This window comes from Trichoderma gamsii (assembly GCF_001481775.2).
Source record: "Trichoderma gamsii strain T6085 chromosome Unknown Scaffold_32.2, whole genome shotgun sequence".
Classification (NCBI taxonomy): domain Eukaryota; kingdom Fungi; phylum Ascomycota; class Sordariomycetes; order Hypocreales; family Hypocreaceae; genus Trichoderma; species Trichoderma gamsii.
The window spans coordinates 224,533-282,287 of NW_020171369.1; the positions used below are offsets into that span (position 1 = coordinate 224,533).

General features: G+C 51.4%; 18 protein-coding genes across 18 annotated transcripts in view; 6 read left to right on the forward strand and 12 right to left on the reverse strand.

Annotated features, from left to right (window-relative positions):
- The window catches only part of TGAM01_v208076 (hypothetical protein), a gene marked incomplete at both ends in the record, with an annotated part of 2,502 nt that extends 1,762 nt beyond the window's left edge, over positions 1-740 (reverse strand). Inside the window, 2 exons of the mRNA XM_024550244.1 lie at positions 29-525; positions 718-740. Of these exons, the coding sequence (XP_024405014.1) occupies positions 29-525; positions 718-740 (520 nt within the window). The remainder of the gene's footprint in view (positions 1-28; positions 526-717) is intronic.
- Positions 741-5,173: 4,433 nt separating this feature from the next.
- TGAM01_v208077 (hypothetical protein) lies at positions 5,174-7,182 on the reverse strand (the record flags this gene model as incomplete). Its single annotated transcript, XM_024550245.1, has 3 exons — positions 5,174-6,383; positions 6,476-7,040; positions 7,110-7,182. 3 exons carry the CDS (start codon positions 7,180-7,182, stop codon positions 5,174-5,176), a joined length of 1,848 nt encoding a protein of 615 aa, XP_024405015.1.
- Positions 7,183-13,969: 6,787 nt separating this feature from the next.
- TGAM01_v208078 (hypothetical protein) lies at positions 13,970-16,940 on the forward strand (the record flags this gene model as incomplete). The annotated part of the gene is made up of 3 exons (XM_018809237.2): positions 13,970-14,065; positions 14,230-14,615; positions 14,750-16,940. 3 exons carry the CDS (start codon positions 13,970-13,972, stop codon positions 16,938-16,940), a joined length of 2,673 nt encoding a protein of 890 aa, XP_018657505.2.
- Positions 16,941-18,039: 1,099 nt separating this feature from the next.
- On the reverse strand, positions 18,040-21,133 carry TGAM01_v208079 (glycosyl hydrolase family 31; the record flags this gene model as incomplete). Its single annotated transcript, XM_018809238.2, has 3 exons — positions 18,040-19,960; positions 20,038-20,659; positions 20,767-21,133. The coding sequence occupies 3 exons, from the start codon at positions 21,131-21,133 to the stop codon at positions 18,040-18,042; spliced, it is 2,910 nt and encodes a 969-aa protein (XP_018657506.2).
- Positions 21,134-25,419: 4,286 nt separating this feature from the next.
- On the forward strand, positions 25,420-26,187 carry TGAM01_v208080 (hypothetical protein; the record flags this gene model as incomplete). Its single annotated transcript, XM_024550246.1, has 2 exons — positions 25,420-25,485; positions 25,525-26,187. The coding sequence occupies 2 exons, from the start codon at positions 25,420-25,422 to the stop codon at positions 26,185-26,187; spliced, it is 729 nt and encodes a 242-aa protein (XP_024405016.1).
- Positions 26,188-26,662: 475 nt separating this feature from the next.
- On the reverse strand, positions 26,663-28,494 carry TGAM01_v208081 (hypothetical protein; the record flags this gene model as incomplete). Its single annotated transcript, XM_018809240.1, has 3 exons — positions 26,663-28,153; positions 28,227-28,281; positions 28,352-28,494. 3 exons carry the CDS (start codon positions 28,492-28,494, stop codon positions 26,663-26,665), a joined length of 1,689 nt encoding a protein of 562 aa, XP_018657508.1.
- A 542-nt stretch (positions 28,495-29,036) lies between these two features.
- On the forward strand, positions 29,037-31,791 carry TGAM01_v208082 (DNA replication licensing factor mcm2; the record flags this gene model as incomplete). Its single annotated transcript, XM_018809241.1, has 3 exons — positions 29,037-29,041; positions 29,100-31,464; positions 31,543-31,791. 3 exons carry the CDS (start codon positions 29,037-29,039, stop codon positions 31,789-31,791), a joined length of 2,619 nt encoding a protein of 872 aa, XP_018657509.1.
- Positions 31,792-33,592: 1,801 nt separating this feature from the next.
- On the forward strand, positions 33,593-35,260 carry TGAM01_v208083 (protein RDR1; the record flags this gene model as incomplete). The annotated part of the gene is made up of 1 exon (XM_018809242.1): positions 33,593-35,260. One exon carries the CDS (start codon positions 33,593-33,595, stop codon positions 35,258-35,260), a length of 1,668 nt encoding a protein of 555 aa, XP_018657510.1.
- Positions 35,261-35,591: 331 nt separating this feature from the next.
- TGAM01_v208084 (hypothetical protein) lies at positions 35,592-36,622 on the reverse strand (the record flags this gene model as incomplete). Its single annotated transcript, XM_018809243.1, has 3 exons — positions 35,592-36,050; positions 36,114-36,533; positions 36,590-36,622. The coding sequence occupies 3 exons, from the start codon at positions 36,620-36,622 to the stop codon at positions 35,592-35,594; spliced, it is 912 nt and encodes a 303-aa protein (XP_018657511.1).
- Positions 36,623-37,357: 735 nt separating this feature from the next.
- On the forward strand, positions 37,358-39,220 carry TGAM01_v208085 (hypothetical protein; the record flags this gene model as incomplete). The annotated part of the gene is made up of 5 exons (XM_018809244.1): positions 37,358-38,259; positions 38,311-38,407; positions 38,472-38,743; positions 38,795-39,111; positions 39,165-39,220. The coding sequence occupies 5 exons, from the start codon at positions 37,358-37,360 to the stop codon at positions 39,218-39,220; spliced, it is 1,644 nt and encodes a 547-aa protein (XP_018657512.1).
- Positions 39,221-39,547: 327 nt separating this feature from the next.
- On the reverse strand, positions 39,548-40,288 carry TGAM01_v208086 (hypothetical protein; the record flags this gene model as incomplete). The annotated part of the gene is made up of 2 exons (XM_018809245.1): positions 39,548-39,948; positions 40,015-40,288. The coding sequence occupies 2 exons, from the start codon at positions 40,286-40,288 to the stop codon at positions 39,548-39,550; spliced, it is 675 nt and encodes a 224-aa protein (XP_018657513.1).
- A 594-nt stretch (positions 40,289-40,882) lies between these two features.
- Positions 40,883-42,439, reverse strand: TGAM01_v208087 (hypothetical protein; the record flags this gene model as incomplete). Its single annotated transcript, XM_018809246.1, has 1 exon — positions 40,883-42,439. One exon carries the CDS (start codon positions 42,437-42,439, stop codon positions 40,883-40,885), a length of 1,557 nt encoding a protein of 518 aa, XP_018657514.1.
- Positions 42,440-43,970: 1,531 nt separating this feature from the next.
- Positions 43,971-45,407, reverse strand: TGAM01_v208088 (polygalacturonase; the record flags this gene model as incomplete). The annotated part of the gene is made up of 4 exons (XM_018809247.1): positions 43,971-44,096; positions 44,148-44,232; positions 44,343-44,758; positions 44,811-45,407. The coding sequence occupies 4 exons, from the start codon at positions 45,405-45,407 to the stop codon at positions 43,971-43,973; spliced, it is 1,224 nt and encodes a 407-aa protein (XP_018657515.1).
- Positions 45,408-47,342: 1,935 nt separating this feature from the next.
- Positions 47,343-47,906, reverse strand: TGAM01_v208089 (acetyltransferase; the record flags this gene model as incomplete). Its single annotated transcript, XM_018809248.1, has 1 exon — positions 47,343-47,906. The coding sequence occupies one exon, from the start codon at positions 47,904-47,906 to the stop codon at positions 47,343-47,345; it is 564 nt and encodes a 187-aa protein (XP_018657516.1).
- A 1,034-nt stretch (positions 47,907-48,940) lies between these two features.
- TGAM01_v208090 (2,3-dihydroxybenzoic acid decarboxylase) lies at positions 48,941-50,204 on the forward strand (the record flags this gene model as incomplete). Its single annotated transcript, XM_024550247.1, has 3 exons — positions 48,941-49,623; positions 49,683-49,909; positions 49,969-50,204. The coding sequence occupies 3 exons, from the start codon at positions 48,941-48,943 to the stop codon at positions 50,202-50,204; spliced, it is 1,146 nt and encodes a 381-aa protein (XP_024405017.1).
- Positions 50,205-50,442: 238 nt separating this feature from the next.
- Positions 50,443-52,107, reverse strand: TGAM01_v208091 (hypothetical protein; the record flags this gene model as incomplete). Its single annotated transcript, XM_018809250.2, has 3 exons — positions 50,443-50,679; positions 50,742-51,770; positions 51,853-52,107. The coding sequence occupies 3 exons, from the start codon at positions 52,105-52,107 to the stop codon at positions 50,443-50,445; spliced, it is 1,521 nt and encodes a 506-aa protein (XP_018657518.2).
- A 691-nt stretch (positions 52,108-52,798) lies between these two features.
- TGAM01_v208092 (hypothetical protein) lies at positions 52,799-55,469 on the reverse strand (the record flags this gene model as incomplete). The annotated part of the gene is made up of 4 exons (XM_024550248.1): positions 52,799-53,301; positions 53,362-54,827; positions 54,879-55,255; positions 55,431-55,469. The coding sequence occupies 4 exons, from the start codon at positions 55,467-55,469 to the stop codon at positions 52,799-52,801; spliced, it is 2,385 nt and encodes a 794-aa protein (XP_024405018.1).
- A 560-nt stretch (positions 55,470-56,029) lies between these two features.
- On the reverse strand, positions 56,030-57,554 carry TGAM01_v208093 (mannitol 1-phosphate dehydrogenase; the record flags this gene model as incomplete). Its single annotated transcript, XM_018809251.2, has 4 exons — positions 56,030-56,433; positions 56,490-56,505; positions 56,568-57,065; positions 57,126-57,554. The coding sequence occupies 4 exons, from the start codon at positions 57,552-57,554 to the stop codon at positions 56,030-56,032; spliced, it is 1,347 nt and encodes a 448-aa protein (XP_018657519.2).
- Positions 57,555-57,755: the final 201 nt, after the last annotated feature.

A 57,755-nucleotide genomic window follows, 5' to 3' on the forward strand; every position in this document is an offset into this window, starting at 1 on the left:
ACAAGAACGAGGGGAGATTGTCACGTACGTATTCGGACGAGCTCAATGTTTAGCCTGGTTGGCTCCATGGGCAGGTTCCGCAGTTGATCGTCCAGACCCCCAAGCATGGGAGGTGGCCGGGTCGCCTGCTGGAAGGCGCGCACAAGTTGAGGGCCGTCGATGTTCCATTCGTCATTGATTATGTGATTGGTGACCTTGAGGCGGGCCGACAAGATCAGACGCAGCATGGCAAAGACGGACTTTGGTCTAAGCGTGCCCGTTTCGTCGGTGACTACGATGCGGAAAGGGTCTGAAACAGACCCGAGAGAGGACGAGTGCGCATCCTGGTGGTCTGGTATCTCGAAAGCAGCTTCTCCTTCGGCGCCTAGCGTTGGGCTGTGGCTATCGGCCAGACCGCCGGCAGCGACTTCAACCTGGAGCAGCGCATCTTGAATGTCGGACAGGTTGAGATGGGCGTAGGCATTGCCCTGCAGCACAACCTTGACGTTCTTGGAGCTGCTCCTGGGAGATCCGGATGCCGTGGGCCTGGGAGTTTTGGCGGTGATGTCAGCTTATCATCCAATGCAGACAGGTACAAGCGAGAGGCAGCGTGAATAGGCGCGCATTGAGTTTGCGCCACAACGATATAGGGGTTTACACGAGGGGTTTCGCAGCGGGATTATTAAAGCCCCGTCATTTCTTTTTCTCTTCTCTCGCTTTTCTTTTTCTTCCACGCACTCCTCGTCCGACCGCTTGGCCATCCGATTGGGGGACGTGAAATCTGCCGGCACGGCATAGAACGGCACTCCAGTAGCGAGCCAGAGGGAAGTGGGTTGAAGCTTCGGCCTTGTGGGGGAGCTGAAGTGTAGTCTGTTTGATTCCCCACAGGCGCTCCGAAGTCCCTGTCGGCCCCCAAGAATAACGGCTGGCCGTGAGTGGAAGAGAGGTGGGAGGGATGTGCAATAGTGGAGGGCGTCTATTCTGTTTCTTTCGACAACTAACCTCTTGACGTTTCGTTTGGTGTTGTACTCGCACGTCGGCTGCGGGAATCGACGGGTACAGTTGCTACACGGTCTGCCTTGGTCGCACTACGCAAGGTACGAGTCAGCTTGAAACTCTTCTTTTCTTCTTCTCTTCTTCTCCGTTTCTTCTTTTCTTTTCTTCTTCTTCTTTTCTTCCCTCTCAGCTGCAATTCAGCCCTCGACGCTACTGGCTGGCCACGGGGCCGGACGATGCCCGCCCATGCCAGCCTAAACCGCCAGGGGGTTCGGACATGATGATACTCGTCCACATCTAGGGCTACCGACATGGGAAACGCCCCCAGAAAAAAAAGGGCTCTGGGTAGCAGCAGCGGCACTCAGTTCAGACTGACCTTTTGCTTGCGACGGCGACACTCGGTGCACGAATTGCCCCTAGCCTTGATGGTCGTGTTCGTGCCTAGGCGGCGCTGATGGGGTGGAAGCCCCTGCACCTGCATTGTGTCGGACATTTAAAAGCTGGGCGGCGCGACCGATGGCGTAGCGAAGAGAGGGAAAAAAAGTGGTCAAGAATGACGCCGGCGGCGATGATGCGGTGAGCCGCCTGAGGCGAACCAAAAAGAAAAGAAATAAACAAGGAATAAGGCAGACAATCTTCTTTAATAAGGCGCACGCTTCCCTTCTTCCCTCCTTGCCAGGTTTTCGGATTATTTGTTCTCTTTGGTAATTTTCTTTCTTCCCTTTTCTTTTTCTATCTTCTTTGTCGTAGCTGGTCAATATGCTGCAACCCCAAAAAGAGATAACGGCTTTTTGACAGTTCGCGCCACGCCTTCAGCCGCAGATTTGTCGAGCTCCGGCAGCCAGTCAGTTCTCCTGTGTCGGCAAAAAAATAAGAAAAGGGTGTGGACGTCGCTTTGCATAAATTGAAACCTTTTAGGGCTCTAGCGTGCAGGAGCTGCAGTTCAAAGTCGGACAGCAAAAGAAAATAAGCCGTCGGTCGGCAGATGCGGTGGCCTTTGCAGGAGGCTAAGCTTGGCAGCTGAGGCTCTGCGCGGGAAACACCTGAAGCGAGAGTTTTTGTCGTCTTGTCTTGTCGCAAAACTGGAAGCGCTGAGTGAGGGGAGTTGGATGAGGGGAACGAACGAGCTGGTCTCGAGGCAGCGAGGCCGGAGAAGAGGAGATGGACGAAGTTAACAGCAGCGCGTTACACAGGAACGGCAACGGATGGAACAATGGCTTGTGTAGCGCTCACGTTGTCTGGCTGCGCACAGACAATGCCGAGGACAAGAGGATCTGTCCGTGTCGCGAAGACAAGACCAGGCCGACGAGGTGTCAAAGAAAGGAAGAATGAAAGAATGGCGAGAAAAAGGGGGGCGGGTATCGACAGTCGAATGGGAATTCGTCGGCAGCAGCAGTCCGTCTGTCTCGAGTCCAGCTTCTGCTCCCCTCGTCCCGTCTCTTGTCGTTTCTCTCTCAATCCAGCCTTCGGCACGCTCCGAGCATCTCCTGACCGGCTTAGCGATGGAATGCACTGCAATCAATCAATCAATCAATGGTCGCTGCGAATCGAACTCGACAACGAATGGCGGAAAAGCGGACAGGCGACAGCAGCGATATCCAGCCTCAGCGACTCGGATGAGGGCTCCAGACGTCGGGTGTAACGCCAGCAGGGCCCAACGACGTGCGAGGCCCGGCAGCGCTGCTCGAATCTCGATGGCCCGCTGGTGATTGGGTGGCTCGACGGCATTCCAGGGAGATGAGATGTGCGGCTTTCGAACAAGGCCCTGTCGTGTCTAGAATGTCGCTGCCTCGGGGGCTTCTGGCGGTCCCGGCGGCGCTGCTCGCTTCTCCGGATTTGCGACAAGCGATGCGACCTTGGCGGAGAATTGTTCCGCCTTTTTCCTTTCAACCCTTCAATCTCTTTTCGATCCTTGACCTGGATGGAACCTGAATCCCCCTTTTTTCTTGTGTCTTCCAGCGTCTTCTGGTGTCTTTTCTTCTTTTTCTATTTTTAACGAGATAGAGAGAAACAGAGACAGGCGGGATTTGCGTGTTTCAACGAAAAAAGGGCAGTCAGAACGCGGCGCAAACGACGACTCGGAAGCCGGACGGTTCAGAAAAAAGAAAAGAAAAGAAAAGAGACTAAAGGAATGGCCTGATCTGGCCCGTGAACCGGTCGGTGGCTGACGGGCCGTTAAATAAGGGCTGGGGACCGGATTACTGGAGCGAGTTTAGCAAGTGGCATCGAATCCGATCCTTTTGCTTGTTTGCCAGGAAAGAGGAGATTGGAGATTGGAGCTTGAGCTCGGCTCTTGTGCCTGTCGTCAGTCCTTTTAGCGCCCAGGGAGAAAAGAGGGGTCTCCAGACTCTTGCGCTGCCAGAAGAGCCTCATCAGCGGCCACGCAGCGCCGTCTTTTCTCGTCTCTCTGTTGCTGCCCTTTCTTTTGGCGCCGCTGACGTTTTACGGAGCGCACAGCATTCGGCGCATGTAGTCATGAAGAGAAAATCGACTTGAAAGGTAGCGTTGCAGTGCAGTGCAGTGCATTGCATTTGCTACTTGCAGCGCTGCACTTCGACGCGCTCCCTGCATGATCTTCTTCGTCGACACCCGCATCTGGCGCTTTTAGCACCGCGGCAGAGGCCACCAGAACTGCTAACCCGCTCCCGTTCCTGAGCCTTTAGTGGCCTCTAGTGGCGTTTAGTGGGCACCTCGGCGTGCTAGAGCTCTTACTGTGCTGCGTGTGGGGTTGATGCGGAGTTGGCCGTCCTTGTTCAGCTGAGAGCGTATCTGCACTCAAAGACGCAGCAAGATAAGTCCACATCAGTCTGTGTGATGTACTGTACTGTACGTGTCTGTGCCTCTGTCTGTGCAGTTATCTGCACATTCCATACCGTGACAATCGTAGACGTAGCCACTGCCATCAACAAACACCTACAGGTCCATCAGCGCTCGCAAACTGACTCTTTGTGGGCTGTTACCGTCAACCAACATTGCGCCGAGCATCACCGACCAACAACATCCCGAGTGGAGAAGGCCTTTTGTCCGTCCAACGGCCAAGGCCGGTCAGACAGAATGTCGTGGAAACCCTGAGATTCTAGGTGTCACGTCCTTTGAATATTGGTACTCTTCTTGGGAATAATTGCTAATATTTCCCCAATTATATTGGACCTACATGTAGTCGGACGACGCACTCTAGACCGGTAGGTGTAAGTACTGCAGAGAGTAACATACAGTCTAGATTGTCAGATTTCCACATCTACTGCACGTAAGCAGAAATGGCCGCTAAGCCGCCGCACCGCATATCCTTTATCTACCTTACTCAGTATGTATGTATCTTCCATGCATCCGGCACGGCTCTCCTCTCATCAGCTCCATCAACTTGCTGTACGTAAACAATGCAACCCCATCGTCCCATCATCCCTCAAACGGCTGTCCAACTACAAATCCCCGTTGGCTTTTTGGCTTTTGGTCTCCTGGCCAATCAACAGCGCCAGATACTCTCATGTTTACCCTGCCAAGGGCCCATCTTACCTCTCATAGGTCCATCCCAACAAGAGGATGCCCATCCTCGAGATCGGGCTGGCCGTATCACGCTGATACATGCACTTGCTTGGAGGTATGTCGCGCATAGCCTTAAACAAGCCACCGCTCCTCATCGAGAAAGGATCGATAAAAAACCCCTGCGGAGTTCAGATTGCATGATCATGATCATCGCTAGTACATGCTTGCCTACGTACACCATCATACTAGTATCTCATCTCGTCCAACTGAGAAAAAGTTACATGTACATGTGACAAATGGCGCCATCAACACAGCAAAGCAGTAGCTTGGGTCACGGCACTGATCTATCTTAACGATTACATCAGGTCCATCTTCATTTGTTGGTCACATAGTAGTAGTTAGTAGTACATATACGCAGGTTTGCTCTTTGAATTTATCAAATAATTTGGTCCCAAAACCGTAAAAAGCTATACTGGTGTATTTCATTTTCCCTATTTGAAAGTGCCGCCGCCGCCCATGGTATCAAAGCAAGACATTGTCATAACAACTCAAAGATCCAATTCCTCCATCATTCCCTCTTTCTGCGGGTAACAAAAGTTAAAAATATAGACAAAGAAATGTAATTCGAAAAAGCATTCAATCATGCCCTCATCACATCACCAATTTGATTCCGATAACGCCGTTATTCCAACTCTTTTAATTCATTTCCCACTCGTTAATACTGCAGATACTCTGGCTTCCGTGCCATGTTGATGGGAGGCGGCCTCTCATCATCGTCTAGTGGGTAAGGCGGGATCGACGTCTCCGAGTCTCTAGGCCGGTGGCCATATTCCGAAATGGGCGTCTTTGGTGGCAGAGGCGGCGCCATCTTGGCCGGCACTGCTGGCGGCTCTGGCTGAGTGGGCGACTTGAGTGACAGCGGCGCCGGATACTTTGGCTCCTCGTCGGGGCTCATAATGGCAATCTTGTCATCAGCAAATGGAGGAATCCTGTACTGGTTTGGGGACGACATGTCAACCACGTTGCTGTCGAGGACAGGGGCCGGTTTTCCGTAACGAGAGTGCCCGGTGCCCGGTCGAATGTGGTCGCTAGAGACTCGGGGCGAAGACAGGGTATTTGCCTGTAGATGTAAACTATCCGGCGCAGAATCAAAGGATGAACGGCTCCGGGGGGTTTGCGGGCTGTGTGCAAAAGTTGTTGGCATGTCACCGGGGAGTTCGATGGCAAAAGGTTGCTCATAGTTGGTGTCTGAAGTCGACTTGACCAACTCGGGCACGTTGGCAGAGTTGCGCTCCCATCGAATCTTTGCTCGGTGGATCTTGGCAAGCCTTGTCGAGATACCGTGGATCATCGTCTGCTCGTCTGGATTGGACATGTATCGTCGAGTACCAGTGCTGATTTCGCTGAGTCGGTTCCACTCATTCATGCCAAACTCACCAACGCCCACTTCGACGTTGAGGCGGTAGTAGTTTTCGACATTAACGCCGCGCTTTGAAAGATGCTCGTGGAGCATGTACTCGTGAATCTTTTCGCAGCCTTCAATCTTGGAGATCATCTTTCTCCGTGCCTCGGCGAATTCACCCAGGAATCCCTCGTACCATACTTGCTGGTTCCCGTCACTCCCACGAGGCCGCCTTCCAGTGCCAACGCTGACAAACACTCCCACTTCTCGTCCCGGCCATTCGTTAATCACTGCCTCATCCAACGCCTCGGGTGCGGGGTTGAAAGTGCCAGCGCCATCGTCGTGGAATATCGACTGGCCAATCTGAACAGGCTTGAAGGCCAGACCGATCGAGCAAGTCGCCCGTCCGGCCTCCCAGATCTTGCAGTCAAACTCTGGCGGAGGCTCTTTGCGAGAGTCGTATGAGCGCAGCAACACGGGGGGTGATCCTCGCTGGGATCCCTTGTACATTGCTGTTACGGCACTGTATATATCATGTTAGCCTTGGGATCAGAAATTATATACATAAGACGATAGAAGACGCGGGGGAGGAGAGGGGTTAATCTTGTAGCTTACGTCTTGGTTCTGTGCTCTCGGGCATCGTATAATCTTGCGTTTCCGTTGCCATGTCTCATATTCATCATCGGTCGAGTAGATACCTGGCCAGAAGGATGGCGCGCACTGAAACTAAGAGTACTGGCGTTGCTAGTGTGTCGCTTTACAGATCCTGAGCTTGAGCGACTTGATGAACGCAGGGGGTTGACGACTTCTACCTCGTGGTCGTTGCCTTCTTTTCCGTGGACCGTATGTTCCCAAACTCCCTGCTTGATGGCCTCCTCCAGTTTGCTGGCCTTGAAAAGCGTGGATCGGTATGGAATGCCCGCAATCGTCTTGTCCGTCTCAAACACCATCTTCGTCATCCGGACGTACAGCTCCTTGCAAGTCTCCAAGTCCAGGCGCAGCCTGCCCAGCATGATTGCGATCAAGCCGCCGGTGCCTGTGCCGATGATGAGGTCAAAGTGCTCGCATGGCTTCGGGATTTCGTGTCGTTTGGGTGCGCGGCCTTCGGTTTCGACAAAGGTTCGGTGCATGAGTTCCTGGATGATGATGAGCATGGAATAGCCTCGAACGCCTCCGCCGTCTATGATGGGTCCAGTGTTAGCAGCGATCAAGAAATAAGTAAAAAAAACAGAGTCACGCCATGTCATACCAAGAGACAGGATGCGCAGAGGCGGCCCTTTGGTGGTGTCCGACCTCCGGACTCCATACGAGTCCATTGACATGGCTGGCTGTTCGGCGCGAAGCTCTTGTCGATGTGCGCGCAATACCAGGATCCGCCGGATTACGAGATGGACGTTCAAAAAGGTTCAAGAACAAGAGTCGCGTCAAGAATGTAGCGCGAATAGACCCAGCCGAAGCGCAGTCGCCCAAGTGTAACTTTGTGTGTTTCGAATCCAAGTTGAGAAAGCCGCTTGCTTTTTGGTGTGCTCGATTGTCGGCCCCCGCCAAGTTCGGATGCGCTGGTGCTTCTGGTGGTGTTTTCGCTGTATCGCCGTCGCAATGCGGATAAATTGGGTCCGCAGACAGTATGAAATCACGAGGCTTGACGAAGATTGTGTCGCGAGGCGCAGTGGATAATGTGTCACCCAAAGCAGGTACCAAAAGTAAAATGGAAATCTGAAAAGGAAAAAGAATTAAACAAAGAAAACAGAAGAATACACTCGATGATTCATTAATTATATTCTATCCAATGTGCCGTGACGCAATCGCCCGGGTATACGAAGGTAGCCCTGCTGCTCTGCGTTCGGGGAGGGACCAGCAGCGAAGCGAGGGGCGCAGCGCCGAAGAAGCACTAGGGCGCCCACCAGGCAAACGTCACAGGGTCCTTTAGGCTCTTTGACCCAGCGGGTTGGCGGATTTCTGGCGTCTGTGGACCCTTCCAGACAGCGCCTAAGGCGTGAGACGATCGGCTGTGCGTGTCAGCGAAGATCAGGAACGGGCTTGCCGGGTCATGCGAAGCTGCAAGTACCGAAGCTGCCGCGCAGAGATGCTGCAGACGAGAGATCAAGTTTTTTGTTACGATATAAAGATTATTTACTTCGCTTCTTCCGTGTATCTTAGAAGCATCTTGGAGCCGAATTGCCGCGGGACAGTGCCGGATGGGAATGGAGATGGAAGCATAGAAGCGGAGAGAAGCCGACCCGATTGAGTGAGACGATACATGCAGGAATGGGTGTTCAATAATATAGTACCAAGGCACCAGACTACAGGCAGCCAAGAGCCCAAGAGCCCACGAGCAAGAGGCCACTGATGCCAAGTCTTACCTGTGCCGTCACGAGGGAAGTCTAATGTGACAGCTTGGGCGATAGTATTTTCTCTTTTCTCTTTTACTCTTCTTTCACTTCTATTGCATCTATGGCAGATGGAATAATATCAGCATGATTACAGGTAGGTAGGTATACTCGCAGAACCCTTCATCGAGTGCCTTCGGTGGATCAATCAGCAATCAAACTAGCTAGGTAGAGCCAGCTGCCGGAGATGGAAAAGCGAACCCCGTGTTTGTGTTTCTCGCGCTTTGTTTCGTGGGGGGAGCTTTTGAGGCTGTGCAGATTGGGCCGATACAGCAAGACGATCTATGGAGTGCGCCACGTGAGGCCATGACTGGCACGGCAGCTTTCAACGAGATGCCAAATCGCATTTTCCCCATGCGGAATGACTGTGCCTATTTGAAACGCGTTGGTTCTGATAGAATGCCCAAATAGTTGATGCTGGCTGGACCCCAGCGTCCGTTGCATCTGCATCTCTGTTCGCACCTACACGTACTAACGTACCAAGAAGAAGCAGTACATGTAAGCTGATAAAAGGGCCTTCTATGGCATGTCATGATTACAACGGATTCAAACTGCGCCTCTTATGCGCGCTCTATTCGATGCCAGCAAGGAAAGGCCATAAATGTGCAAGAGGCGCCATATATTTAGATTAACTGTGACATGCTGCTCTTTCTGACCTCCTCCCACAAGTAAATGTTGCGAGGCAGCCGGCTTCATCGCACTGTGCGTCTGTATGCATACAGAACAAGATCGTACAGTGCAAAGAACCCAATGCAACATTCGCCTGCGAGCGCTTTACGTCAAGATTTCGTACCAAAAAGATTGATACTACGGATAACAGCATCTTCCGTCCCCAGAAAGCTAATTCAGATTGGAGGCGAAGAGCCGGTGAGCATGAGCAAGGATGACTTTCCTTCTCTAGCGCTGGCGTTACGAGGAGGCGCAGATATGCTGCCCTTGGCATGTGTAATCATGGCGCCTATGTCTATGTCTTTGAGCGCTGAATTGTATCTAGACGGGTACATACCTATTCAACTACTTTTCTACGATGGCGGCGGCAATAATTACATACACTTCAATATCTACATGCAGCCTTGTGGTCTTCTTGTCGTGCCTGTAATCTGCTGGGTGGGATTCAAGGGAGAGAAGCGACAGGGATAAAAATAGAAATGTGGCTGGTAATGATTGGCACTCGTCCATCGCTTTACAGCTGTGGCTGGCCAGTTCCATTACGCGTAGGCGCCACATTTCTCTAGTACTTCAACCTGCGGTGGCGAGCTTCAACAGCTCAACTAGGAAGCACTGTCCAATTCCCGTGACGAAGAAGCAAATAGCTGTGGGAGCCTCGACCACTAGACGCTCGAGAACTGTGCTGCATCGTCTGATTCGGCGGCCTTTCATACGCGAACGTTTCATGCATCGCCACCGCGAGTTTTTGTGGGAATCTGGTTCCAGTCCCGAGTCAGTGGCTCAGCCTCGCCGTGCGACCCAGCTTTATGGCCTTTGTATGGAAGGGTAATAGGGGCACGGCATAGCGATTGACGGTGTCTGCAAGCAGGGCGTCTCTGTGTTGATTACGTCTTTACCAAGAGGAAACGCTGAAACGTAGTTGTAGCTGTAGCATGTCGTCGATGATGATCATGTCATGGACAATTGCCGATGCCGATTACAAATTCTTTGACGTCCTATTACTGTTGCTGGTAAGAGAATGCCGAGCCAATAGACCAATAGCCTGATATACAAATTAGCACTACCACCTGGGTGGTAATACTATTGCTAGTAGTATTACCGGACTATGGAATCCGGAATGAGACGCTGAAGCCGTACGAATGGCAATACGCCCTGAAGTGCTCCACATACAGACCTGTTACATGCCGCCCCACTGCAGAGGGCACGAGACGCACCTATCAATTCATTCAAGGCTGAAAAGAGACCTCACTACTCGCAGCTACAAGGCTACAGGCACAGGTACTCTCTCTTCTCTCTCTCTCTGTGTGTGTGTGTGTGGCCGTATTATTCTGGGCTCATTAATGTATCCCTCCTCCACTACACCCATAAGTACCGTACATGCACGTGTAAGTGGGATGGATAGCTGCAACTCTCAAGTAGCGTACATTCTAATGCCAGCTGCATACGAGAAAAGGAGGCAATTGCAGGTAAAGAGAAAACTGTTCTTTTGTAATTGATTACGGGACAACAATGGCATCGCCAGATCAGGCGCAAATGCAACGCTGTGGCGCTCCAGAGCACGTATAGGAAGCCTGAGCTGGGTCGAGCTGAAAACTCGCCGCAGGGATCTGAGGAAGCTTGTCTCCCATTGCTTCCGCATTTCAGTGTGACTTTCAGCTAGGGATGTTGAGAGCTTGTCCCCCGTCCCGCTCTTCCTGCAGCTTTGAGTGCAAGCCTCTTTTTCTTCATCCACTCTACAGTTAATCAGGCATTTGTTGTCTCAGTTGAGCTGTGGGTATTTCGCCGGCACAGTGACCACGTTAACCGCCAAATCCATGGGTCCGTGATGACATGATCACCCCGAGGTGAACACTCAAGTACATGTACCTATGTACTCGTGTGGTTCTACTCAGCTGCTATACTGTAGGAGATCCAATGGCACGCAAAGGACACAGCTGCAACATGCTGCCACCAGATACCGGATAGTCCTGCAATAAATCTGGACGTGGAACTATTGAGGTCCGCAGGCAGGTACTTGTATCGTCAACATGCAGGGTGCCAGTAGTGTATGTAGTTGATGCTCCCTTCCAAGCCGCCAATACATGTAGGAAGCTCAGCGACAAAATTGAATGGCTATACTAGTAGCTACACGCACTTGCACATAGATACCAGATTCAATGGCTTCAAGTCCATGTTGCCGTTGGCTGCAGGCACGGGACGGCGCGGCTTTGCGACAGCTGGACTGGCCGCGGTATCCGTTGCATGTCCACTCTTCCCCCTCTCGCTTTCGCTTTTCCAAGGGACCGTCGCCGCATACAAAACCACGGTGAGCCGCTCCGATAGCCGCCACATTCGCTGTTTGCTCCATTCAACTATGCCCAGCGCAGTCTAGAAGAAGGCCCCGACGTCAAATAGTCGCAGACCTGCAGCAGACTGGCTTCGGCATCCTCTGCTGCTAGAAAGAAAGGCGGCAGCAAAGGGTCGCACTGTTGGCGGTGGACGCCCCTCGCCTTTCACAATCCCGGGCGAGGCTGCGAGATGATTCGCCGGGCTGACGTCGAGGCTACAGGACAGGCCGCGGTGGCTACGAATCAAGCAACGCGCGGCCCATGCAGGCTGGACACCAGACGGCTTCGCTGCACGACTACATGACTACATGTACCTCGTACTGTAGCAGTTTGGGGTCGGTCGGTGGTTTTAATTCCCTCTTCAGCTTTGCTTTCCGCGGGTTTGGCAGCTGGCGTGTGCCCAGGGCTGCGGTCCTGGGAGCTATGTGGCATCATGTTCAAATGTTTGCTGCTGAAATAGTGGTGGGTGGACCAAGGACTGGAGGCTGCATGAAGCTTCAGTGTCGTATCAAGCGAGGCACTGCAAGATGAGGGTGACACCAGGCCTCAGCACATGAATTATTACGTATTGATACATGTACATGTAGTCTCCGGGCTGGCTGTCAGTGCGCCAGACGAGATTGAGATTGTCCGTCGGTGGCCCTCCCTCAACTTCCAAGTTCTTACACGCGTGGCGTTTACAGAGCATTGCCAGTTGCTTGGACTAGACCTGCATGCTATCGTTGCTAAATATATCAACAGATGTGCCAAGGCGATAAGCTGAGCATTACCGCGCCGCAAATAAGATTGAAGACTATAAGGTTGTTGGGCAGGGACACTTGGGCGTCTCATCGAGATTCCTCATAGGCACATACACCATTACTTGAGGTACATATGGCAGTCAAGATGGCATTGAGCTTAGAAGAGTACAGCTGGCTTGGATTTTTGGGAGCTCGAGACATGATGATGTGTGCTGCGCTTAGTACATGTAGGACCTGCCTTAGCATATGGGCTAATGCCTGTGCTGCGAGTTGAGCACCCGTCCATGCCAGGATGGAGGTGATGAAGCTAGGGCAGACAGATTATACGGAGCACCTTGGTGAATACTACTGCAGTAGGCATAGCAAGGCACCAGCCGTGCCATTTACATTTCATAGGTAGCTGTGATATGCATGGCTTGGATGTTTGGGGGCAGAAAGAGACGAATTCCCACTCATGTACACAGCTTGATATTTCCAGCGTCACTTGCGAGTACTGCTCCTTCTAATGCGGTATGGAGAGTCCCACCATCAACAAAAAGTAAACACGTCCTCGACGGCTTTAAATGAGACAAGAGGCTCATGGAAGGGAATAAAACGAAGGAAATAAAACGAAGGGAATAAAACGAAGGGAATGAAAAGAAGAGAAATGTCACAGCTCGCCAAGGCTCCTCTCAGCACCCTTGCCTTGCGCTGTTTCATCCAGATGGCGCCGGCCGCCCCCTCCTCGGCCTCTGTGCCAATCCTTCAGCAGCAGCCAGGCCGTGGCGGAGGTACAGGCTACATGCAGGCTACTCGCGGCCATATGCCGGTCCGGGGGCAGGTTCCCGGCGATTCGCTTGCCGCGCAGGTACCGAGTACGAGCTGTCTGTTACAGCCGACGCCAGGCCCGGAGCCTGATGCAATCCAATCAATCAATTGCTGGCTTTTGCACTCGTTTCGAGCCTCTGGCGTCTCGTCTCCATAGCAGGTCGATACAGACAGGCCAGGACAGACCCTGCCGCGCTGAGGATCACCAGCACCAGCACCAGCACCAGCACCAGTGACAGTGACAGCGACGCTGCCGTGTCGTGTCATGTCATGCTACGCTGGAGAGCGGCACTTGCATGCCGCCACCAGCCAACTCGGGCTGTCGATTCGTGTCGACCGTGGCAGAGGCCTCGAGCCGGCATCCCATCCACCCAATAACGCGGCGGCTGCAGCTCCAGCTCCAGCCATAGGCCATGCACGGCACTCAGCCAGCCCACGATGGACCACTGAAGACCCAGCCCAGTCCAGTCTCTAGCCCAGCCCAGCCCAGCCGGGCCTTGCGCTTCGTTGTGCCTCTCTTTGTCTCTCGTCTATCAATGTCCAGTCCAGTCCAATCCAGTCCACTCTGTCTCTCAGCCGGGCTTGCGCTGCGCTGTCCCCGTCAAAAACCACCTCGGCTACCGGCCAATGGGCGCCGCTGCTCAGGCCCTGCACAGCCAGGCGGCCCGCCAACTAAAATATAGCGGCTTGGTCCTTCCCTGGAACGCCCCAGCCCCAGAGCCCCAGCGCCCAAAAGCCCCTACCGACTGACTTCATCCGTAACGCTGCACCGGACTGGACTGGGCTGGGCTGGCAAATACTGACAGCCTCGCCAGAGCCTTGAGCCACTCCCTCGCAGCTCCCCTCTTCCCACCCCCAAAAAAAGGTCCAGCCTTACTCCCTCGTCCTCTTTTGCTGTCTCACCTCATCTCTGCCTTTTCCCAGCCGGCCGTCGTTTTGCTCTCGCTGCCACGCTCCCAACGCCCGCGGCCCCCAATTGCCATCTGCTGCTTCTCTGCCGCTGCCGCTGCCGCTACTCTCGAGGCTGTCGTGTCGTGTCTGCATTCAATCCAGCAATCTAGCAATTCAGCAATCCAGCATCCCAGGCCCCTCCGACAGTCTCCAGGGCCTCGTCCAGCTCTCTCCTCGTCTCCCTCGTCTCCCTCGTCTCGCCGTGCCTCCTCACCGAGCCTGTCCATGGAACCGTCCAATAAAAAGCGGAAGCTGGCTCCCAAAGTCAACACTTCTGCAGCTCCCAATCCTCAGCCTGCTGCGCAGTATTCTCACGAGACGGTTAGCCTTGCATCTCTTCCAACTGCCTCGCCAGTCTCGCTCGCTCGCCATCTCTGTCCATCTCCCTTTTACTTTTACTTTTTCTTCCCCTTTACCTACCTTTCCCTTGCTGCCTCTTTTACTTCTAGTACTGGTTGCTAACGTGTGCCGTTGTCCATGTCCAGCCACAACAACAGCCTTACCCCGTACACGATGTCCCGGTTGCCGAACGACAAGACTTCGAGGCCTTTGCGCGCCACCTACAGGATGCCGCCATGCTGATACAGCGCCAGACAGAGCGGCCGCCTCACAGCGACGTATCTGTCTTGCTGCTGAACTGGGAGGAAGATCGCACCGTTGATGAGGATGTCGTTGCGATGGAGCAGGTCATGCAGAAGCAGTATGGCTTCAACACGCAGCGCTGGCAGATTCCCACCGTACCCAATCCAAGCATCAAGCTCGGCGTCCAGATGGCCTCTTTTCTCGAAAACGCTAGACCCAACCATCTCCTCATCATATACTATGCTGGCTACGGCTACGCCGGCCCCGACGGACAGCTATATTGGGCCTGGTGAGTTTTCTGTCATTCGCGGCGCTCTTTAACCATCTCTCGTCTCCCATTCCTTCTCCTTCTGCTCTTCTACCACCCTCATATCATGTTCACTGCAAATCCGCCATCGTCTCTAACATTGCTTGCCCGTCTAGCAATGCTCGCGAAGATGCCGCCAAGCTTAAATGGGATGGTGTAAAGTGTCTGTTCGAAGATGCCCAGTCCGACATCCTCTTGCTTCTTGATACGTGTGCCAAGCCAGACCCCACAGCTGCCGGCAGCCACGGCGTGAAGCAGGCAATTGCAGCTTGCTCGCCAGAGCACAAGCTCCGTGATGATCCCGGCCAGCGCTCCTTCACCTCGTATCTCGTCGAATCGCTCCACAAGCTAAGTAGCGCGCAGCAGCCCTTTAGCTCTCAGAGGCTTTGGGAAGAGACTTGCGTCCTCAAACAGCAACAGCAGCAACAACATGCAAACAGCCCCGCCACAGCTCCTTCGACGCCGCCCGTATTGCCCATCTTCTTCACCCTCACTCCCGCAAAGGGGCACGGCTTGATGCTGGCTTCAATGGTGGGCAGAGCGCCTGCACCTCCTCCGAATGGCGTAGATGTACCAGACGCCCAGAGCGGTCGTGCTCGTGAAGACAATCTCATCGACGCAGACTCCGTTGCTGATCTCAGGTTCGAAGAGGCTCGGATCCTGGTCTGCACAACGTTTGTCGGGGATGCGAGCCCAGATATGTCATACTTCCACCAGTGGCTGCAGAACAAGCCGACCCTCAGCGCTGCCATTGCCGTCGAGGGCATGTTCCTTGGCCCCCCCACCATGCTGCTGATATCAATGCCCCACTCCATATGGAATGTCGTCCAGCACGATAAAGTCTGCTGCTTTTTGGGCTACATTAGTTCTCATAACATGATTCATCTGTATGAAAAGCTGGTGGGACCGGGCGGCATCCGGCCCTCTGCCAAGGAAGTGGAAGATGGCCGCATCTTGTTGGAGGCCAGGGAGCTGGCGGCGGGGACACCCTCGCGCGCTCGCCGGGAGCCAGACCCGTATCTTCATGCAGCGGCCCGAGATGGCCTTGAATACAGGTCACAAAGCAGCCCCTCTGGAGCAGCATATACCCCGGCCACCCCTCGGAACATTGCGCCGATAAAGCCAAAGGACGAGGTCGAGGATTCTGCCGAGATGCAGGAAGCCGCCGAACAGCTCAAGGCCCTGAGCCATGTCCGGCCGAGAGGCGACGATGGCCCTCCTCCTCCTCCCCCTCCTCCTCCTCCTCCTCCTTCTCACCCACCTATTCCCGTACCGGCTGCTCCTACGACGCTCCCTGCCCTCCCTCCTCTTCCTCCAATTTCTGCACTTCCGCCGTCTCCAGTGCTTCCTGCAGTACGACAACACCGGACAACGCTTCCAGATGGCATCCCCGAATCGAGACAGTGTGAGCCGGGCTCATCCCGCGACATTGTCGACTCTGGAACCGCCGATGGCATGGCTGCGGACTCTGCTGCGCATTTGCGAATGAAGGCGCCGCGGCGGTCTCTTCCCAAGCAGGAGACCCGTTGCAACCACTGCAGCCACGCACCATTCAAGGATACGTCGTCTCTCCGTAAACACATTGCTGCCGCCCACACAAGGCCTTTCCCCTGTGCCTTCTCCTTTGCTGGCTGTGCTAGTACGTTTGGATCAAAAAATGAATGGAAGCGCCACATCGCCTCACAGCATCTCTGTCTAACATACTACTGCTGTTCCGCGTGCCCGCAGAGTGCGGTGGAGGGCAAGGGTAACGAGTTCAACCGCAAGGATCTCTTCACGCAGCATCTCCGCCGGATGCACGCTCCCTTCCAGATCAAAAGAACCATTGCCAAGGGCGACAGCAAGCTGATGGCCGAGTGGGATGCCCACGTCAAGGAAATGCAGCAGTCCTGCCTGGTCACTCGGCGGCACCCCCCTCAAAAGTCGGCTTGTCCCAGGAAAGAATGCAATGCCGTTTTCGAGGGGCCCACGTCGTGGGATGAGTGGACTGAGCATGTGGGGCGGCACATGGAGAAGGGCGAGGCCCAACGGCTGGGCATCGACAAGCTGCTGGCAGAATGGGCTCTTGATGAAGGCATCATTGAGCTGAGAAGCGATGGAGAGTACCGCCTGTGCGCCACAAACGGCGTTTTCCCCAGCAGCAGCAGCAGCAACGGTGGTATGAACAACGGAATCGCCGTTCATTCTCAGCCAGCGCTAGAGCACAAAGAATCCACCCTCTCACTCGCCGAACATGCGTCTTCCGCAGAAGAGACTCCGGCAATGGAAGCTAAGCCGGCTGAGGATACGATAATGGCAGAGGGATGAGCCCTTTAGAAGACTTTGTCCTTTTTGGAGCAACAATATGGGGCCACTTATCATCCATTGGAACTGACTAGCTTACGAATTCCTGGCCGTCACTCATTGTCGCTGTTTCACCAGATCTCTTTGTGAATGCATACATGATTCCATATTGTGTATACAAATCCGAGAATGACTAACGAAAGTTACGACAAGGGCAGTCTGCCATGTTGCATCTCATTTCCCCTTTTTTTTTTCATCTCAATCTGTCTGTCACTCCCGTGCATAACACAATCATCAAGTTCAAAGCCTAGGTTTGCGATTCGCGGCGTTTACATATATTGTTCTGGCTCCGAATAGTTCTTTTCTCCTTTTCTCTTTTTTTCCCTTTGTTTCTTTTTCGCCGCACTTGTCTTATTTCCTTTGTTCCTCATGGGCGGCGTTGGTAAGGTTGACATCCATTGGAACGGCATCAAACAGTGATACAGCGGCGTCTTTTTTTTCCATACCATAGTTTTCCAACCTTTTGCTCTCCGGAAGCGGTGTACTTTCGGAATATTCATGCTCATTTTTCCAAAGAATCCTAGGGTCAAACACACAGAACTGATGGGCCGAGTGGGAAAGAAGGAAGGATACAAGCACACATACAATCTTTTGAACAAAGAAATTGCTTGGACGGAGCTCGAAAGAAAGAAAGAAACAGGCATCTATAGGGCCGGCTTGTAGACTTCTGTTCCTTTGCAATAGAATGGTAGACGTAGGAATGTTACAATGTCAAAGTCTATTAGCTCAAGGATATTACTTGCTCTTTTTACGTCAAGTTACATGTATTTGTAAAAGCCTTCAATTACGTGTAATCATGAAAAACCATGAGAACAATAGAGAACAATAGAATCACTCGCATAAAGAAAAAAAAATCAAGAAAAGTATTTTGTTATTCATATGCCAAGAAACCATAATCTTGTAATCTTGCTGTGCCTTGATAAAACAAAAGAGTACTATATACATGAAATGCCCTTGGGGCATAGCAGCGCCACAACTATATATCCATCAGTTGACCAAGCGAATGACAAGACTCCCAGAGTGTTTTAACCATGACAAAAAAGGAAAGAGAAATTCAACAGCTTTAACCAATTCTAATAGAAGTAGGTCCGTTCAGCGGCAGGTTAACATTGAAAGACTTGCTATTGCCACTGGCTCCAAAGTTGGGCTTGAGAACAGCCGACGAGCCGCCCAGAATAGTCACCTTGGAGATGACAAATGGCACTCGGAGGTCGAATGTGCCGCCCAGGATGAAGAGACCCTTCTTGTACGTAAAAGTAACGTGGGTGATGGCCTTTTGGTTGATGGACTCGCCGTCGTCGAGGTAGAGCTCGCCCGTAGCGGAGCCTGAGGCGTCAAGCGGGATGAGAAGCTCAAAGTTCTGCTTGCGGAGCTCGGTGGTGGTGTTTGTGGACTTGATGCGGAGGGGCATGATGACACCGCCGCGGATGAAGAGCGGGATGGACGTGGTGTCGACGCCGGTGATGAGGTGGTTTGTAGCACCGCCGGCAATCTGGGCGTGGGTGTACCAGTCGTAGAAGATGTCGTCGGGGAGATAGACGTTGACGCTGGTGGAGCCCTGCGCGGTGACGGGGGCGACAATCAGGCCTGGGCCGAAGAAGTATTGGAGCTCCAGGGCCCAGGTGGCCTGGTCGTTGGGGTACTTGAAGAACATCGGGGTAACCGCTGGCTCGCCGTTGGTGGAGTGGCGGTACATGGCAGTGTAGATGTAGTCGAGCAGGCGGTAGCGGATGTCAATGGCCTTGCGCGCGCTGTTGGCCACCGATGTCCACCGGTAAAACTCCTGGCCAATGTTGCCAAGGTCGTTGTGGTTGCGGTAAAAGGTGCTGAAGGCGCCGAGCGAGGCCCATCGAGCGCAGAGCTCCTCGTTTGTGTTGCCGCCAAAGCCACAGACATCGGAACCGACCATGCCAAACTGGAAGAGCGAGGTGAATGCCAACATGGTGCGGATGGAGACGGTGTAGAAGCTCCATTGCGACTGGTTGTCTCCGAGCCAGTGGCCGACCTTGGAGCCGGCGCCGGCAAAGGTGCTGCGGGTGATGACCATGGGCCGAAGACCGGGTCGACGAGCCTCCATGGCATCGCGCGAGGCCGACGACATCATGGTGCCGTAGAGGTTGTGCGTGTCGTACATGGCGAGGCCATTCTGGTGGATGAGATCGGTGTTGACGGTGTGGTTGGAGATGCCACCCTTGTCAGAGTTCCAGGAGACCTGATAGGCGGCCTTGTTGTGGATGGGGTACTTGGGATAGAGCAAGTCACGGCCGGGCAGGCCCTTTTGGTTGCCCGAATTGTTGTCAGTGGTGGTTGTGGAAACAGAGGCGCTGGCCTTTACGTCGACGGGTAGAACGCCACTACCTGCATTGATTTGCAGCATCTGAGACTGGTCATCGCGTTTGCTGTGGCATCCCCCGGGCTGGAAGTCACACGGCCAGCCGGGCAGCGGACGAGGTGGTGACCGGACCGCCGGTGGGGCCGGGGGGTAGCCTATGGCGGCCTTATACGGGTCGTCACAGGGGAAGTTGCACGGGAAGTTGCTGGGCTCGTTCATGTCGATCCACAGGGCATCAATATCCAGACCGGTGTCGGCATTGAAAAAGGTCTGGAACTGGCCGTTCCAGTACGATGTGACGTTGGCAGAGAACCAGTCGGGGAAGACGGTGACACCGGGCCAGACGACGCCGATCCAGACGGAGCCGTTTTGGCGCAGCAGAAAGATGTTATCCTCCAGGCCTTGGTTGGCCGGCGGGTAGTCTTGGTAGGCCACAGCAGGGTCAACCATGACGACGTAGTGCTGGTCATTAGCATGGAGGTGGTCAACAAGTTCGCGCATCATGGGCATGGGGAAACGCTGTGGGTCGACGCTGAAGACTCGTCGACGGTCCATGTAATCGATGTCGGTCCACATGGTCTCAAGGGGGATGTTGGCCAAGCTGTAGTTTTGGACAACTTCAGCGACATTGAAGGCATCTTGGTATCCGTATCTATAAGCAGGCACACATGTGTTAGTTGTCGTGCTCCAATTCACATATATTGGGACATCTCTTCTGGTAATTCATACCTGCACTGGTGGAAGCCTAGACCCCAGTATGGCTGCATGGTTGGGAAACCGGCAAATTCACCATACTGCTGCACAGCCGCGACAGGAGTAGGTCCAGCAACAAAGTAGAAGTCAAACACACCACCAATGGTGTTGTACTCGAGATACTGGTTGCCAGAAGCGTCCTTGTTGATCATGATGTCCATTCCATTAGAGTTGAGGAACAGGACACCATGAGACCCCGTAGAACGGTGCTCAAGATAGAAGGGGTGAGTTCCGTAGAGATTCGAGTTGGCAGGAATGCCGTAGCTGTCCTGGTTCCACATCGTGCGGATGTAGTTGGTCGTCTGCAGGCGGAGAGAGTCGGAATGCTCGCCCAAGCCGTAGAGATTTGGGTTCGCAGGCAGGCTGGTGCGCAGGCGAAGATACTGTGACTCGAAGACAAGCGACGCCGGGGAGGTGTTGAAGATGACCTCGCCGGTTCTGGCGCGGGTGATGTTGAAGGAGAAGGGGCTCGCGGTGTAGCTGAACTTGAGGTTGCTCAGTTGCGATGGGATTGCGCCTCCGGGCCGTGGGAAGACGGATTCGGGGACTTGGTAGACCTGGTTGCCTTTGTCCTGGATGAGGACGTGAACGCGGTCCGCTGGGAAATTGTCAGTTGAATGAAGCTTGAATCAATTGCAGCGTATCACGCCAATGGCTCTCAGAACGAGTGCCTTCACAGCTCTAGGGTCAGCAGCTCCGACTTACCGGTCTGGTAGGTGACCTGGAGAATGAGGTTCGGCAGGTCGGTTCCGTACACATTGCACGCAGCTCCGGCCAGCGTCAGATCGGCCGTGACGCCGGTGGGCGTAACGCGAACATTGGAGGCATTGTAGCCCGGGCAAGCAGCCAGAGCGTCGGTGGCAGCTCCATCGCGGTGGAAGATGGCGGCGGCAGAGGTGAGCCCCGCGAAGAGGGCGGCCTTCCAGTGAACCATCATCGCGACTGTGACGACGGCGAGGGTGATGGCGAGAGTAGGGCTGAGTCTCGGCATGATGGCGGTGATGCTGGCAATGCCATATATATACCTGTATATACCTGTATGTACCTGTATCGTATCCCTGGTCGCAAACATGGATGGCCGCTGGTTCGGCCAAGACAGCGTTGAATGCCGGAGGAGGACGATGTCTTGGCTGGCCCCTGTCAGATGCTCCTGCCCACCCGCAAGCTTAGCTCGTCAGCTGTCACCGGCCAGGACGAGTCGAGTGCGGCATGGAGATGCAGGCTGCTGCTATGCTCTATTCTGCTAGTAACGGTTAGGCAATGGTCAGGCAGTGGCCAATTCAAGGCAGAGCAGCGGTGGATACAGACGAGCGCGAGGAGGGGCACAGACAAGTGTAAAGTATGTAGTGCTTGTCTAGCTAGGCATGGTATCATCGTGCATCTCCAAGACACGGGACCCCGGCCGATGGGGCTCGCGTCGAGTTGGGGTTGATTGCTGGGCCAAGGGTGCGAGAGCAGATTCCTAACAGAATCACCACTACCAAGAGGCCTTGGTACCTTTTAGCCCACTAGAGGCATCTAGCGTGCGACAGCGGGCAAATGGGATCGAGGAGATTTGATGAATGCGAGAATAGTGAGACAAGAGTCGTGCTGTCCAAGACATTGTTGATCGGGCTGCCAGGGGAAGAGCAGGGAGCCGCATGTTTTTCCGTCTTCCCGACTTGTTTAGTGGGCTATCCTTGTCCATGTCCATGTTGTTCGTGTCTGGCTGTGGAAACATGTCCGTTGGCGGGAATTCGATAAAAAAGAAGCAGCTCAAGCATCCGGGTTGAAGAGCTGAGAGACATGATTGAAACGTGCATAAGGACTAAATGTGGCATCCTATTGCACGTGCCAGGTTCTTATTTTTCGTCCTTGGGAGCAGAGTCAGCATCATCATGGAACAAAACTTGAGCATTATCAATGATCTCATGCAGCGATAAGAGCCTTCAGCGGCCTTTGTCCCTCTAAGCGCCTCTGTACCTGCGCAACCCGCATCCCCAACTCCCCCGCACCACGCCTCGTGCCATTTTATTTTTCTGGGGGCGCACAGGGCACAGACAAGGTTCGTCCCCCCCTGAAGCCGCCACCCGATGCGCCGCGGGCTGCTTTTCGCCGGGCCTAAAACCCGCTAAACGCTACAAAGTAGGACTAGCATGGCGTTACCCCGTATAATTGGAGCCTCTGCCGTCGGCAGTGATTTTCAGCCAGATTCACACATGCTCGCAAAAGCAGTTTCGAGTTAATATTAAATTGCATGTACAATTTAATATTTGCACTCGTGAATAGCGGTTACTCGGTTACTCATTTGAACGCCGGAGAATCTTCATCATCCCAGTTTCTCCATCCAGTCGCGTAACGGCCCGACTCAAAGGGCGTCGAACTGTTTGTATCCATCTACGGCACTCATGCTTGAGCGCGTGTAAATTACATTAGTCCGCCAACCGGAATGAGACGCCAGTGTCGAGGGCGACTGATGAGCACGGGTCAAATATTGCTACCCAAGACCAAGTATGGAGGGCATCTAATGCAGTCTATAAGCATTCAGGAGCCCCTCTGGCACTTTTTGTAGTATTTGCAGCACTATTTGCAGTGAATATTTGGTCATGTTATGCAGCAGTTTGGCGAAGCCTCCAACTTCTCACTAGTCATTTACACATGCAGATCATCAGACTTTGCAGCGTCGCAGCACTGCAATCGATCTCAATCAGACGATCCCCCTTACTTCCAGCAAACGTGCTAGAGGTAGCAGTCTTGGGGTTTCATTTGCCCTTATTTTTTTCAGTGTATACACACACGGTGTATTAGGAGTAGCAACCGTGATGGAGTACATAATTCCATCTGCATATGATGAGCTGATCTATATCACTCGAAATTAACTGCGTGCATGTGATACATCCGGGTAGCCGTTGGATTCGGCCGGCTCTAGACCCTCAAAGCAGCGAAAGGCGAAGATGGAAATATTTTTGCGATCAAATCCATGTAACTCTACTACTACATGTTTTCTTCGTCCCGGCACGGTAGCATCAGTCGCGGTCGACAAGTTCCGAATGGTGGCACCGCATCACTACCAAAGAGGGTGTGGTAATTTCCCGCCCGCCAACCGGCGAGCTCGGTTCGCGTCACGGTCCTTGGCTCATGGGATCTCTAGTGGAACTCTAGAGATCTGTAGTGGCGATATAATTTCGTTTTTACTTTCTTTCATTCTTCCCCACGAAATACACATCATAAACCTTCATTTACCGCTCCCCATCCTGCTATGTAAGCTACATCTCATCACTCCACGTGAACATAAACCTGTACCAATTTCTGATATTTTCTTTGGCACCAAGTACCCGGCACCCCTTGAGAATGAATTTAAGCTACGAAAGGCTTCACCTTCTTGTATAGGCCAAGATTCCGCCTGGACCTTTTTTACATCTAATCACCTTTTTCGGCTCTGCCTCGGTGCCTTGGCTATTCCGAAGTCGCTGAGCTGCAATACGACGCTGCAGCCTATTAACTGTGCATAAACTATTTGTTTGTTGGTTCTCTGTGGAGAAATACTATCTGCGGCGTGATCAGATGCCATTCCCAACTTCTGCATCCGTAAATAGCTGCAAGTGAAAAGAAGTAGTATTGTAGTCGATTCTGTTGGTCATGGATATTTTCATTGAAAGAAAATACAAGGGTCAAACACAGCTAATACATTACTAATGTCAACTCTCATGTCGACTACAGGTATGCTCCGCAACATGAAGAAGTCAATAGCCTTACATACTACATAGCCAGACAACTTCACTTAACCTAGAGGCAGCGAAGCTCCTATTCGTGCTTTTGCTTCTCTATTTTTGAGACATAGCAATAGCATGCTAGATGCAAGTCTCATGATTATGATACATATAATGCGGCCCCCTTGCTGTCGCTTCTGGGTTATGATGCTTCAGCAAATAATGCTTGACTGGCGACGATTTGCATGTTAGTTTTGACGTTATTAGTTGGAGAATAAGCTTATGTCTTACCGACAAAGCTACTAGACTTCAACTCGATAGGACAACAGTCTTCGCTCACACTCGTGAGTGAAATTCTACGCCATCTGGACCAGGAATAAGAGAGAGAAGAAATAAGAAAAAACAAAAGGTAACAAAAAAAAAAAAAAAAACCTCCATATTATACTATCCATTGCTAGCTCTCCAGGAGTTGGTAGAACAATGGATTGGTATTCGTTCTCTTCTACAAACCACTTCGCACGTGATTGACTTCTTGAGCACCACGATTTACGAGCTCTGCCTGTATAACGTCGAGATAAAAGATAAACAAAATTCATAACACACAATGTACGATGCATAAAACGCATGCACAGGTAAGATAACAAAACAAATTGATACGCTGGCAAGGCGACGAATTGCAGCTCGCGTTTGTCCACAGACCCCGCCATGGAACACCAAATGCTGCTGTACCGTGTCTGTATCACCTGTAACTGCCCGTAGCCAGCTGGCAGCCCCCTTGCGTCTCGCGCAACCCACCAGAGACAGGAGAGCAGAAACACAAATAAAGAGAAGAAGAGAAAGAAGGACGAGAATTCGCATTGGCCAAGCCCATTGAGCCTCGCGTTGCCTCTGCCAAAAGTCCGTTCTCATCTCTTCGAAGCGCCCGCCATTTTCAATCATTCAGGAGCAAGGACACACACCACGCAGGGGGCTAAATGTACAGCGCCGCCACGATAAGCTGCCGCGGTACTTTGACCATCTTAGCGAGCCCGAAGAAGCCCCAACAATGGCGGCCGGAGCGCCAGAGCCTCAGATCTTCGCTAACCTCCACCAAGATCAAGCCACGCGCGACATGAACTTTGCGACTCCGCCCAACTTGGATCCCGTTCTTCAGCATCAGCAGCCACCGCTACAGACACCGACGCAGACGCAGCTACAGTCGCAGATTCAGGCTCAAGCTCAAGCTCAAGCTCAAGCGCAGATTCAGGCGCGGCATCAGCTTCAACAACAGCAACACCAAAACCAAAATCTCCAACAGCAGCAGCAGCAGCAGCAGCAACTTCAGCAGCACTACCTCCAACAGCACTACTTCCAGCAGCAGCAACAGCAGCTCCAGCAGCAAGCTCTTTATCACCAGCAGCAGCAGCAGCAGCAGCAGCAACAACATCAACAACAGCTGCAACAACAGCAGCAGCAGTTCCCAATGAACGGCATGAATGGCGCCAACATGGGCGCCGTCATGCCCGCGCCCACGCCGGCCGGGCACCAGGCCGAGCTCAACTACATCTACGGTATGGTCGAGGAGCTGAGCCGGCAACTCGCAGACAACAGAAAGGTCACCGAGGACATTGTCAGTGGGCTGGGGCGAGTGCGCAACAAGGCAAAGGCGCAGGGGCTGGGCAACAACGAGATGATTTCGTCTGCGGCTGAAGACATAAACGGTGAGCTGCTTCTACTCGAAAGCCATTTTCCTGCTGTGAGTCATGTTCTAACTTGTCATAACTTCGCAGCCCAGGAATCAAATCTCGACACCATCATCTCCGAACTCTCAGAATCCTTCGACAAGGCCAAGCACAGCCGCGACGCCAACGCCGCCCTCCTCTCGCAGTACGCAAACGCCATTTCCCTCATGCTCAAGCAGTTCCACGAATACAAGTCCAAACACGTCGCCGACGTCGCCGCCTGGCATCGCTCTTACCGCGCACAGCTCGACGAGGCCCGTCGCGAGAACAGCCGGCTGCGCGAGCAGATCTGGGAGATGCAGACCCACGCCGGCCGCGCAAACGAGTCGCTGCGCAAGTTTCGACGCAAGTACGACGAGGACGAGGAGAGGTTTGCGAAGCGCGTGGACGATACTGCGCTGCGGCAGGAACTGCGTTTCTGGAAGCGCATGGCGATGCCGGAGCTGGAAGACGATGATCCGTACTGGAGCGGGGATGATGATATCATTGACGAGGCCGAGAAGGAGAGGCTGAGAGAGCTGGAACTGCGGGCGGCGCAGGAGCAGCACATGGTTGACAGTCAAGGCGAAGACAGCGATGAGCAGCATCACCTGTCGTCTATGGGCATGATGGGTGGGATTGCCATGCAGAGGGAAGACTCAAACGGCCAGACACTGCCCATACCGCCTCCTCGGCCTCTCAGCGCGGCGTCCAGTACGGGTTCAACGGGCAGATGAGACTTGGGATGGAAATGGAGGACCTGATTTAGTACGAGATGAGAGAGTGAATGGAGTCCTGGCATACGGGAAATGACATGAAGGAAGCTAAGAATGAAGATGAGGTATACCGGAATCATGACGCTACAAATGATAGCAGAGGGCTTTTGATGGATTGTAAATACATGTAATGATTGGGAGGAGCACGTCGAGATGGTATAGCATGGCATTTGACCAACTGACAATTATTCTTTCGAGGTCAAGATAAATTAGAACAAAACATGAAGATCTCGTAAAAGGTACATTACGGGTATCCTGAATCCTTTCCTTTCTTGCTGCGTATAGATTATGTGCTTTCCCATTCTCAATTTCCAATTACTGCGCAGTCTTTTGAGTATATAATAGTACATGGTGACCAAAGTCAAAGTGCGTTACAATTACTTTGGAGACCTGATCTGAGTCTTTCCATAAGAGACGGTCTGGCAGTTACACAGAGCTAATACCCGCTCTGCTCGCGTCGGCCATCATCCTCTCCGTCCCTGTTCTCCTTGGACGAAGCCGCTGCCTCGCCCGCCTCCTTGATGCCCTGCTCATCGCCACGCAGCTTCGCAAAGTACGCCTTGATGTCCTCTGCGCCCACGGCCTTGCCGCTCTCGGCAAACTGCTTGAAGAAGGGCGTGAGCTGCTCCTTGAGGTGGTTGTACGCCATGACGCCCTCAATGGCCTTGACGCGGTCCATGTTGCGCAGGGCGCTCTCGCCGCGGTCTAGTAGACTGCCGCTTCCGTGGGTCGAGCCGCCGTGTTGGGAGGCGCCGTCGTCTGACAGAGGGGGCTCATAGACTTCTTCTTCTTCTAGGAGTTGGGGGTGGGCGTTGAGTTTGCCGTAGCAGCCTGAGCAGTGGCAGAGTTTCTCGCGGAAGTCTTCTTTAAAGAAGAGAGAGAAGCGGCCTTGCGGTGCGACGGGTAGATTAGGTAGCTTGCACGATGTTGGACCGCTATCCTTGGTTTCTTCCTCTGCGGCGTGTTCTCCTGGCTTGGCAGTAGCCTCAGTGGGCTGTGCTGCAACGTCTTCCATTGCAGCAGACTCGATAGTTGACGTTTGGTCCTCGCTCTTAATGCGCTTCGCGTCTGCTGCCTCTTCATCCTCCTCGTCTTCAGCCTTGCGCTTCTTGGATGCAGCTGTTGCCGTGCTCTCATTGGATGGTGATGCTGCAGAAGCCTCGGGCTGCTCCAGGAACAGAGCTGGTAGGAAGCCCGAGGTTCCTGCATATTGTTTGATCCAAGGATTTGCTTCCACGCACTTGTAACACAAGAACCCTTCAAAGTCGTCTTCAGCCGGAAATCCGGGAGGCATCGGCGTCTCGTCATCGTCATCCTCCACTGCCACGTCGTCTGCGGCCTCTGTTGTGTCGTTATTTGACTGGGCCTCGTCTTTTTCGGTAATTGTTGCAAGCGCACCTCCCTTCTTCTCAGTCTCTTTTGGTAGAGCCTTTGATTTGCTCTTGTTCATCTGCTCAAACCAGTTGGGCCCCATGCCTACCAGGCAGCCCGGGTGATACCAATCCTCTCCACAGCCTCCAGTCTCGGCGGTGCCCAGCCCAAGGCATTGGAACATGGTTCCCTTTTGCTCAAATGGATCATAGTCGCATTCGCAGCAGCAGAATCGGTTCTTGAAATTGTGGTTGTACTTGTTGTTGGCATCCGGCTCCTCAGAGTGTACGTTGCCCTTGGTATTGGTCTCGCTATTGACGCGTAGCGTGCATGGGCTGCTGGACGGGAAGCGTGTGGTTCCGCAGTCGCATGTGAAATTTCGCTTCTGGAAGATCTCGACAAGTGTATGCTCGCCATGACACGAGACTGAGCAGGCGTAGCACATGCCCGCCGGGTTCCAGGCATCTTCAGGCTTTGTCGGCGCAGGGTTGCAGGTCAAACAAGCGAAAACGCTCTGTCGAAGCGGGCCGAGGATCTTGGTGCATGTTTCGATGCTCTATTGAGATAAACAGTTAGCAATTGATGAAGTCGTGTGTATCGTGGGGTTTAGAGCTGGGGTGTAGACGTACATAAGGCAGAGCCTCGCGAGCGTCAGCTTCGAGGATTTCCTGGTCGCGAAGAAAGCTGAAGAATTGAACGTCAGCATGAGATAATTCAATGTGTTAGAGGCAGCTGAGGCCAGGTCGGAACCTACTCGGCGGCGGTTTGAGAGTCGTCGGATGCCCGCGACTGCTGGGAAAAGCTGTTGCTGCGGCCCGTCGCACGCTCTGTCTTTGACTCTGCGGCGGATAGTGATAACGATTCAATCGTTGGAGGTGGAGGAGGGTTGTCGGACATGGTCGCAAGGCAAACAGAGAGATGTAACGATGAAAGGGCGATATACCGAGAGATGGGATGGATGGGCAGAATCCAAAGAAAGAGACGAGAGCCAAATGCTAGGCTGTGGCTGTAGCTTGCGGTCCTGCAGCCTGCTTTACAAAGTACAGTGCCCTGTGGTAGACGGGGCGATGGCGCTGTAAGATTCGGTTTGCGACAAGCTCAGCTGACAATATACGCTGTACGTGAAGTCGCGGTTACAGCTCATGACTTGCTCTGGTATTTTTGTCAGCATGACACGAAATGACGAAGGCATGAATCGAGAGGTCCAAAACCACTTTACGCGTCGGCGCCAAACGGGCCTAGCGCCACTCAATTAACGCGTCTCCAGCGCGTTTAGCACGCCTCGCAGCACCAAGCTCAGCCAATTGCTCCCTAATCTCGTTGCCCCCACCGACAAGGCACAAAGCAGCTGCATCGCCAGATTTCGCTTTTCTCTTTGCAAGCTGCAAACCCCAAAGCAGCCACCGACGACCAGCGCGAGCCCATTGATAGCCGTCGCTATGAGGTATGTCAATTGACTCTGATTCAACTCTTCCCAAATTCTTTCTAACCTCCAACACCAGTTCTCCGCTTCGTAACCACCCTGCGTCTGGCAATCGTGGCTCTGCCCCGCGATCAGGCCGCAAGCGCTCTCGTCCCGATGGCGACGATGTTACTACGCCTGGTGCCCTGAGCTCCAGCCCGCTGCCCTCATCTCCGCCGGGGCCTCTCAACTTTGCGCATGGAGTCGAAGACGATGAGGATATCGAGGAGGAGGCAGAGATTCAGGATGACCTTGATGATATTGACGAGATGGCAGACGACGATGTCGATCTGTTCCGTGAAGGCTTCGAGGCCGATTACAGAGATAGAGAGGATGATGTCTACGAAGGCGCAGGATTGGATGATGAAGGCGACTTTGACTCTATGGAACTGGGCGAGAGGCGGCGGCTGGAGGCCCAGCTAAATCGACGAGACAAAGAAGTTGCCCGTCGGCAAAGAATCCCTGCCGCATTCCTCCCCGGCGATGACGATGACGGCGATATCGATCTGACGGCGCAACCTCGCAGACGAAGACATCACTACGACGAAGACCCTGATGATGCCATGGATGCTGATATCATGGAAGAGGAGCTCTCCCTTGAAGCCCTAGGCGATGTCAAAGCCTCCAATCTAACAGAGTGGGTGTCTCAGCCTCCGGTACAGCGGACAATCAAGCGAGAATTCAAGGCTTTCTTGACTTCCTACATTGACGCCTCTGGCTCTTCCGTCTATGGTAACCGAATTCGGACGCTGGGTGAGATCAACGCGGAGTCCTTGGAGGTCTCATACGAGCACCTGGCCGAAAGCAAGGCCATCCTTGCCTACTTCCTGGCCAACGCCCCTGCAGAGATGCTCAAGCTCTTTGATGAGGTAGCTATGGACGTTGTGTTGCTACATTACCCTGATTATGAGCGAATTCATTCCGAGATTCACGTCCGCATCTTCGACCTGCCCGTCCACTACACTCTTCGACAACTGCGCCAATCGCATCTCAACTGCCTTGTGCGAGTTAGCGGTGTTGTCACTCGTCGGAGTGGTGTCTTTCCCCAGCTCAAATATGTCAAATTTGACTGTGGTAAGTGTGGTGAGACTCTAGGCCCTTTCCAACAAGAATCACATGTCGAAGTCAAGGTCACATTCTGCCAGAGCTGTCAGTCTCGCGGCCCTTTCACTTTGAACTCTGAAAAGACAGTCTATCGCAACTACCAACGACTCACACTCCAAGAGTCACCGGGCACTGTTCCCGCCGGTCGTCTCCCCCGCCACAGAGAAGTCATTCTCTTGTGGGATCTCATTGACAAGGCCAAGCCTGGCGAAGAGATTGAAGTTACGGGTGTTTACCGAAATAACTACGACGCTCAGCTGAACAACCGCAACGGCTTCCCTGTTTTTGCCACCATTCTGGAGGCCAACAACGTCGTCAAGACTCACGATCAGCTTGCTGGATTCCGCTTGACCGAAGAGGACGAGCAGGAGATCCGTAAATTGGCCCGCGATCCCAACATTGTAGAACGGATTGTCAACTCTATCGCCCCCAGCATTTATGGACACACTGACATCAAGACGGCGGTTGCTCTGTCTCTGTTTGGCGGCGTTGCCAAGACTGGTCGAGGAGCACATCACGTCCGTGGCGATATCAACGTGCTCCTTCTTGGAGACCCCGGAACGGCCAAATCACAAGTCCTCAAGTATGTCGAGAAGACAGCACACAGAGCTGTGTTTGCAACTGGTCAGGGTGCCAGTGCTGTTGGTCTGACGGCTAGTGTGCGTCGAGACCCTTTGACCAGCGAGTGGACGCTTGAAGGTGGTGCTCTCGTCCTGGCAGACAGGGGCACGTGCCTCATCGACGAGTTCGACAAGATGAACGATCAAGACAGAACTTCGATTCACGAAGCCATGGAACAGCAGACCATTTCTATATCCAAAGCAGGTATTGTGACCACTTTACAGGCTCGCTGCGGCATCATTGCTGCTGCCAACCCGATAGGAGGACGATACAATTCGATGATACCGTTTTCGGCCAACGTGGAGCTGACGGAACCTATTTTGTCACGTTTCGATATCCTTTGTGTTGTGCGAGATCTGGTGGAGCCATCTGAAGATGAACGGTTGGCGAGGTTTATCGTTGGTTCTCACGGGCGAAGCCATCCTTTGTCACAGGCTCGTCCAGATGTAGATGGTACTGCTGCTACCACACAAGACAGTGCAATGGATACTCAGCAGACAAGCGCATCAAGAGGTCAGAGGGATGGCACAGAGATTCCCCAGGAGCTATTGCGCAAGTACATCTTGTATGCTCGCGAGCGCTGCAGCCCCAAGCTCTACCACATGGATGAGGACAAAGTAGCGCGACTCTTCGCGGATATGCGAAGGGAATCTCTTGCCACAGGAGCCTATCCGATTACTGTAAGTTCAGATCTAATCAGTTGCTGGACAAACATCCTTTATCTTGCATTGTGTTATACTAATATCTGTTGTGATCAGGTTCGTCATCTTGAAGCCATTATTCGAATTAGCGAAGCATTCTGCCGAATGCGTCTCTCCGAATACTGCTCAGCACAAGACATTGACCGAGCAATTGCTGTTACGGTAGAGAGTTTTGTGGGCAGCCAAAAGGTCAGCTGCAAGAAGGCTCTTGCACGAGCCTTTGCCAAGTACACGCTGGCCCGGCCGGGTGCGAAGAAGGGAGCGAGGGGAGCAAGCCAGCGGCAACCGGACGCTGTGATGGCGTAATAAATGTTTTCGTAATTTGATAACGGGGATAAGAGGATGGATGTATGGACATGTTTACTAAGATGATGAGGGTTTGGACTAGAGTATTGAGGGCGTTTGGAATTGAACTCAAGTAGCACAGGATTAAAACAATGGACACGGTTTACAATATTTCTCATACTTGAAGCTGTCTATGTTTGACTTTGTAGGCGACTCATCGGTGAGAAAATGAGAGACGATCCCTCCAGGGGAGGCTAAAAATGCTGTGAAATTGTTCACTAACTGTGAAGAATTGAACGGACGAATCAGAGTCTATACATACAACAGGCTGAAGCTCTTGTGGGGTATGAAACATATAGGATCATAGCGAAGATGGCCTTGGGAGAGGTTAAAATTGCTGTGAAGCGAGCGAATTATATATAATACCTATCCTCTCTACTGTCGTCGCGTCGATCTAACATACAAATGAACCGTGTGAGCATTCAGCCGCCTTCCTTTACTAGTGCCTTGTTTGAAAGCGACAGCCTCCAGGGAGATTAAAATTGGTGTGAAGCGCCGTATCGCATATGTAATATCTTCTTACTATAAATAGCTACTGACTTCTTCAATATGGCTACTGCAATGGAGGGCTTTCATAGACAGGATAACGACTTTCCCTTATTAATAAAGTAAAAATGGTGCATGCCTACACCTTGTCGGGAAGCATAGCCCAATCAAGCAAATTTGGGCAGTATCTCCACGCAAAATTCATTTCTTAACGAACATAAAGTAATGGGTTCTGTCATTTGAAAGCTGTTGAAAACATATCGATTATTAAAGCTTGTAACACATGTATATTTTTCGTAACCTTTGCTTGAAGTGCATTTAAAACACTTGTCTCCAAAAGCTCCACCCAAATATGATATATGTGGTGAGGGCGCATGTCTGCTCAGTCCACCTTCATATTGTGAAAGAATTGCCTTCTACTCTTGTAGACCGACAACGTAGCACGACAAAAGGTAGCAACATACGGTAGAAGGCGTGCTATAGGGTCAGAGCTAGACTACCGCAAGGGTAGCAATACGGCCCAGGATGGGGCGACTGTTGCCGGCAGCACTCGTGTCTGTTGCAGCAACTGAATTAGACACCATAGAAGGGCCACTATCAGTAATACGCCTGAAACTACGAATTCTGGGTATAATATCCTTGAAGGACTCCACGGCTATTGGCCACTCCCTAGCCATTGCGAAAAACACAATGCGCATGAATAGAACTCCGGAAGCTCATTGGGCATGAGCTCGTCAGATTGACAAATAAGACAATAGGGCTCATTGTTCTTTATAGGACACCAAAGCTCTCTTACTATGCCTTGAGATTGCTTTTTCGTGGTCCATAACTGAGAAGGGATCCTCCTATCTTTCTAGTAAACCAAGCACTGGGAATACGGCAACGCTGAACAAGAGCCTGGAATGAGCCTGGAATTTAGCGTCTCTTGCTGAATACAATATTCAGATATTACTATTTTTCTTAATTAATTTAGAAAAATAGTGAACAACGACAGAATTACTATCTCTTTACAGTGAATGTTGGCTTCGCCTTACAAAGCTGGCTCCCGCTTTATGCGTGATAGCCGTCTTTCCCGTTTGACACTATTTCCGGTTTTAGTAATACTCCCCGCGTAGCATCATGACGCATTATCAATCCCGTTCATTGTACCACGTTCCATGCCCTTTCATTCTCTTTGTTGAATCTTGGCCTCTTGGCTTGTAAAGAGTAAAAGAGTAAAAAAGAGAGATATTTCCCATTACATAATTAACACTCTTCTGCGCCTGGTGAGAGCGCCATGACTCGGCAAGAAGGGCGCAAACGCTCGAAGCTCGCCTGTCAGACCTGCCGCGATCTCAAGCGCAGGTGTGACGGCGCTCGTCCCTGCGGAACATGCGTTCGCTTTGAATATGACTGCACTTACAATGCCTATAGGAAGAGACGGGACATTGAACAGTATCTGGGGCCGGTCGGAGAACTGACGCCTTCGCGGTCCAGCGCAAAATCCTCTCACGATGAGTTTCCGTTAACGGCGAGTCCGCATATCCAGGCCCGATCTGTCGAGGCAAACTCATGTCCTGCCTTTGTGAGGACGTTGGCGCTGAGGCTGGATCCGAAGAGGAATCCTCGGATGCTAAGCTTTGCCTGGAATGCCTTTCTTGGATCGCGGCAGACTCATCCTACACCGTCCTTTCAGTCCATCACAGATGTGGTATCACAGAAGAGGCTGGAAGACTTGGCTGCCGTCTACTTCCAAAAGGTGGACCCCGTCTATGGCTTCGTCGATGGCGAGGAAATAGAAGACGATATACGCCGCCGGTGGACGGTTCGAGATGCCACACAGGCGCAGGACGCCATACTGTGCGGCATCGGCGCGCTGGGATGCCTCTTCTCACAAACACAAACCGATTCCACCGACCCTGTCGAATCTGCGCTGCTAGAGCTGGCAAAGAATCTGCTCGAGAAGACAATGTCCGATCCTCCGACTATTGAGAGCATTACCGCGTGGCTGCTGCGAGTTACTTACCTACGAGTCGCGGGGAACCAGTACACGGCCTGGATGGCCAGCTGCACGCTGATGCACATGATTGATGCGGCTGGCTTCAATGTCGAATCGCCTGGGAAAGCCGTGCTTCCATCTCCGCCTCAGGCAGTCAGCATGGAGACGCGGAAGAGGATCGTGGCCATCGCGCAGCATCTCAACGTCTGGATGTCGTTTGACATGGGCCTCACTCGCGTTGCGCTCCCAAACATCAGCACGACAGTTTCCTCAGCGCGAGAAGGAGACTCTACGTGTGAAATCATAGAGCTGCTCCCATTCTCCGTAGAGCTCGATCCGCAGAGAAAGCCCACGGCGCTGGAGCTCGAGTGTGCTCTGCAGATAGTGCTGAGCCGCGTGCACTCCAGCCCGCCGTCAATTCTTGCTCAGTGCAATCTGGCGCTGTGTCTCTGTCGCCGTTTACGATCGATGGAGGTTGCCTTGCCGGATTCTGTGCTCCAGCAAGTCCTGATGCTGACGTCCAATGGCATCCAAGCTGCTCAAGCAGTGCTCGCCGCTCGAGCACCCTGGCACCAGATGGTCTACGTGCCATTTCAGATCGTTTGTGTGCTGCTTGCCATAGACACGGTATCTTCCATCTCTCAGCTGCGAGGTGCGATGCAGTGTCTCAAGGACATTACAGCCGTCTATAATACGGAGGCAACACAAGATGCCTTGAAGACCGCTCGCTCGCTTGTTTTCCTGCATCAAAAAGGAAAAGAAATGTTTGCTTCGGCCTTGGGCGAGATACTGAGCAACGGCCCAATGACGCCTGTTGGAGAAGCACCGGGGATCTCGCCGATGCTTCTGGAAGATACCTTTGGCACGGGCAACTTTACAGATCAGTTCTTTGGTCTGCCGTATAACGATATAGACCAGCTTGTGAATCCCGATTTCTTTTGGAACATTAACGGCTATGGGTTATGAGTACACGACGATGATTCCCTTATTTTGAGTAATATATTAATACCCAGATTTTTTACTTAGGATTACAAAAAGTTCATATAATCAATTCTATCAAAAATTGGAGAAATGAACACTACGCGAAGTAGAAATGCAAAATCTGTTCTTTCTTGCTACATCACATTCACTTCTTGAAACAATTGTCGACATTCTGACCACAAGACTTTGTAAATTTTCTGTATCAATAGGCATACTAAATGAATGTTCAACAAAATAGCGCCGAAACAGTCGATTGAGTTGAATACGCTTATATAAGAGCCATGTCAACAAAATGACCCCTTGCCTACATGTTTATCTAGTTGAGTAGACTGAGCTCTCGCTTGATGCTATCTCGTAGCCCAGCCTTGTCCTTGATGCCCAATAGCTCGCCGTCATTCGCCTCAAGGTCAACAGGGACCCCAGATGCATCGGCAAAAAAGGCATATTGAACAAAAGGACCAACCGACTGCCCGTAGTCCCCCTTTGCAACACTAGCAGTTGCTGCTTCTATCAAGTCACTGCCTTTGACATGGCTGACCTGGTATTTAGAGCCAGACTCTTCTTCAAAGATCTTCAAAACTTCGTTTTGAGTTGTCTTGAAGGAAAAGACATTCAAAAACTTATTTGCTGTTTCTTCCGGCTTCTTCAAAATGGCAGCAACAGTTTCACCAACAAAGTAAGTGTTTGAAGCGGCATAGGGCTTGTTGCCGGAGTCAATGATTTCTCCAGTCTTTGCTTTGGCGTTGATTCCGAGAATGAATTGAGTTTGGATGCCCTTCGTCGACCCATTAGCTTATTGTGTACATTTAGGATAGCCTCATGGTGATTACGGCCTTACCCAGTCAAAGAAGAAGCCGCATGCCAACCCCGTCCAACTGAACCACTTGTTCTTCGCAGCAACTTCATCCAGATATTCGTTCAGCTTGACTTTGTTGACGACCATCCAGCCCATATCCTTTTCCGAGGTGCGCCGATTGTCGACGCCGAATTCGGATGGGAGAAAACGTCGGACTTTGGCAGCAACGGCAGCGTCGACGATTGTCTTTTGGTCATCAAGAGCTGCTGGGGAGATTGCGGAAACCAGGGCATCATGACCTTGCAGTACTTCTTGAACTGCTTCCTTGGAGGTTATATCGACCCTTTTCACGTCAACTCCATCCGCAAAGGTGGCTTGGGACTCAAGTCGGGTAATAGCAGTAACCTCAAAGTTATGGTTGAAAAGGGCTTTGATGATGGAAGGTCCGATATTTCCAGAGCCCTGCTCAGTCATTAGCCATTCAACACTCTGCAATCAAGGGCCTTGAGTAAACTTACGCCCAATACTGCGACTTTCTTAATAGCGGCCATTTTGTTATCGTCGACGACTCTTTTTGAAATCTGGTGAAATGTGTTTGATGGTAGTTTTGTTGCTCTTGAGGATTGAGATGAGCACTCAACGGATCAACGACTCTTTTATATACTTCTTGTGGTACCTGGTGTGCCCATGATGTAACATATCTATTTCGCTACGGAGTTCTATTGCGAGCGAAAAGAAGATTGCTGAGAAATCAGGTCAGAAAGTATGGAACACTATGCACCTGTAGCTTAATGCTTTAGGAAACTGCCTTGAGACTAATTTCGTAACAAAACCATGTCTTTCGTCTTAAGGCGTCTGTTTCTACCATGTTCCCTACTAGATCGACTGTTGTTCAACAAGAAATGGTGATTTGGATGAGTAATCGATTTATGAGAACCAATCCAAGAGACTCCTCAGCTTCTACGAGTTGATATGGAAAGCACGTCTTTTGCGACGTTAGGCAGCTTTACTGACGAATCTTCCAGCGTTTAATTCAGCCTTCTATGTAAAAACCATGTAATCACGTCGAGAATCACTACGCCAGGCTGCAGCCAAATATTAGATGCCATACTTGGTGGATTAGTACGCAACGACTAATCGTTAGCGACTTCCTGGCAAGTTTACTGGCGGGTTTCGGCGGTAATGTCGGAATGTGGCGGCCAATGAGTGATAGATCACCGCAACCGCCGCAACATCCCGCACCTCACTCTTGTCTTCTCGTTTCACCGTCTATCTGTTTTCTCCCAATGGATCTCATGAAAAATGCTGGCCGCTATACGCGGACCGCTTGCTTCCCCTGCCGCCACAGCAAGAGACGCTGCGACAAGTCTCTGCCGGCTTGCCAGCTGTGTATCCGGAAAGGGGTCGAATGCAGCTATCCAACCCGCCGAGCTCAGAAATATGTTGTGCTGCCACAGTCCAGCGAGACGTCCCAAATCACTGCGCCTATGAGAGACAATTCGACAACTAGCGGAGTAACTCGCAGCAGTGAGTCGGCTTCACTGGAGCGAGGAGGATCCGTGGAAGCGCCACCGGCAACGGACGTCGTTCAGTCGTTTGCTACGGCCACGGCTATCCAGTTTATTGCACCTAGGATTTTCCGCGACGCGCACCTGGAGATTCCACGTGTAAATATTGCAATTCCTAAAGATGTTGCTGCTCACGTTGGAGATTTGGGGCAGATTCGTGATATTTATGCCACGTTTTCCTCACAGGCCGTGATATGGACGCCGGTGATCTTCCGAAAGAACTTTTTCAACATTGCGCTCAACCCACTATCTCCACGACGGGTTGAAGGCGTCTTGATGTGCTTGTGTATGAAACTGTACTGCACATCCGCGCCCTCGTTTGAGGACGACGGAAAAAGGACGCTTTACAAAATGGCTAAAGAATTCTACGCTGAGGTGGAAGCCACTGGCATTATGTCTGTTTGTATCTTACAATCGGCTCTGCTAATTGCTGTCTACGAGATTGGGAATGCAATCTATCCGGCGGCATATATGACCGTTGGAAGCTGTGCTCGCTACGGTGTTGCTTTGGGCCTGGATAAGTTGACGGTCAGCTTGACAGGAGAAGGCAACTTGGGCAAGCCTTGGATGGAGATAGAAGAAATGAGGCGGGTTTGGTGGGGAATACTCATATTAGATCGGTATGTTGCTCCTAATGGTGCGGGCGTCATTATCGCTAACCCTGAAAACAGGTTTCTCAATCTCGGAAACCCTTCAAGATGTCTAATGACGAAAGATCCGGCATATGATGATTACCTCCCAGTGGACGATCGGACTTTTCTGGATGCCGTAAGCACTTTGGATGATTATACCAACTATAGAAAAATAATATGTTTAACCTGTCACCTTTTAGACAGCAAGGCCCCAAGACAACATCAAAATCTCTGCCGCATTTGCTCTCAGGATGGGCCCATTCGCCAGATTAGCCCAGGCCACGTATTTGGTGAACCAGGCTCTCAATCTTCTATCGCCTCTTCCTATAGAGGATGAAGAAGTTGATTCATTCGACATTGGAAAGGAAAGCGCACAGCTACGCCGCACAATCGAGGCTCTAGTCTATCTAACCAAGACGGAATTTGACTTTCGCGATTTGGTGACTTGCTGTCAAGCTGCGGTCTCGTACTGGTAGGTCCGTCTCATCGCGGAAGTATATAATTGGTGTTGAAACTTGAATAGTGCCATACTTTTGCTCCAAGAGTACCATTGGAGACGAATGCGCATCACCTCAACCGAAGAAGCATGCCTTCATATGTTTGTGGAGTCGCGACGTACCCTGGAGAAATTGGCGACGATGGCCTCTTGTATGCGGGAAGACGCAGAAGCGGGAAGAACACTAGATGAGGAGTTTCCAGTGTTTCTCGCACAAGTCATCTATCAGGCAGGATTGGCCACTGTCGAAATGGGCCAGGGAAATCCTGATAAGCAGCTCAGAGAAAGACTAGATACGTTCAAGTGGCTACTTCGGCACATACAGCCGAAGTGGCGGGTAGCAGGTAGGCCAGCCAGCCAAAGCTTTTGTGCACTTGACTCTAACATTTATATATAGGTATATATCTATCCATTTTGCAGTCCAAAGAGGTAATGCTTGCTGCTGCTATTTAGTGGTATATGAACCTGTTGATATGGGAGAACTTGTCTCAAAAAGCATGAGGCTTCGTTTTAACATCAAGCAGACCGCCGTATGTCTAGTATATAGCCGAAGGAGCGTACATAATTCATGTATAGAGATTCAAGAGACTGTATCTCAGTGCTCATAGAACCACTAAGCGAGTGAACGATTTTTAGAAACAGGCTGAGGACCCTGCTTCAGATACATATACAGTGCTAATCATATTATTTTATTATGAATACTGCTGCGCCTATACTAACGGTGATCAAACATGGTGTGATCGTCCAGCGACAGTCTTTTTTCCGACAGACGTAATTCTATCAACGAACTATCCGACGGCTTCCACTGGCCATCCAAATGCGCGCATACCACTGGTGAAGAATCTCCATCCAGCCCGGCATGGGCCCATTCTCGCCCTCTACCTTGCGATCGCTGTGGAAGAGACAGCTCTTGAGCGTCAGGCGCGCAACCTGAGCCTCTCGATCGATGGTGGCGCCAATAGCGAACAGGCCGTCAGATGGCCGTGGGCCACCGTTCCGGGGAGAATCACCACAACGGACAATGATTTCGTTTGGCGTGCGGTCCACCACTTCAAAGTGGTCTGTCAGAACGGTGCCGGGTTCATAGCTGGAGGCAGCAAGCTGGTCCCGAGTCCAGAGCTGCGACGACGTCTCAGGGCTGTACCATTTGCGGTGCAGAAAACGCCGCTGTATTTCGTAACCTGCCGACTGTTAGCAATAAGCACTTTTAACGATACAAAAATGAGATTTAGTTTAGGGAGCCTCACCCCAGCCACTCCATAAGCCACGACAAAACTCTAGAGCAAGATCGCCCTCCTTCTGGAGCAACTCTGGGCGGATGCGGTTGAGAGGGATTGTCTTGACGCAGATATCGTTGGTGGCGGCATTACGGTGCGGATTGTACTTTTTGTATACGCCAGAGCTGTACAGCGCGTCATTGAGAGGAATAGGCGCGATGATGCTCGTCGACAGGCGAAGGTAGCCAACTGCTGCAGCTGTGCCGGCAGTTACTCCGAGAACGGTCTTGCGGATGATACCCATTGCAAGCTGTAAGAGTTTACATGCAGTTTAGAGGCTGGAGTACCGAGCTCTGATGCTTAGACACGGGCTGTGGCACGCGATGTAGGTGAATGGTGGAAGTTTAAGGTTGGAGATGGGAAACTCAACGTCAAACTGAAGCTGCGATATCTGCACGCAGATCGTGGCGCTAATAGCACCTCATAACTGCCCCGCCGCGACACGAACGCCTCCACAATTGATTGTAAGCTGGCTGGCACTAGCGAAACTGTGGTGCAGCTGGGCGGGCTATTCAGTGTTTCCAAGGCATTGGGGAACATGCTGCCGCCAATTTGGAAGCTACAGGTTCCTGATAAATTGCATAAGGAGAAGCGCGATGTATGTATGTCGCTTGGCCTATAAAGCAACTCATCGGATGATAATAGAATCAAGTTTCAAGTTATGAATAATCCGTAAGGGCGGTAGTTACCATGGCAGATACGGCTACTAGGAGATTATAATACGTAGATTTATCATTAATTTTGTTTCGTTATTAAATGCTGATATTCTGATCCGCAGGGAGAGGTTTTGTCTTTTAGGTAGCAAAGGTCAAGGCCAACGTATATACAAATCACCACGTTACCTCCCGATATACTTGAGCTCAAGATATCTCGCCGGTGCGTACGTGATTGCCGTCACAACAAAGGTAAACTCGTTGGCAACATCGCCACCATATACGCCAATAAGCTTCGCAAGAGGCCCAACGAACCACGTCTCATCCATGCCCATGCACCAGCAAATGACACCAAGCAGAAAAGCGACAGAGGCTCCAATGCCCACGGGCAGTCGTGCAGGGTCATTCCAGCCCTCCAGGTCGTAGTTGGCGAAGTCGCCTTTCCGGAAGATGAAGTGCTCCTGGAACAAGATGACGCCGTAGCTCGTGCACCAGTATCCAAGGAGACTCAAAAAGTTCTGCAGGTAAGCATTCAGCTGCTCTCTACCACCGAGAGCTAAAGCGAGAATGCAGAGAAAGCAGAAGATGGTCCAGATAAATCGGGGGACGAGGGCAAAAGGCCGTGATAGTTGCTGAAACGAAATGGCTGCACTGTAAATGCTAATGACGTTGGTGTTGATGCCAGACAGCACGAGCAGAGTAAGCAGGAACTTGGCGAATCCCCTCGGGTAGAGCATCGTTTGGATCAGATAGCCCAGGCCTTCCTCGTACGCAGTCGCCCAGTCAGGTTTGGAGCCGAGAGCTGAGGCTACGACACAGCCAGCAACCATACCGATGGACGTGGGAATCGCAATGCCAAAGGTCGTCATGAGGAAGACCTTGAGCCGGCTGACATTGGCCGGATAGTGAACATAGTAGTCGCTGACCATGGTGCACCAGGAAGCACTTGAGCCATACACAATGGCCAACAAGCTGAGGACAGCACCGGAAAGCGTCGATCCAGTGGCAGTCGGAGGCGAAGAGTTGTCTGCGTATTTACCAGTTTCGCCAAAGATGATGAGGAAGATGACGAAAAAGATGATCCAGGCATATCTCTCATACACCAGAATGGCATTCAAGCCGATGAATGATATGACCAGCGCAACAACAGCCAGAATGACGATACCGAGGATGAGTGAGACATGGCCGTCAGACACGGCTGTGAGGGCCAGGCCACCGGTGATACACGAAACTGCCGCCCAGCCCATCTGCTGGATACTGTTGAGCAGCGCAATGACCTTGTTCGGCCACCAGCCAAAGCTGTACCGGCTCACGCTGATCTGCCGCAGTCCGGTCGCGGCTCCAAACGTCGCACAGTAGCCGGTGATGGCGCCACCCAGAATCGAGGCAAAGATGGTGACCACAATGGCCTGCTTGAGGCTCAGGCCAAACTGGGCGCCCAGGAAGCCCGTTGCAAAGCAGGACGTGTTCATCGTTCCGCTGGCCCAGAGCAGGGCCATTGTCAGCTCCTCGTACCATGGCACGGGCTTCTTGTCCTGCTCCAGCTTGCGGTTGATGGCCTCGGATTCGATTCCCAGCTTCTTGTCCATGTGCGCCTCGAGCCTGCGGAGACGAAACAGCAGCCCGCTCGACGGTCCAGTGGCCAGCTCCGCAGAAGTGTCGTCAGAAACATTGGCCACGGGGTCTTTCTCGTCGATATGATGGCCGGCTGGCCGGTGGCCGATCTCTGGGTCGTACTCCATCCTGTGAAATTGTCCGTCCACAGCACTCTGAGGGGGGAAACAGTTGCAGTTGTGCAGTGTGCAGTGTGCACTTGTCTCCTGCTGAAGCCGTGGAACTGGTGGGGAGCCGTACCTTTTGAACAAACTTTTCCTTCTCTCCAGATAAGAGACGGGCCGTTGGGATCCAATTTTTAGCGGTTCCTTTTGCGCGCCACCTCACGCGACCTGCTGAAGATTGTCCAGAGCAGGCTTATCTTGATGCACTACTGAGTCCGTCCCCAGCCAGCTAGTTGAGCCGAGCTGCCTCTCCCGTAGCGAGCTTCACAAGACAGGCTGCAGACCCTTGCCACGTTACGGAGCAGATACTGGAGTGAGTATGAGCCGTACGCTAGTCAGTGATATTGCGGGGTGGAGTACGAGGTACGAGGAACGCAGCGTTATCGTTGTCTTACAGGCACAAAGAGGGATCAAGGAATGTAGATGATGCAAATGCTACTCTATGTTGGTTACATGTAACCAGGCTGCTCTGTACGACATGGCAGAGGCAAATGTTTCTCCGGTGACCAGGTACATGTACCTACTGCAGCTCATCGCTCTGTCTCATGCTTAATTCCAGATCTCTCAACCTTGTTACCTCTCATAAATCGTCGCTTTATTTCTTCAACTCCTTGATATCAAGTTTGGGCACTAGTGGCTAAAACTCGAGGGCTAGCAGGAGAATAGCACCGCACTACGGCACCGCTATCCGGTAATCGGTGGGTAAGTCGCTTCCAGTTGGCTGGGAAAAAGGCTGCGTCGGTCAAGCTTCCGGGCACTAGAGCTGGTGGTGGCAATTAGTCGAGATCTTTTGTAGAGCGCGGAGTACTCCGCGTATCACTGCATCTGCTCGGGCAAACGAGGATTTCAGCGGCATCCAGCACTAACAACGCCTTGAAAGACGCCGGCGTGCCATGTGTCTGACAGGATCGAGAATAGTTACATAATCGTCGGCCGTCTCCGTCTTTTCAAGCGATAATTCTGTGTTGCCTGCGCCTCGACCCTTGTTCTACCAAAGTACATATAGTTTGACACTTGGCTAACAAATTCAACCGACAACTATGGGGGAGGTTTGCACCGCCGGGTAAGTAAAATGGATATAGCGCATGGCCTTGATCGTACAAACCTAACAGGAACAGTAGTCAACGCCCTTCTTCCACATAGAACCTGAATCATTTTATGAAAAGGGCGAGACCCCTAAACTCCACTCGGATACGGAAATTCTGTTTTGCTCCGAAGCCTCGCGCTAATTCTGTCTTCTGACAACGGCATCCGTCTGGGGTTCTTAGTCGATGCCACCGTTAGTTCAACCCACAATCTGGATACTGCGAGATACCTATTCTGTGGGACAAATTGTATGTGCTATTACCTAATAGTAAAAGTGCAAATAAGCTCTTATTCGTATTATGGAGTAGTCTAGAAGCTACCATGATATAGGCTGCCATTATATAGGCTTTATCGACTTCATCGCCCTGAGGTAGCTTTACAAAACTCATCAGAACATGAAATCTGCCATTCATGAGCTAGCTGAGACACAATTTATATCCAAAAGGCCATCTTCCATGTTGGTACAGATCCATTGAGGCGTTTTGCCGCTAGGATTAGCCACCGAGATGTTTTGGGCAGCGATGTTAACACATTTCTTCACACGTCATGTTAGCTCAAGCTTAATGCCCTTTCAATGGCAACTTACTTCGGGAGAGGAGCATGTCAGAGTCCCAACATCGGGGTCATACTTGGACGACGTTGTTCCCCACATGTTCTTAAACAAGACATCGCTGATGGTCATGTTGGAAGAATACTTGTCGCAAATAGTCTGGTTGCTCTGCCCGTAGCACTGGTTGATCTCGATAGCCCAATCGTTGTTGTCGTTGTAAACGTGTCATACGTGACATTCTTCACGTATCCTGCTCCTCCTCCTCCTGATAGACCAGGCTGAAATGGAGTATCTGTACCAGGCCATACTTTAATACGAGCGCCGTCGCTGGCGTTGGACATTGAGATGTTGTATACATATACGTTCTCAACTATGTCGTATTCTGCGGGATATTGGCCGAGAGAGCCGACTGAGATGCCGTGGGAACCATTGCACTGCAAGCCTTGAACAATGATGTTGGTGCTGTTAGGCTTGAACGACACGCAGTCGTCGCTGTTATTAACATGGGAGTTCTGTATGACGACGCGATTACTTCGAAAGGTGTCCCATCCGTCACCATTCTTGGCCGGATTGCTGCTCTCGCTGCGAACTGCAATGTCAATATCGCTGACAAGGATATCAGTGCTATTAGCGATGAGGTTGAACCACTGCATACAGTCAGTGATCTTTCTCTTCACATGTATACGCAGAGAAACTTACATCGGGAGAGTTTCGCATTTTGAGGCCCGTAATAGAGCCCGCTTTCAGTCCGTCTAGAACAAACAAAATAGGTCGTAAAAGAGTAGGGTTAGTCGCAAATGCATCGTACCAAGCTTGGCCGTTTCCGTCAAGTAAACCGTGACCCCCTCCGTAGATGTTGACGTCTTTTCCTCCAAAACGCCAGAAGGCGGTTGAGTTCTGGAAGGCATATTTGAACGAGTTCTGCACCCAATAGTCAATGTCATTGGAGAACTTTATGGTGCCAGTGAGGACAACGTCTACAGCCTCCAGGAAAGTGAGATCCAAGGGGGATGCAATAATGTAAGTGCCATCCAATACCACGCGGCCACCTCTGTTGCAATTTTTGAAAGCTCTGAGAATCTCAGGAGCACTGTCGATATCTTTATGATTGTGGAAATGAGAAGAGCTGGGGACGTAGCATGTCTTGTGGCGATTGGGAGAGTGTGGGAACGGCCGCCCTGGCGTCTTGGGCCCCCATTGAAGCTTGGGTCTTTCAAGTACAGTCTTACGAGCGTCAATGGGATATACCGAGAGCAATAAAGCTCCCCAAAAGAGTAACTTGCTGAGAATAGCCATTTTACTGGCTGTACACCAAGACAAAAGAAGACGAGGGCCAACAGAAGCATCAAGAGGTTAGATGGTAAGTATCGCCATGACGCCAAATATATACAGAAGAAGTGGCAATGGATCACCAATATTTAAAATATCTAAACTCGATTCATCCGGCTATTCAGCTTAGCCTCATGCTAGGTTTACTGGGCATTGAGGATCCGGCTATGGTGCCTCCAACTTGACTGCGGAGAAGTGGACCTCTCTCTGCAAAGCGGCAGTAAAGACTGGCTTTGAGTGGAGCGGATATCGGATTGGTGTGGCATCTATGCGAAGTCATTCATCGCGTATATTATTGGGAGTATTGTTGTCATTGCTGTTGGCTGAATTTCTTTTGTAGCAATAGCGGAGAGAGTAGCGGTCATAGAAGTTACCGAAGCTGTTGGAAAACAGATAATTGCATTCGTACAAAATAGAGATAGCGCCGGAACTGATAGCTTACAGGATCTTTCTCTGCGGATAAATGATAGAACAAGAGCACTGGTGGAAAAAATTAAGAGTGTAGCAGTTTGCTCAATGAGGTCGGTAAATGCTGCCCCGAATATTCGGAATGCCTATCCCGAGAAGTCTCGGCGCCTCGTTTAACCAGCTCAGATAGCTATGAGACATCTTTTCCTTCTTTAATCTGATGTACCACCGTCTTAATATCGGCGCGCTGTCGTACCAAGCGATAGACTGCCTGGGATTCCTCCTGTGGCATAGTCTTCACAGCGTCGAAGAAATATTGATACTCGCTGCTCTTTTTCTGTTCTTCTAGAAGTTTTCGCATCCACACTTCTGCTTCCGTCTCAGCAGATGCATATTGACAATTAGTATCTTGCTGAGCGCATGAGCTGCATGTGGGCTGATCTCCACTACACTATATAGATCAATCAGCCTGACTGCAACTTTAAGAGATAGGCATGTACTGGAAGAAATACTTCGGTATTGCTCTGCCGACATGCTTCACATGTAGCATTTACGCCATTGCGTCGGGACAACGTAAGATCCCGGCATACATTGTCGGTAGAAGTAGAGCTCAAGTCGGGCTTAAGCGCGGGCTGGCTCGGACCTGGGGCGCTTTCTTGGGAAGTGTCGCGCTGCATTGTACTGTAGTGAAGCTATTCGTGTTTTATGAGGAGCAAGTTGTGCCATATATCGACCGAAGGGGTATCGATGTCTAGGGCCAAAGTAAATAAACTCGGACCCCATGAGCTTTTAAATCGAAGCCACACGTGCAACGGACCGATCAAAGAATTGGAGACGACTCTGGAATACCACCTCGGGGCATAGAACGGCTTGGTGCATGCTGTACAGAGTATAGCGTAGACGTATCTCTGCACATGGCCATTTTCGGGAATTTGACTTGTTCATGCAACCATGCAGCCTTCAATTGGTGAATGATACTAGTAAGTATGCATGGAAGAAGAATTCCAATCATTTGGTCTATTCTACGATTGTCAGTGAATACACAGCTATAGTTATTTCTTATCATCGCAATTCTTCTGTTTCGACCTATCATTCACAGATCTAGTAAATAAGTGTCAGGAATGAGAACATGCACCATTTAAGTGCTAATAAATTAACAGAAATCAGCTATAGAGCTCAATATGGTAACTCAACCGTCCAACGGAGCTACTTTAATCTATATAAGCTAAATGTCCATATGCCATAACAGTTGAGACGACGATGCCATATCAAGATGGAGCACGCAAAGTATGTCCTTGTATTAATACAGTTGACCTCTACCAAGGCCCGCAACTCTTTGACAACTACTAGGCGCCGCCTTGTATCTAAAATAGCATTTTGCTATATCTGTTTCGAGAGAAGGTAACGTGTAAAACACTCCGTGTAAATATTGCATGGCTGGGAGTATAAGCGATATGAGGCGAGAACAAGACCTCAATGAGTTGGCCCATTGGCTTATGCTTGCTGGGCCGTCTCAAGAGGTCCCTTGAAATCCTTCTCCATCTCAATGAAACACATGTCTTCCGGCAGTGTCAGGCTGATGAATCGTTCGCGAGGAAATGGCGACGTCTCGCCCGTCTTCTGGTAGCCTTGGCGCATGTACCACTCAATAAGGGTCTTGCGAATCGAAAGTGCGTTGAGCGAGAATTTCTCAGCTCCCCAAACCCGTCGACAGTATGCTTCAGCGTAAGCAAGGACAAGGCGCCCCACGCCGCTGCGCTGATAACGGTCGTTGACTGCAATCATGGAGAGGCGGCCACAGTTGCCATCGCGTTTGGCGACTTCGATGGATGCAACAAGGTTCTTGTCGTCGTCTAGAGCCATCAGGATAGTGTTTTGCGGGTTGGCAATCTTGGAAGCCACTTCCCCGACATCAAGTCGAAAAGTAGATGCGAGCTCTGTATTGCCAGTCCAGCCGGATCTGCTGTCCTCGGTGCGAAAGGCAGTTTCGACCAGCTCCTGGATTTGGTCCGCATCTTCTGGAGTTGCTGTGCGGAATTGAAGGTTGAGAGAAGCCATTTTGTACGAAAGACGTATCACAATTGAGCGTTTGTTGAGTTTTTGAGAACGTTGTGCTGAATTGAATTGTTGTTGTTTGATATATGGCTTCTTGAATCTACATTTGGCCAATTATTTATACTTTTTTACTCTTTTCCTTCTCATGGCATACGAGGCATATCGTGCTACGAGTTGTGAGCCTTTCAGCGTTTGCTTTCCGAGATTGTTCAAGTAAAGGCGCTAATGACTCCGCAGGGCTTAACCGCGAGCATTCCTGGCTATCAGTTGACCTGCTAGGCTTCCATTTTTGCGGCACCTCCCCTTAAAACAAGGTCTGTCCAATTTCTAACGAGTCCTGCTGTGCGTAAAAGGCGCGTTAAAGGCGCGCAACAGGCGCAAAATAACGCTGAGCATATGCGTTAACAGTCAACATGCGCGCGCCTTTTCTAGGCACCAAGACAAATTCTTGGCGAGAACAGGTTTCTCTTATTATGCGCGAAATTGCCTCATGTCAACGATTGCTAGAGGACATTTTTCAATGTCCTCTAATATTGAGTTGCTAGAAATGGCCGCTGAGTGTTAAGTGCAGCTGAATCATCCAAGGTGTCCACCTCAACTCGACCGCCGCAATCCCCGCAAGAAGCGCAGTCCAAGGCTGCTACCACAATGAGATCCATCCATCTGATACTAGAATACCGATGCCCGCGCCAAAGACGGATTTAGCCAAAATATTCCGGCTGGCGCACACACTGCGGCGCGACGAAGCCGGCTTGGCCACGAAGATTCCGAGCTGCGACGCGGATCTAATCGCATGTCGGGAGGGGCTCTAACTCCCCGCATCGAAGAATGAAGCCGGTGAGATGGCTCATGGAACAGAAGCTCTATATAGCGCTGGACTGCATGAATCGCACTGTTTTCTTGTGCGTGTAAGTGTTTATATGATAAGAAATCTTCAATTGTTTGCTTTCACCCTAATAAAGAGGGAAACAAAGACGAGAAGATAAATTTAATTCGTGCTAAACGATAATACACCTTGCTTGTGTCATTCACCCATCATGTTTGGCAAGATCGCTCTCGAAGAATGCTGGACGATTCAAGAAGAGTTGGCAAACAATGACCCAGGCAAATTCGTCGCCGCTGGAACTGGCTCTCGTTTGACAAACGAGCTGCTCGACATTCACGATATGCGTTTGAAGCAGATGGATGAGAATAACGTCGATTTTATGGTTCTCTCATTCAACTCTCCCGGCGTCCAGGGCATCGCCGACAAGGCCAAAGCCGAGGCTCAGGCGACGCTGGCGAATGACCGCATGGAGGCTGAGGTGATGCAAGCGCCTCATCGCTTTGCAGCATTTGCCGCGCTGAGCATGCATGACCCTGCGCAGGCGGCGGCAGAGTTTCGTCGCTGCATGACGGAGAAGAAGGGCTTTGTTGGTGTGCTTCTCAACGACTACCAGAGCTGTGGTGAGGATGGGAATGGCATGCTGTATTACGACCAGCCGGAATACGATGTCTTCTGGAAGGCAGCAAATGACCTTGAAGCACCAGTTTACATGCACCCGCGACCCTCTAATAAGCTAATTCATAAGCTTATGTGGGATGGGCGCCCGTGGCTCGATTTCTCTGCTTTAGGGTATGCGGACCGGCTTAACATGCATATCTTGGGAATCGTTACCAATGGCATCTTGGATCGATTTCCCAAGGTGAAACTGATTTTTGGGCATATGGGCGAGCACATGTAGGTTCAATGGCTTCTTTTTTCATCTTACACGTAGTCCAAAGCTAACATAGCAACAGCCCGTATGATATCTATCGTATTGATCATAAGCTTGACCGCAGCCGGTTTCCTAACATGCCGATGCGCAAGGACAAGCTTGTTCGTGATTATTTTGGCGAGCAGCTCTTCATCACGACTTCTGGGCATTTCTCGACGCCCGCCTTGATGTGTGCCATGGGAGAAGTTGGGGTGCAGTCCATCATGTTTTCCATCGACTATCCTTTTGAGAGCATTCCCAACGCTTGTGGTATGTTTTCTCCCTCGTACACACTCAACGTCAGTTTCTAACTTCAGTCTGTTTTATAGCGTGGTGGGATGAGCATGTAGCTGCCAGTGTCAATCAGCATGACTACACCAACATGGGCCGCAATAATGTTCTTAAAATTATTCCTAGGCTGACTCAAGCGCCGCACAATCTAAAGGCTATGACTCCACAAGAGTGCAGAGTGGGAAGGTTGGCGGCGGATGAAGGTGAGGTTTGTTATGGTTTATACAATAAGTCGTGGAATAAGCGGGAGATTAAAGTAGTGCCGTATAATTAGAGATAAATGCGAGAGAGCCAAATTACAGTCAATTGATGAAGATGTGATTTTTTACTCGATTTATGTGAGATGAAAAGTGATTTATTAATTAAAAAGATATGTTCAATATTATTGATGCAGATATTATCACGTAACATCATTACGCATATAGTTCCCACACATTGCGATGAAAATGACTTTCAAGCATTAACAGCATGCCACCCAGTAAACATAAGGGTATACAAACGACCGCGCGCATTTACAAATCCTTATGAAAGTTAGGACTACCAAGGCGTTTCCGCCATTCCGCACCCTTGAAATAGAGCGGAACGAGAGGCAAGTAAAAGGCAAAAGCGACAAACGCCAAGGTGATCCAGGCATCCTCAATGCCTACTCTCTCTGAGAAAGGGATCGCGTAAAATCCAATGGTGAAACTGTACACTTGTCTTCCAAAGTTGATTAACGAACCAAGCTCAGGAGATTGAGGCTTATAGCACTAGCACACAAGAAATGTTAGCATATAAATGACATTAGAAAGCGATTTGCAATTTGACTCACCTCTGCCGTATACGTATAAACGCCCGTGGTGACAACCTGCAATCCGAAACTGGCAATGGCGATTCCAAACGCCACTCCAATCCAATGAGTCTTGTTTTGAAGGCAGACTCCTTCGATGATGATGCCGAGTGGCGTTAACACCGCGGCTGGAATGATGCCCAGAAGACGATCTTCGGGACTGCGCTCGCCTCCACGACGTATGGCTCGCTTCTCACTGATCCAGTCGGATATGCCTCCGGCAAACAGCTCGCCGATAAGACTGCCAACTGTGATGGGAATACCCAGCAGAAGACCTGTTTGCTGGGGCTGGAAGTGGTAGATTCTGCCAAAGAGGTTCGCGCTAGTTATGATGAAGAGGATGCTTCCATAGGCGAAAGAAATCGAGTAGCACCACGTTGGCAGCAACACACTTGGGTACATGATCATTTGAAATGGCCGGAAGAAATCCACGAGCTTGACTTGTCGTGTCGGGTGTGCCCTTCGCTTCATAAGCATATTCGACTTCCAAGACTGTGAGGGGCGTGCTACAGCCTCTGGCGTGCGAGAGTAGAGCGTCTCAGGGACAGTCAAGATGAAGATGACGAGGATTCCTCCTGTCAGTATGGCTGGAACATAGAAGCACCAGTGCCAGCTCAAGTTCTTTTCGATGTAGCCACCGATGAGAGGCGCGATGTGGCCGCCAGTCAAGAAGCTGATGGTATAGACGCCCATGTACAGCCCTCGTTCGTGGGCAAAGTACATGTCACAGACGGTAGCACTGCCCAAGCCCAGGGGCACGCCGCTAAAGAAGCCATTGAGACAGCGCAAGGCGATGAGGGTGCCATAATTCTTAGCCGCGCCGGAAGCACCGCAAAAGGCCACCGATGCGGCTACGGTGCCGATGTATACTGGCCGGCGGCCATAGACGTTTGCGATTGGGTTCCATACAATGGTTGAGATACCGGCCAGGAGAATGAAAGTGCTGGTCACGTAGGCTGTTGTAACGAGATCCTTGTGGAGGAACAATGACAGAGGAACAAAAGCTGGCGTCTAGCCACGAGTCAAGGCGCAATTAGTACGACGAGATCGTGTTTAAGAACGCGCGATCGGTGGGGCTTCGGGATACACGTACGATCAAGGAGGCACTAAACAAGGCCAGAAAGGAGAAGAGAGAGACCTCGACCAGAACCATTAGCTTCAACCAGCGATTCCAGTTGAGCGGGTCTTTGGGGTCATCGGTGGGCTGAGGCGACAATGGAAGGCCGCGAGGGTCTAGCTTCAGCGGAGGAGCATCTTCCTCGTGCTCCCTCTCATGTTTGGCGCTGCCGCTGTTCTGCGAATGATCTTCACTGGCGGATACATCCGCCTTATCCATTGGCGCAGCCATTGAACAATTGGGGGTGGAACAGCAGAGAGTAAAAGGCGGGCAGGAGTAATAACGTTAAAACGGATGGCGGAGTTGGCAGTGGCGTGAGATTTGGTTATTCATCATTTAGACGCAGCTTAGCCATTGTCCTTTGTGCGGGAAGAGTTTTTCCATGCGCGGTTATTACGCGTGGTATTTATCGTATGTCGCCTGATTGCAGAGACCCCAGACAGATGCTGGGATCACGATAAGCGACGAACCACGCGCCTTCGGGGGGAGTTTAGGGTTCTCCCCCACAACTGCCAGACGCCACAAACGCCATTGGGAGGACGTTTGCGTGCAATGTTGTGCAGGAATGGGGATGGAAGGTGAGAACCGCGGGGTACAAGGGCAACTTGACAGCTGTGCCGAGAGCTTTAGCTGTATTCCAATTTGTGATCATGGCTATGAACCGTGTTTTGTGTTCCAGGCCTAGGAGGACTTCATCTGAAGAAGCCATAGCTGCCACGAAGCTCCAGAGCTGGTTCATTTCATTGTATCTAGACATTTGTCAGCACATAAATCTCGCTGAATCATCATCTTTCATATTGCCAGACCCGTACGTTGACTGCAAAATACCATAGAAGACTGTCACCTCATATGTTACATCAGAAATTACATCAAAAAGTTGAACCAGAATTCATCAGATATTAATTATTCTATTCTCATGTCGTTATCCAGGCACTACGCCGTTGAGCACTTGTGGAGATCGCATCAACGACTCAGCAGCTCCGGGGTTCTCCACACCCCACGACCAAGTGGCCGAGCCTAGATTCGAATGGAGCTCTAACTGAGAGCCTAGATCCATGGTTAGATCCTGAGTAGTGTCCCACAGTGACCACAAATCGACGCCTCCGTCTTCCGTGGCCCCGTCCTCTGGTAGTGTCGTGCTGTTGCTATATGCCGTAGCCTCTCCGGCCCATCTATCACTCCCCGGCATGACAGTCGGAGGCGTGTTGTACCGCTCGACTGTCCTCCTTCGTTCATCGGGTATCGTCCTATCCAGGAAACCAAGCAGCTGCTGTAAAAATGCATATGCCCGTTGTGCACAGAGGTGGTTGCCAGACATTTGGCGAATCATAGTCACCGCCTGGTCTAGGTGCATTAGTGCACTTCGGTCATCTCGAAACTCTGGATCAACAACATGGGAGACGATGATGAGGATCGAAGTAAACACTTGGCAGATTTGTTAGTGGAAACTTGGGAAACGAATGAGGATCAGTGCCCTCGACTTACAATAGTAGAGATTGAACCAGCTGGGCCCCATTGCTTTTTTAGTCCGGTCATGGCGTTCAGCTACCAGTCGAATCGTTTCCTCTGCTGTGCTTACACAAACTTGCCGGCTACGCTGCAGTATGCTTGCCCGTAGTCGACCTCCCTCCCGTTCAGTGGTAGCTGGAGCCGAAGCAGAAGATACTGATGAAAGCGCACTGAGGCCCGATACCAGCGACTGTCTGTGGATCAAGATACAGACCATGTTGGCTCGAAGCGCCAGGATAAGTGTTGATTCTTTTTCTGGTGGTACGCCTTCGCGGATGCGAAGATTGGCAGGCATTTCGGCCTGCCACGCTTCAAACTCCTCGTCAAGTCGAACCAAATCTGATAACGCTGGTTGGCCACCCATCATCATTGTGGTCTCTAATAGACGGTATAGTTTTGACACCTGTAGAAAAAATGACATGCTTGTTGTGGTTTGTACTGAGGGGAACAATAATCGATTTGGCCGAATGCAGTCATCATCTAGATCTTCTGGTAGAGGGGTGGAGAACGTAGCCGTTGAGGTAGCGGCAGGGCGGCCATAAATCATGCTGAGAAGCTGATCCAACCCAAAGCACGCATACCACACCCGCTTACGGACTTCCTGCCCTATACAGTCGAATTTCTCAGGATCAGGCGGCCGGTGTAACTCTAGATCGTAGGCTATACGGATGGCAAGCCCTAGAACCGTCCAGCACTCGTCGCTATAGCTGGAGCTTTGCAGAAAGCGAGCGCCGAGAAGCAAAGCCTGAACTTTTTCGATCCTCCATTCTGACATGAGGCTCGGCTGCATAAGCTGCATGGCAGTGTCGTAGTACTTTCGAGATATAACGTCTGAGCCCTCTTGGTTCCGTCGACTGTGCGCCGCAGTCAGTGCGCATATCATGTTGAGGATGGCCAGTGTGTAGATATGATCATTCGTTCGAGCCCCATGACGATTGTTGAGCACTTGGTCAAACTGAGCCATGATGGTAGGAACATGGAATATTGGAGTGAGTTCATGGTGGAAGTCGAAATAGGTCTTGAGCAACTCCTGGGCGTTGGGAGGCAGTGAGAATAGATCCGACGGGCTCCTCGACTCGACCGAGTAGTCTCTAGGGGAGGTAAAGGACCGAGCATCCAGCTTGGCAGACGGGTGATTCATGGCGTTGAGGATCAGCCGCGTAAAAGACTCTCCAGCTTTGCCGCTGAGGAATATGTCGGGGGTTGTTGGGAGAACATGGTGATGTTGTTGCTGGGGATAGTTGCGGCCTGCGGGCCAAGCCATTGACTGGTTGGGATGCTGCATTGGCGGTAACCTCGTGGCCTCGTACTGGATAATCGACGGAACAGGAGAGTTGTGCTGGACTACGGGCAGAGCATGTGACGGCTGCGGTCGCTGCTGGGTCTTATCGCGATGGGTGTCCTCGAAGTTGCGTACACGGCGTTCCAAAGATCGGATATATCTAGATGACAATTAGTGTTCCGGCCTCACAAGCAATGCAAGGAGTCAGTACGCCTGCGCCGACTTAGTCATGCCGCGAAGCATCTCGTCCGACGCCTGTGCCGGCACAATATGGTCGCATTTCGTCTTGCGCTGGCGACAGCTGCGGCAGGCCACCGTCGCCCGCCGCCGCTTTCTGGGGCCATCTTTGCGCTCAGGGCCATCGCCGACCTGTGCAGTCGATGGCATAGGGGACGTGCTGGCCATCTCGCAGCGGATGATGGCTGATAATGGCTCAAGAGAGGGAAGGGTTTCTGTGGATTCCCGCAGCGTAGTGCGTGATCCGTCGTGGAAGTCGGGGCTCGGGATAGTGACGCCGTCGCCAGACTGTGCGCTAAACTGACCTGTGGCCTCCAGGTAGCCGCAGCTCGTGGTGCATTGCTTCGCGGGCTGGACTGGTCCGGCAGTGAGAAGCGATGGACTCGAGCTGATGATGATGCACGGGAGACGAAACGGTTCGCTTGCCGGATCGCGAATGAGCTAAGCGGTGCTGGGAGATACAGGATGGCGCGTACATGTACCCAATTCAAACGTTGCCAGATTCTCCACCCCCAGCGCCACCGACCCCGGCCAAGCTTAGCTGGGAGTTGATCTGGGGGTTCATCGCCGGAGCTTTACGGGGCAGGAATGCAGGAATGCAGGGCGTTCTGATCGATCCGGAGCCTGCAAGGCGGTTCTGGATGGAACGAGCCCCCGGATTGCACTAGTTTGGCGCCTTGAGGCTTTGGTTAGGGAGGATTTAGCTGTTCTCCGCAAGTGCTTCATCTGTGCGTAGCTGCTAGAGATTGTGCTAAGCACGCTGTTCTCTGCTAAAGAAAATCTCTTGGGTTTGGGGGCCCCCTGCTGACTGGAGCTTACGCCACATAAACGTCGAATAGAGTTATTTGGCCCCATCGCAGTAAGCAGCAGGCGTCACAGCGGGGAAGCTGAAAGATCGGCAAGCGTGTAGCCATGTGCTCGTATCGGGTGCAAAAGTGAAGGAGAATTGTGCTTGTTAATGGGGAAGATTTTGTGTGGGCGTTACCGGTGTGCACTTCCCATGTCTCCGGGATCCATGTATGACACTGTGAATTATATGTCTGTAAGAACTGACTGGTCGAAGTACGAACAGAGCCTGTCATAACTGGTGAATTTCTATTCATCGTGTATCCCTTAGTATAGACATTATTCTTGGCTGACTAGCATTTGCTCATTAATAGAGTTTATCGTCCCATCCTTCAAAGCTCCTGTGGTTGACGAGTCCACCAGATGCTGCTTCTTTGCTGTATATTCCGCCTCAATATCCCCCGTCCAGATCCAGCTCATGCGGTCTTTCAAGCTATCTCGCACAAACGGAAGACAATCTTCAAAACTCTTGCCCTTCATTTCAGGTGTCTGCATTTCATACACTTGTCCCGCTTGGCGAGCTGTAGCCTGCGCTTTCTGAGCACGAGGGAGGCGAACATCTTGGTACACCTGCATCCACTGTTCAAGTGTTTGGGTACTTCCTTTTGAAGATGCGGCAAGATAATCGGCTATGGCAAGACCCAGGATATATCCATCTTCGATGGCCTGGCCAGCACCGGCTCCTACGGTTTGTGTTAGTTGAACTCAAGAAATATTGTTTCATTTCGCGTATTCTTACCCTGATGTGGCAGCATCTATAGTCACAAATTAGTAAAAAAAAGCCCGAATAATATCTTATATGTGCCAACCAACTTACTGCGTGCGCGGCATCTCCCATCAATGCTATTTTGCCGTTTCCAAACACCCATTGATCCAACAGTTCGCGGTCATTTAAAATCCACTTGGACGGAAATTCGTTCATGAAAGAAATGGTTTTACGGACTGTAGAGTCGAATCCCTCAAACTCTTTCTGCACCTCGCTTCGGTGGCCCGTGGCTGTCCAGCTCTCCAGAGCGCGCTCGTCATCAGAATATACAAACGCAACAATATTGAGCGTCTTGTTTTTGCTTATAGGAAACGCTAGAAAGTGCTTGTCTGGGCCCAGCCAGCTTATCGAATAAGACTTGAATGGCCACCAAGCCTCGAGATCCTTGATCGGTACTAATCCTCGGTAGCACATACGGCCACTGTATTTAGGATTGTCAGTGCGAAATTGAGAACGGATCTTGGAGTGAATTCCATCACATCCAACCACTAGATCCGCTGTCGCCGTTGTTCCATCAGCGAAATGAAGCTCAACAAAGCTACCTTGGTCCTGAAAATGCGTTAATAACGTAACATAAAATCTGTTCTCTCAACTCCTGGCTCATCTTACCTTCAACTCGACGCACTGCTTATTGTTGTGAAGAGTAGCTGCGTTTCGCTCCTTGACATGGCTGAACAGCAATTCCAGGAACTCAGCTCGATGAACGGGGCTTTGTCGTATCTCCTTTTGGTCATCCACAGGCACAGTAACAATTTCGCTACCGTTGTCATATCGACGGAACGAAATCCAAATCCCGTTACGATGGCCAGAGATGTTATTTAAGTCTTTCCCTATACCAATCTGATGAAGCAGCTTGGCAGCATTGACTCCAATGCCCAAGCCAGCTCCAATCTCCTTATACACTGGCGCTTGCTCATATACATCGATGATGACACTGCCATCCTTGGGACAGTGGTGATGGATTGAAAGGGCTGCACAAAGACCGCCAATGCCACCGCCAACGACTGCGATATGGAACGGGAGCTTCTGACTAGGCATATTTGATAGAATTTGACTTTTCCCACCAGATCAACATCGCAGCCCTTTAGGCTTCTTTGGGCGCGCCAGACTTATATATTGGCGCGCTTTCGCTTCTCCATCGTTCAACACTCGGCCTTCGAGGCTGCTCTTTTTCCGAGACCCTCCGAATGTGGACAAGGCGGATGGGGGCTTAACTCCCCGCGGTGCTGCGCTTCCCCG